This window comes from Schistocerca piceifrons, chromosome 7 (genome assembly GCF_021461385.2).
Source record: "Schistocerca piceifrons isolate TAMUIC-IGC-003096 chromosome 7, iqSchPice1.1, whole genome shotgun sequence".
In the NCBI taxonomy this organism is placed as follows: domain Eukaryota; kingdom Metazoa; phylum Arthropoda; class Insecta; order Orthoptera; family Acrididae; genus Schistocerca; species Schistocerca piceifrons.
The window spans coordinates 228,903,151-228,975,239 of record NC_060144.1 but is presented as its reverse complement, the minus strand read 5'-3'; the positions used below and the strand labels follow the sequence as shown (position 1 = coordinate 228,975,239).

Below are 72,089 nucleotides of genomic sequence, written 5' to 3'. Positions count from 1 at the left end.
AGCACTTAATAAGATACTTCATGAAAAAAATGCAGATGTTTCAATGCACCTGTGTTGGAATGTGCCCCCTCTCTCCAATACTTTATTAATGCCTATATTCGATGTCTGTTGACTCTATTTATTGATACCACCACAAATCTATAACTAATATAGCCAATGACAAGCAGTTCACAGTTATCATATTAATTTCAAAGTAAATATTGATTTTTCTGCTAGAAAATGTAGTATTGCATGGAACAAAAATACCTATGAATTGACTTTTCTAGAAAAAATTGGCCAAGTTCCAGTGGGACTCATGCTATAATGGTTCCATACAAACTTAATTATGTCCTTCAGAAAATTATTAAATGGTTCTCTGCAAATGGACTCTCACTAAATTTCGAGAATACAAAGTATGTACAGTTCTGTAGATACTTACATTAAAAGAGCTATTGTGAATTTTGGTGATAACCATATCACTAAATTAGCTTACTATGCCTATTTTCAGTGACTGCTTTCACCTGGCATCATATTTTGGGGTGATTCATCATTAAAAGAAAAAGTATTCACTGCACAAAAGCATGCAATCAGAATAATAGCTGGAGCCCACCAAAGATCACCTTGCAGACACTTATTTAAGTAACTTGGTATGTTCACATTAGCTTTGCAATACACATATTCACTTATGAAATTAGTTCAAATGGTTCAAATGGCTCTGAGCACTATGGGACTTAACAGCTGTGGTCATCAGTCCCCTAGAACTTAGAACTACTTAAACCTAACTAACCTAAGGACATCACACACATCCATGCCCGAGGCAGGATTCAAACCTGCGACCATAGCAGTCGCACGGTTCCGGACTGCGCGCCTAGAACCGCGAGACCACCGCGGCCGGCATGAAATTAGTTACTAATAACCCAGCTCCCTTCAAAAAAATAGCAAAGCACATAGCAACATTAAAGAAAGGATGATCTTCACCATTCTGTGTTAAATCTTACTTTGGCACAGACATGGGTGAATTATGCTGCCACAAAAATCTTTGGTAATGGCCAAATAGCATGAAAAGTCTGACAGACAGCCAACCAACAAATTAAAAGAATTTCTGAATGACAACTCCTATTCAGCACATGAATTTTTAGATATGAAGTAAAAAAGAAAAGGAAAACAATATTGTGTAAAGAAAAATGACACACTCCACATCATTATGTTATGTCACATTCATGATCTATGGTACAAGTATTAATGTAATATGTATAGACAGCCCATTCACCCCGGAAATTGAAAAATCTCAGTTCTTTCTGTCTGTTAGTGATATTGATTCTGGTAAGATACTGGTCCTAGGAATTCCAAGACTTTCAAGAAAGTTTTAATTTTAAGTCTGAAGTCAAATAACAAATGAGACGAGAAATATTTTTTCATGTGATATAATTACAAATCAATAATTTTATGATTTTTATCCCTTTACTTGTACTGTATTATTATTATTATTATTATTATTATTATTATTATTATTATTATTATTATTATTGTGTTCATAACCAGCTACTTGTTGTTGCCCTTGTGGCTGAAGGTATTATGCTAGGATAACTCCTGGTGTTGGCCAAGGTACACATAATCATCTGTAATGACATATTATCAGTGGAACAATCTTCAGGAAGGCATCTTCCATTGTGAAACTTTGCATCTTCTAAAATTCATGATTTTAGGTCAATGAGAGGTATTGCATAAGTTTGTGAGTATCAAAATATGTGACATAAATGGTCATATCCTTTGATTGCACTGAATTAGAAGTTTACATATAGTACAGTGCCAATAGACATTAGACCTTAACATGTGACCTAAATTTCAATTTTTGTCTCTCATTTCTCTCAGTTCCTTAGAAAAACGGATTTTTAAAAGACAGACAGATACCAGATTGATCCTATAAAGTTTCATGTTTTGCTGAGGTAGGGGACCCTAAAAATGGGTACATAAGTATGGGAGGAGTCAGATTTTGCATTGAGGTGCTTAGATACTAGGAATGACAAAGGTAAAGCAGAGAAAGACAAAGTAGTGTTAGAAATAAGAGAAAATTGAAAATATTGAGGGTATAACAGCTATCCAAAGGAACAATCTGGAAATGGTAAAGTGTTATTAGGCAAATGTGGCTTAGTGCACTATTCTGATTGCAAGTTAAAATTTTAATGAATGTTAACCTGTGTTCAGGAAGCCTTGTACTCATCTGAATTTCTGTAATTAATTATTTGGTGAATAAATGATCAACAAACACCTTAGGCAGTAACACAGTTTGCCAACTGAACTACATGGGCATCATTGTGAGAGAGAAATGACATGATAGACTTGTGAAAGAACAGGAAGGAGAGGTTAAAGTTTTTGAGTGGAATACTTTTGTTTGTATGGGCAACCGTGTTCATATAATGAAGCACACTTGGGAGAGAGAAAGAGTCTTGGTGTGTAGTTTCTTCTGTATAGTAGATTTAAACTAGATGTCAATTTGATCACCTTACTATACAAGACCTGTTCAAAACATTCCAGAACTCTGGCCATAAAATTTTTCAATACTTACCTTTTACTTACTGTGCATAGTCTCCTTTGAAATACTCTCCTCCACAACTAAACAATGGAAAATCCAGGACGGAATGTAACAATATTATGAAAAGGAAAGTTTCTGCTCACCATATAGTGCAGATGCTGAGTCAGAGATAGGCACAACAAAAATACTGTCATAATATAAGCTTTCAGCCATCAACCATTTGTCAAAAATAGATGACAGCCACACAAACACTCGGATACATGCAAACACAAATCACACACATGACTGCAGTGTCTGGCAGCTGACACTGAGTGTGGCTTCAGTTGCCAGAGGCTGCAGTCATGTCTGCAACTCAGTGTCTCTCCTCCACAATTGATACTCTGCTCCCAATGCCATTTTCACTTCTGGAAGCAGTCTGGGTACACCTCTTGCTGTGTTCTGTGAAGCACTGTCTGCAAATGTTCTTTTATCTCATCTATCATTGCAAATCTTCCTCCTTCCAATGGGGTTTTCAATTCTGCAAATAAAAAAGAAGTCCACAGGGGCCCGGTCTGGAGAGTATGGAGGACAGGGCAGCACACTGATTTCGTTTTTTGTGCAACAGTCCGCACTAACATGTATGAAGGTGTAGGTGCATTAGCGTGATGCAAGAGTCATGCATTGTTTCACCACATTTCAGGCCATTTCCTTCCCACATTTTCCCAGAGGCATCACAATACACCCAATGGTACCATCAATTAATAGTTTTCCCTGTAGCATGAATCATGATGAACTAATCCTTCAAAATCAAAGAAAACTATCAGCATGGCTTTGACGTTTGACCTGACTAGCCTTTTTTCATCTTGGATAACCTTTTCCGACGCATTGTGAAGACTGAACATTGGTCTCAATATCATAGCTGTAGACACAAGTCTCATCACCAGTTATGATTCTCTTAAGGAACATCTTGTCCTTATTTGCGTGTGCCAAAAACTCTTCACAGATTGCAAGGCAAAGGTCTTTCTGGACTTGACTCACGAGCCGGGGAATGAACATGGCAGCAATATGATGCATTCCAAGACACTGTGTTAGGATTTCATGACATGATCAGACTGAAATGTTACATTCTTCTGCAATCTCTTGGAGAGTCAATCTTCAATTGGTATGCACAATTTCATTGACGTTCCTAACACAAGTGTCATTGGTAGACTTCAAACGGTGTCCTAAACGAAGGTCATCTTTAACTGCTGTTGGCAATTTTTAAACAATGTGAACCATTCATAACACTGAGTATGGCTTAAGCACTCATCACCATAGGCTTCCTGCATCATTTGGTGAGCCTCTGTAAATGTTTTCTTGAGTTTCACATAAAATTTAATGCAGATGCATTGTTCCTCTAACTGTGTCATCTTGAAATTCACAAACTGTTTGACACAATATTCTACTCTCTAAAACAATGAATAGTAATTGACAGACATACAACAATGAAATTTCCAGCAGTTACAAATTAAAAGAAGCACGTGCAGGAATGCCAACTGCATTTCACTCCAACACACCACTGGCACAAAATTACAAACATTCTGGAATATTTTGAACAGACCTCATATGTTTATATTTGAGACATGATGAATTTTTTCTATATTGGGGAAGATTAATGGTATGTAAGATAGAAGCAAAAAAGTTAATATTACATCAGCTAAAATGTCGTGAAAAATAACCTGGGTTTAATTACACTGAAAGATTTGTATCGGCGTGTTATGATAATGTGCCAGTGTTCATAAGGGATGTGTCAAAACCTTGCTCTTTAGGCTGAAGCAAGTAAGTTTGAGATAAAAGAAACAGTGTTGTCCACACACAGTTCTGACAATGAAAAGATTGCTATTGTCATGAAGGAGCCTTTCAGGCAGGTTAAGAATAGAGTTAAGTATTTTTGAAGTAAAGTAATACACTTACAAAGTGAAAAAAGGTAAAGAACAAATTTCTGTCTCCTATGGAATAAAGAGTAAAAGAGAACAAAGTAGGGAATTAAGCTATAATGATGTCATATTATCATAAAGTATTTACTGAACTAATGGTATAGAAATGAAGTGACCAGATGTAATGAAACAGTAATAAACCAATGAGACATTAATCATGTAATACAGAGTAAATGGGATAGTATTGGGAAACACGAAAAGTACTATGTAGTGTAGCAACACTCAGGAACCTGATCTTTGTGGTACTTCATTTTTGTAAGTGTGCTGTTGCAGTTACCAAATTTTCTTAGGTGGAGTATTTAATGAGAGTACAAAAAGTAATGAAATGAACTCCTCCAAGGACAAGTATAATTTTGTTATGGTGAACTATCATGTTTGAGACAAAATTTGGTACTATGCTTGTAATTTATCTCACTTTAAACAAGAGCTGAGTGGGATATTAAATATTAACAATATCTGAAACTATATGATGCTGCATAATTTATTTGGCATGCTGGTATATATAGCTATTTTCATCTTTGGTATCTATAGCTCGTTATTAGTGATAATTGATTTGTTGCAACACTTGAGATAAACATGAACATTCTGGCATGGAGAAATAACAGTAAACTTGATCTGATGTTCAGTGACTCTACATAATTTGCTTTGAGTGAAATCTACTGAGATTAAAGGAAGTTTGGTACTCAGGATAGTAGTTACATATAACGACAACTAACAGGTCATACGGTTCCATACAAACATATTTTGTTGTCCTACATGGTACAAACCATGTTGTCACAAACATCTATCAGAGTGAACTCACTGCAGGTCCAGAGAGGTTAGTTAGGTGGGCTAGTGGATGCAGTGCATGGCCAAAGCGCAAAGTGGGAGGTGCTGCCAGAGGCTGAGGAGAGTGGAATGGCAGTGTGGTGTAGGCAGTATAATGGTCCATGACTGTCGGGGCAGTGGGAGGTGTTGTGTCATCATCAGTGAAGGAGAAGGGAGCAGCATACCTGGCTTTATGATTAGAGGCTGGCAAGGTGGCAGTAGATGTGGCATCATCTCCAGCATCGGTGACAGGAATGACGTATATAAGGGTGGTGATGATTAGGGCTCCATCGGTCATGAAGTGAGATGTTAAACCCATTGTATCAATGAAGAAGAGCAGGGGTGTGGCATATTCAATTGACCTGGTGACTACACTGGAGCCTGCCTGACTGTTTGTGAAACTGGCAGTGATGACTAACAGTGAGTCACATAGGATGACATTGATATCTTTTGGCTGGAAGCCACTTATATCTAGTTGTACTTCGAAGTGAGTGTCTGTTGGCTGAGGAGGCACCAACACAGGGCATGCCACCAGGGAGTTGACTAAGTCCATGCGGGCTTCAGTCTGTATAAGGACACTGTAGTGGTCTTTGCTGAGATGATAATGTCTAACATCTTGGTGCTACACTTGACTACGCACTATTAGCTGTGGGAGGAAAAGGGGGGCACAAGGGGTGCAAAGCTGACTTGATGCCATCTGTGCACAGCATAATTTGGGAAGAAGTCCTCATGAACAACTATCGTAGGCTTTGTATTATGGGTAGTTGATGGCATGCAGATGTTGCATATATGCTCCCAAGCTCGCTCCACTAGTTCCAGCAGGTCACAGTTCAATGTAGCTAGACCTTGAGTGATAAATTCTGCAGGTACACAGATCAGCACACCATGTAGGACCTCTGCAAGTGAGACTTTTAGATCTTCTTTATGAGCAGTCCTAGTTCTGAGAAGCACCCAGGGAAGGCATTGGTCCATGACTGTAAGTGGCAGACTAATGCTGCCTTGAGTGTGCAATGCCATTAACTGGTGGCGATAAGCAGTCATGTGGAAATGGTGGCACCTCCAAAAATTGGCAAAATTCAGTGAACAAGGTAGACTGAAACTGCCAGCCTTGGTCTGTTGTCAGTGATGTAGGACAGACAGACCTGGCAATCCAGTTACCAATTACAAACAAAGGCCCTGGCAATTGTATTGGCTGAAATGTAATGGGGCGGCCTCAACCTAATGCATTGTAGAGTCAACTATGTATAAGCTGTACTTTGTACCCCGAAACTCAAGAAATGGCTCTACTAAATCAATATGAACATGTTGATAATGCACCTTTTGGATAGGAATTTCCCAAAGGGGCTGGGCATGGCATCCCACCTTTGCGTCCACAGGGGACACAGGTCCTGGTCCATGCAGTACAGTCGCAGTTGATGTTAGACCAGACAAAGTGTTCCATGCCTAATTTGAATGGGGGACATATGCTGTGATGTGCAAGATTGTGTAGCAAGTTGAACTTAGTTTTATGATAGGATTACGGGGCAAGTGGTCATATCCCCTCATGCGACATGTCACACAAAATGGGTTTGGTTGCTCCCGGCAGTGCGCACTGTTGTAGTCGTGACTGCCAAATGAGAAAGGTAGTCCATGATTATATTTTCCACAGCTGAGATGTGCATAACACTACTGGTAACTTGTGAGACCAGGTCGAGGTGGCAAAAGCACCCTAGCATGGTGTTAACAGAAGGGTCCTTGACTGCATCTGCAAGAGGTTTGTGGTCACTGTAAATGGTTGAAGGGTGTCGTTTAATGTCATCTTGCAAACAGATGACCATCTCAAGAGCTCTCTATTGAAAGTTGAACACAACTTTTGAGTATCAGTCAAATTTTGAGAGAAGAAACATTGCAGCTATGTTACACCAGTGATCTCTTGTTGCATCAACTGCATGGCCACTGGTGTCTGTGATGAGAGTAACAGCCAGTGCAAGATCAAATTTACCCTTGTCGAAGGCCATTTGCATTTCTGGTGTTGGTGTCAGGCATCATTTGTTGTTGGTGTTCTTGTCATGCAGAGGCTCAGTCAGAGGCAGGAGTGTTTCAGACTAGACATTTGTAAAAACTGATGACTCCAAGGAAACATCTTAGTTCTTGATAGTCCAAGGGGGGTGGGAGGAGGCGAATTTGTACCCTTTTCTCCAGTGTTGTTGTGATCTTCAGTCCTGAGACTGGTTTGATGCAGCTCTCCATGCTACTCTATCCTGTGGAAGCTTCTTCATCTCCCAGTACCTACTGCAACCTACATCCTTCTGAATCTGCTTAGTGTATTCATCTCTTGGTCTCCCTCTACGGTTTTTACCCTCCACGCTGCCCTCCAAAACTAAACTGGTGATCCCTTGATGCCTCAGAACATGTCCTACCAACCGATCCCTTCTTCTAGACAAGTTGTGCCACAAACTTCTCTTCTCCCCAATCCTATTCAATACTTCCTCATTAGTTATGTGATCTACCCATCTAATCTTCAGCATTCTTCTGTAGCACCACATTTCGAAAGCTTCTATTCTCTTCTTGTCCAAACTATTTATTGTCCACATTTCACATCCATACATGGCTACACTCTATACAAACATTTTCAGAAATGACTTCCTGGCACTTAAACCTGTACTCGATGTTAACAAATTTCTCCTCTTCAGAAATGCTTTCCTTGCCATTGCCAGTCTACATTTTATATCCTCTCTACTTCAACCATCATAAGTTATTTTGCTCCCCAAATAGCAAAACTCCTTTACTACTTTAAGTGTCTCATTTCCTAATCTAATTCCCTCAGCATCACATGACTTAATTCGACTACATTCCATTATCCTTCTTTTGCTTTTGTTGATGTTCATCTTATATCCTCCTTTCAAGACACTATCCATTCCGTTCAACTGCTCTTCCAAGTCCTTTGCTGTCTCTGACAGAATTACAATGTCATCAGCGAACCTCAAAGTTTTTATTTCTTTTCCATGGATTTTAATACCCACTCCGAATTTTTCTTTTGTTTCCTTCACTGCTTGCTCAATATACAGATTGAATAACATCAGGGAGAGGCTACAACCCTGTCTCATTCCCTTCCCAACCACTGCTTCCCTTTCATGTCCCTCGAGTCTTACAATTGCCATCTGGTTTCTGCACAAATTGTAAATGGCTTTTCGCTCCCTGTATTTTACCCCTGCCACCTTCAGAATTTGAAAGAGAGTATTCCAGTCAACATTGTCAAAAGCTTTCTCTAAGTCTACAAATTCTAGGAACGTAGGCTTGCCTTTCCTTAATCTGGCTTCTAAGATAAGTCGTAGGGTCAGTATTGCCTCACGTGTTCCGATATTTCTACGGAATCCAAACTGATCTTCCCCGAGGTAGGCTTCTACCAGTTTTTCCATTCATCTGTAAAGAATTCGTGTTAGTATTTTGCAGCCATGACTTATTAAACTGATAGTCCGGTAATTTTCACATCTGTCAATACCTGCTTTCTTTGGGATTGGAATTATTATATTCTTCTTGAAGTGTGAGGGTATTTCGCGTGTCTCATACATCTTGCTCACCAGATGGTAGAGTTTTGTCAGGACTGGCTCTCCCAAGGCTGTCAGTAGTTCTAATGGAATGTTGTCTACTCCCGGAGTTGTGACTCAGGTCTTTCAGTGCTCTGTCAAACTCTTCACGCAGTATCATATCTCCCATTTCATCTTCATCTACATCCTATTCCATTTCCATAATATTGTCCTCAAGAACATCGCCCTAGTATAGACCCTCTATATACTCCTTCAACCTTTCTGCTTTCCCTTCTTTGCTTAGAACTGGGTTTCCATCTGAGCTCTTGATATTCATACAAGTGGTTCTCTTTTCTCCAAAGGTCTCTTTAATTTTCCTGTAGGCAGTATCTATCTTACCCCTAGTGAGATAACCCTCTACATCCTTACATTTGTCCTCTAGCCATCCCTGCTTAGCCATTTTGCACTTCCTGTCAACCTCATTTTTGAGACGTTTGTATTCCTTTTTGCCTGCTTCATTTACTGCATTTTTATATTTTCTTCTTTCATCAATTAAATTCAATATTTCTTCTGTTACCCAAGGATTTCTACTAGCCCTTGTCTTTTTACCTACTTGATCCTCTGCTGCCTTCACCACTTCATCCCTCAAAGCTACCCATTCTTCTTCTACTGTATGTCTTTCCCCCATTCTTGTCAATTGTTCCCTTACGCTCTCCCTGAAACTCTGTACAACCTCTGGTTTAGTCAGTTTATCCAGGTCCCATCTCCTTAAATTCCCACCTTTTTGCAGTTTCTTCAGTTTTAACCTACAGTTCATAACCAATAGATTGTGGTCAGAGTCCACGTCTGCCCCTGGAAATGTCTTACAATTTAAAACCTGGTTCCTAAATCTCTGTCTTACCATTATATAATCCATCTGAAACCTGTCAGTATCTCCAGGCTTCTTCCATGTGTACAATCTTCTTTTATGATTCTTGAACCAAGTGTTAGCCATGATTAGGTTGTGCTCTGTGCAAAATTCCACCAGGCGGCTTTCTCTTTCTTTTCTTACCCCCAATCCATATTCACCTAGTATGTTTCCTTCTCTCCCTTTTCCTACTGATGAATTCCAGTCACCCATGACTATTAAATTTTCATCTCCCTTCACTATCTGAATAATTTCTTTTATCTCATCATACATTTCTTCAATTTCTTCGTCATCTGCAGAGCTAGTAGGCATATACACTTGTACTACTGTGGTAGGCGTGGTCTTCGTATCTATCTTGGCCACAATAATGCGCTCACTATGCTGTTTGTAGTAGCTTACCCACATTCCTATTTTCCTACTCATTATTAAACCTACTCTTGCATTACCCCTATTCCTATTCGATTTTGTGTTTATAACCCTGTAGTCTCCTGACCAGAAGTCTTGTTCCTCCTACCACCGAACTTCACTAATTCCCACTATATCTAACTTCAACCTATCCATTTCCCTTTTTAAATTTTCTAACCTACCTACCCAATTAAGGGATCTGACATTCCACGCTCCAATCCGTAGAATGCCAGTTTTCTTTCTCCTGATAACGACATCCTCTTGAGTAGTCCCTGGCCGGAGATCTGAATGGGGGACTGTTTTACCTCCGGAATGTTTTACCCAAGAGGACGCCATCATAATTTAACTATACAGTTAAGGTGCATGCCCTCGGGAAAAATTACGGCCGTAGTTTCCCCTTGCTTTCAGCCGTTCGCAGTACCAGCACAGCAAGGCTGTTTTGGTTAGTGTTACAAGGCCAGATCAGTCAATCATCCAGACTGTTGCCCCTGCAACTACTGAAAAGGCTGCTGCCCCTCTTCAGGAACCAGATGTTTGTTTGGCCTCTCCACAGATACCCCTCTGTTGTGGTTGCACCTACGGTACGGCTATCTGTATTGCTGAGGCACGCAAGCGTCCCCACCAACGGCAAGGTCCATGGTTCATGGGAGGGGGGGGGGGGGGGGGGGGGGGTAATCCCCAAAGCGTCAACAAAATGTCCAATGAAGGTAACACATGACTGCCGTAGTTGGCATTTATCATTATTAATTACAATGCCATGTGCCGCTAACTCTTGTCCAATAAAGTGTTCATCAGGAGACTGCAAAGAAATTATTACATCATCTACGTAAGCATGGCAGAAGGACATTTTAAATAGGAGGCCATCAATAAACCTCTGCCAAGTCTGGGCTGTGAATTTTAACCCATACGGCATAAATAAAAACTCAAACAGACCAATTGGTGTGATCAGACATAGGTATCTATAAATAGATCATTTTACAGTCAACAACAGTGCATACAGTGGCACCAGGAAGTTCATGTGCAAAGTCTTGTAAGTTCTGTACAGAGTAGTTGTCTATCATAGTCTGGGCATTGAGGTCTCAATAACCGCCACACAGTTGCCAAGTATTATCCTGTTTGAGGACGAGCTTGATGGAGAAAGTATGGCACTGTCAGATGGCCATACAATACAAGCTTGCAAGAGTTTTCCGATGATGGCCTTTGCAACCTCGAGTTTGTCGAGAGTTAGGCGGCAGGGATGTGGGTGAACTGGCGGTCTGGGAAAGATGTTGATGTGATGAGCTGTCCTGTCATGGACAGTACAAACAGCCTGCAGCCAGATAGGCCGGCATGAGGTAGGAGCCGAGGGCACAGCAATTGGTGTTATTGTAAAACCACTATCAATGGAAATCTATTTGTGGAGGCAACATCACTAACAGAGGGTGTGATCAGGTGAGCACATTTAGGTAATGGCACTTCCCTCACCTATTTTGAGGCTGACGTAATATCTTCATCGTTGGGCAGTGGATTTAGATGTTGCAGAATGGTGGGTTGCTGCTGAGCCATATGTAGCTCACTAGATGTCTCAACGATGCATGAGTGGAGAAAGTCTTTGTCTTGCTCGCATATCCGAGTTGGGATGCTGAAGTTCAGAGTACAGGGCAGATGTCAAGTGGAGCTCATGTAGAAGCGTTTGGCATTTCAGGATAACATCAAGAGGCATCTCTGACTGTAAGGTAGGAAATGGTGACATATCATTGGCAGGAATGGAGTAATTGATCTTGCCACTGATCAGCTGTAGGCCATTGTAATGCAGGAGCAGAATGTGGTTCACATCTGGCAGGAAATGGTAGTGTCTGAAGACAGGTCCCACCATTTCAGTCACCAAGACTGATAGAAGCAGTGGCAAGCACCTGTATCACTGAGTCATTAGCTGCCCACAAATTGCATGGGCGAAGGCGAAAGTGTAGTGGGAAGGAGAGTCAGTGGAATCGGGCTGATGATGGCTTTGGTGTTGATTACAAAGTAAGAAATCAGTGCACATTGTAAATGATGAGGCAAGACCTATCCGGTTGTATATAAGACCTGTGGATGCTATCACGAAGTGGTGATTTGCGGCAACTTGAAGAGGACAACCAACTTTGTGCGCTGGTATCATGCCACAAGATCAGTTTGGGTATGAGGAAGGCTGTCTGCAGTGTAGTGGACTGGAGCCAAAGCTAGTGTGGAACCAGCAGAGTAAGTGTACACGGGCAGAAATAGTGCCTGGCTGACTCGCATTGTTTTGACTGGCAGGCACAGGTCAGCGATCAAGCAGAGGCACACTGGTGGTAGTCTGGGCTGTAGGCATTTGTTTATGTTTGTTGTCTGGGAGACCACACGGAGCAGTAGAGGGTGTGACTCAGCAAATCCCGGTGGAAATTGTGTGGCCTGTGTCTGCATGGTAGGAAGTGTGCAGTAGTGGCTGGGAGTGCAGGGGGGGAGTTGCGCAGACTTGGCCAGGGTTGTGTATTGTTGGCAATGTAGGTGGGGATCCTATCAGCTGCAGCACAGTCACAAAGACGATTAATCAATGAGTGGTGCTGTGTGAGCACTAGCATTCTGTCAGTCAGGCATAGTCTGAAATCAAGTGGAGCACACTCGTATGCAAGCATCGCCATTTGAAAGCTCTCCAGTAGTTTTAATAACGGTGAAGTCCACAGGGCATGATCCAGGAGTAGGCTTTTATGAATTTGCAGGCAAATCTCATGCCACAGCGCAGAGGGCATACTGTGACTGAGTGAGGTTTCACTTATCACTAGATGAAGTTGTTGCTCTGGCGAGTGGGATAGGCAATGAAGCAGAAGTGCCTTGACTGTCTCGTACTTGTTTGTTAGTGCGTGCACATGAAGGAGAAAGTTACTAATGAGATTGGTATTATCACTGAGGTGGTTGAGAAGAACTGCAAATTCGTCATTGTCCTCAGTGATGCCTGCGGACTGCACTATGCACTCACTAAGCATGAACCATAGCATAGGTGAGGTCACGTTCAACAGAGGGAGTTTTGGCTGAGGATGTGTGGAATGGTAAGGGCCATGGTTATGTGAGGCTGGCACCATCATGAGGTGGATGTTGCTCGACATCGTAGATGTGGAAGCATGGGGAAGTGGCGCATCATAAAGCAGTGAAGAGAAACATGGTATGTAAGGCGCGGCAGGCATTGAAGCATTGAGACAGAGCACATCATGATCAGATGAAGGTACATGTGGTGAACTCGAAGCAAGTAGGGCACGAAGGTGGGCATGCCCTGTGGTATGTGCCACATTGTGCTGGTCCATTGGAATTTCCAGATGCTGTGAGTACATGGTACGCTCACGAGGTAATGAATCTAGAAAGGCAGTTGCCCTGAATCCAGGCATGGAGGAGTTGCAGTGTTCATGCATAATGCTTAGCGGTGGTGGCTTCAAGTGAATGTGGGGTGGGTAATGGAGATGTGACATCACTAAGGTGATGTGGCAGCAGTCACGACATAAATGACACGTGTCCCCACCTGGTAGATCGCTCTTATGTCCAGGAAGATCACTAAAAACCATGTTATTTCCTCCAGGAGGTGGTAAATAGCTGGAAATGGTTTGAGAATTTGTTTAATGGTGGCCATTGTTGACCAACTATTGCAACACACTGGTGAGTGTCCATATAGCTTTGCGAAACACTGGGAAAGTTAATGCACATAGATTCACTGCTGCTGAAGGTATATCCAAGTGTCATTATTCCTCACATGGAAGCTTGGAGCCCTGTGTATACTGACAAACAGGGTGGCAGGAAGCCATTGTTCACTCAGAATTGCAATTATTGTCATAGTAGAATTGATAGGCAAATAGCCACCCGGCATCATCACAGTGCTGTCACTGGTAATATCACACTGAGAATTTTACACATGATGTTGGCCAGTTTGGTGTGAAGCAGCATGAGTCTGGCATGATAGATGTGGAAACAATGGAAGCATTGTCATCGGTTCACTACACACTGCTGAATCAAACACTTTGCACAGATTTTGGCAAAGTTGTACCAAACTGAGGCATAGAAAGTTTGTGGCATTCACAGGCATTGATGAAGAGGTGAGATTAATGGACCAGGAAACGGTTTAACTGGAGGTAATTGTGGCATTGTAGGACAACAGACCAGCATGGCAGATATTACATTTTAAATGTAATGCGACTGAAATTTTGGGGTCACCAATGTAGGAAGTTTGCTACTCGGGATAGTAGTTACATATGAAAACAACTAACAGATCATGCAATTCCATACAAATACATTTTCTTGTCTGTGGAGGTATATACCGTCTATGCAACTAATTGAAGGCAGTTTGTTTAGTTGGCACATGCATTTCACTTTTTTTATTTAGGAAGCATCATCAGTGGCCTGTAATACATGCTCCCTTTTATACATACAATAAACGTATTATGTGGTAAATATAATGTGCTGCTACAACATGTTTTGTCATGTCTTTCTCTTGATTTTAGGTTAAAATCAACTTTTGTAGCACAAAGTTCATAATGTGAACTTATCATTCGCATATAGCAACTAAACAAACTGCCTTCAGTTAGTTGCATAGATGACTTTAAAGCAACTAAGGGAAAGATGGCAAACAGAAAAAATGATGAAATTTTATTGTCCTGCAAGGTACAAAGCATGTTGTCACAAACATCGATCTGGGTGCACTCGCTGCAGTTCCACAGAGGTTAATTGAGCTACTACCTCAGGGTAGCAATATTTTTCCAGGTGACTCCAAGGAGTTACATCCCCACAACATCAAAGGACACCTTCCATCTCCTTACGTGAAGTAATTTGAAATTTTCTAATGTGTTGTCATACAGAGGTAATAAATGTTAACTGCACACTGAAAAGTTTTAATTATTTTGTCCTATGTTTTGAAAAAGTGTACAATTTTGCAAATGTAGATGATTTTGTATATACTTTCATGTAATCTGTTCCTGAGCATGAGTGTAACCATGAAAACTTGTCAGGAGGGCATGGAAATGAACCTACCTCCTGGACTTCTGGAATCTGTGAGCAGAGATGCTAGTGAAAGTGGTTTGATTACAGGTGAGATGCATTGTGAGTGAAAGATGTAAAAAAAAAAGTGCCGCAATTATCTATTTGTAAACTTAAATTTTGTTCTTATCCAACAAAATTACTGTTTATACATGTATAACAGTAATGTATAAAATTTTGTAACTTTCTGTATTAAGTGCAGTGACTGGTTCAGTCCCAGTTACAGACTGAGGTCGACAATTCTAAATTAAGGATTATATGTAAATCTGATAATTGATGTGCAATGTATTTTAAGATATTTGTAATTAACTACTGTACAATGGATTATACAGTCAGCTATTTATCAATATCCATCTATATAATCCAATGTGATGGTGATGTGACATAGCAAATTGAAAATATCCCATCTGTTATGACTTCAACTCCTGTGAATATCTAATCTTTTCCCTTTTGATTGATTCCATAAATTTTAAGCATTTTCAAAGTGGTGTACTTGTGGGAGATGTCTGAATATTTCAAAACATCTACTGAACTCTTACCCATTTAGATTCATTATTCAAAGTAATATTGCCAATATGTTGATTTCTAAAGCTGCGCATAATTTTACTGGGAAAGTAGATAATAGGAAGAAATATCTAACTGAAGATTATACTACTGGTACATGACAAAATAAGGAAAACATTGTGAGGTGATATGTAAAACATAGTGACACTACTAGCAATAAAGACTTGTAGTTCAACTTTTGAAAATGTATTCCAGATACTATGAAACTAATTAATTTATGATATAATTAATATTCAGTTTCCAAAGTAGCTACATTTTCTGTTGCAGATTTTGGCTCAGTGCCTGTCAGGTTCTGAACTTCACTTTTGTGCTTTATGTAACCAGAATTTTATGCACTAAATAACATGCTTCATTTATTACATTATGAAAAGGGTTACTCACTATGAAGGTGACATGTTGAGTTACATATGTACACAACATAAGGACTGTAATACATTAAGCTTTCGCCTAAAATCATCTACAGAAAAGAAAACATGCACACACATTTCCACCAGCAAGCACACCCCACACACACATATGACTGCTGTCTCTAGCTGGCCGGAATGCAGAGAAAGTGGTCATGTGCGCACAAGCTGTACTTGCTCATGTGAATATATATAGAAGGCTTTGGCCGAAAGCTCAATGTGTAACAGTCTCGTTGTGCCTATCTGCAACTCACAGTGTCATAGTTACGGTGAACAACAATCTATTCTTTTCATAATTTTGTCTATATTCCTACCTGGACTTTCCACTGTTTAATACTTCATTAACTGATTGAATCATTAATCAAGATTTTTACATAATTTATGATAATTTTCAATGTGGTAATAGGTAAGGTATTCCCAAAGTGGGCTAATAAAGTTATTCCATAAATTTTTCTAATTCCAAGAGTACCCCATTTTTTATAAACAAAATTTTTTATCGATACTTTTGAGTCTATTCTGAGAAGCAAAATTTAACCTTGTCAATTTTCAGTTGATTGTGGTGTTTCTGAAATAAGAGTTTGTTCATATGGCAGTCTTTCAATATTCAGATGTCACTTAAATCAGTAGTCTACACCAAGTACCAATTGAACCAACAAGCTGATAAGATCTTTATCAACTATGTTCCTGCTACTTGCTCATGCAGTAACTATGCGCAAGTTGTTCATGAAAATATATGATAGGTAACAATGAAAAATCACTATTTATTTTTATTTATTTATATACTTGTTCCATAGATCTGTACATGTGAGTAAGTCACTCAGATGTGGAACGTGTCAATGTACATAATAAAATACATAGAATAAAGACATTGTTATAGTATTAATAACAGTGCACAAAAGTCACTTATTAGCTTAAAAACTAGTCAACATAAATGTGAAGATAGCAGTTTCATATTTAGGGCATTATTGCATCTATTTTAACCTTGAACAGTAATCAAAACTCCCCACTTTGGGTTTAAAAGTGACCCAAAAATGGAAATGAGAAAAACAGGAATTTTTACATTAGGGCATTATTACATTAGTGTGCCAAATGACATCCAGGTGCCAATTTCTCTCCTTCTTTCCAATCTGGGTTTTACTTATTTCTCTGAAAGAATTCCTCTAGTGAATAAAGTGAGGTCTCAAGTAAATAATTTCTCAAGCTACGTTTAAATACTGATGTACTACTCCTTATACTTTTGATGCTGTTGGGTAGGGAATTGAAAATTTTCGTTCCAGCGTACTTTACCCCTTTCTGAATAAGTGTCAAGTTCTTTAACTCACAGTGGAAATCCTCTTTTCTTCTGGTGTTATGTTCATGATGTAGGCAATTCGTTTCATACAGAGTGGGGTTATTTATTATGAAGCACATCAGTGAATATATGTACTGAGATGTTGCTGTCAGTATTTCAAGTCGTTTAAAAAGATTTCGACATGAGGTTCGTGGGGGTACACCACAAATGATTCTTATTGCTTTTTTTTGTGCTGTGAGGATTTTATTTGCGGCAGGTGTATTGCCCCAGAAGATGATGCCATAACACATGACTGAATGAAAATAGCCAAAGTAAGCTGACTTTGAGATGGTAATGTCATTGAAGCGTGACAAAATTCGTAAAGCAAATGTTGCCGACGTCAGCCGTTTTAGTGTTTGTAGAACGTGATGTTCCCAGTTCAGTGTTTAAAAATGTAGTGATTTCTGTAACTCAAGTTAATGACTACACTGCATTCTATGTAGGCATGACAACCAACAAGCTGTCTGTCTGCATGAATGGCCACCAACAAACTGTGGCCAAAAAACAAGTGGACCACCCTGTTGCTGAACACATTGCCAAACATGATATCCCTCATCTCAATGACTGCTTAACGGCCTGTGCCCTATGGATCCTTCCCACCAACACCAGCTTTTCTGAATTGTGCAGGTGGGAACTTTCCCTGCAATACATCCTACGTTCCCATAACCCTCCTGGCCTCAACCTGCGTTAGTGACTGTACTCACCCATCCGGCCCCCTCCCTGTTCCCATTCCAACACTACACAGCCTTCATTTCACCACTACACCCAGTCTTTTAATTCCTTTTTATTTCTCTCCTTTCCACTACTTACCCCCTCCTCCCTCCGCACCTTCTCTCCTGCCCTCCCTCTAAACTGCAACACTTCACTGTCTGCCACTGCCACCATATTATCCCTCCCCCTCGCTGCCCCAGCCTCCTCCTTACCCCCACCTAGTTGCACTCCCATCATGCACTGGTGCTGCTGCTCGCAGTGTGGTTTCAGTTCTCTGACACTGCAGACATGTGTACAAGTTGCGTTTGTGTGTGTGTGTGTGTGTGTGTGTGTGTGTGTGTGTTTGTGTCTACTCCTGACAGAGGCCTTAATAGCCAAAAGCTACAATTGTGTGAATCTTTTTGTAGTGCCTATTGCAACTCAGCATCTCTGCTATATGGTGAGTAGCAACTTTCCTTCGCTGGTATTGTTACATTGCATCTTGGATTTTCTATTGTTTGATTAATGACTATTTTGACTCACATGTTTTATGACTGGTAGGAGGCTTAGACTTTCATAGTCAACTGAACAAGCTATTGTTGAGTATTACGACTTTCAGTAATAATTGAGCTAAGTGAACTACTGCACTGTACTTTTATCTGGTACAGGACAGTATACAAACTGTGACGTTTAGTGCAGAAGCAAACTGACTTATGTGCCACACTTAAATATTTGGTTTTGTGACTTGTTAGAATTGCCACTGATTATTGGACAGTGTTTCATTAACTTCCGCTTCACTGACTTTACAGATTAACTGCCTAATTCTGTCACTGGTTGTTTGTGGGCACTGACCCAACTGTAGGAGTTAATAATCTTGTAAAGTAGAAAAAAACTGATATGATCCCAAGTATATGACTTGGATGCTAATAAATGTTTGAAAAATTTTAATGTAAAATGTGATGTTAGGTACATTTTTTGAGCAAACACCTTCAAATATGAATATGATAACAATTTAACAGTGTAACATGCTACCAAGAAGGCAGTTGAGACTTCAGAAAATCAGTTTGGTGGTTTACATTCTCCACAGATATGCCACCACAGTGGTTGCACTATAGTACATCTGTCTGTACTATTGACGCACATAAGCCGTCCTACTTCTGCAGTGTCAATGGTTTATGTGAGAGGTATTATGACTATTGCTCATAAAACATCACCTGCTATTTTAAAACAAACATTTATTTAAATCACCACAAAAATATAATGAGACTGGAAGTATATGTCAAAACTACCAAAGCACAACAAGAAACTCTACTCAGTTGAACCAAAGAAGTTGCATAAAGGCAAGTGACATCCTTCAAAAATCCTCCCCCCCCCCCCCCCCCCACACACACACACACAGTGTGAGTATACACTGAAGACCAAAGAAACTGGTAGACCTGCCTAATACAGTGTAGCACCCCCACAAGCACGCAAAACTGCAGCAACACAATGTTTCATGGGCTTGACTAATACCTGAAGTATTGCTGGAGGGAACTGGCACCATAAATCCTGCAGGGCTGTCCATAAATCCATAAGAGTCTGAGGGGTGGACATCACTTCTGAATAGCACATTGCAAGGCATCTCAGATGTGTTCAATAACGTTCATGTCTGGGGAGTTTGGTGGCCAGTGGAAATGTTTAAATTCAGAAGAGTGTTCCAGGAGCCACTTGTAGTAATTCTCAATGTGTAGGGTGTTGCATTGTAATGCTCAATGTGTAGGGTGTCACACTGACCTGCTGGAATTGCCCAAGTCTGTCGGAATGCACAATGAACAAGAATGGATGCAGGTGATCAGACAGAATGGGTACATATGTGTCACCTGTCAGAGTCATATCTAGACACATCAGTGGTCCCATATCACTCCAACTGCACATGTTCACACCATTACAGAGCCTCCACCAGCTTGGACAGCCCCCTGGTGACATGCAGGGTCCATGGATTCATGATGTTGGCTCCATACCTGTACACGTCCATCCACTCGATACAATTTGAAATGAGACTTGTCAGACCAGGCAACATGTTTCCAGTCACTAATCGTCCAATGTCAGTGTTGATGGGCCCAGACAAGGCATGAAGCTTTGTGCCGTGCAGTCATAAACGGCGCATTAGTGGGCCTTTAGCTCCAAATGGTCATATCAATGATGTTTCATTGAATGGTTCACACACTGACACTTGCCAATGTCCCAGCAATGAAATCTACAACAATTTGCAGAAGGGTTCCACTTCTGTCATGTTGAATGATTCTCTTCGGTCATCATTGTCCTGTTTTTGCATGATCTTTTTCCAGGCCACAGCGATGTCAAGGGTTTGATGTTTTATTGGATTCCTGATATTCACAACACACTCAGGAAATGATCGTACAGTAGAATCCACACTTCATCACTACATCAGAGAAGCTCATCCTATTGCTCGTGCACTGACTATAACAGCACGTTCAAACTCACTTAAATCTTGATAACCTGCCAGTCCAGCATACAGTTTTAATAGGTTGGGAAGTTTCATATCAGTGCACACTCCACTGCAGAGTGAAAATCTCATTCTGGAAACTTATCCCAGGCTGTGGCTAAGCCATGTCTCCACAGTATCCTTTCTTCCAGGAGTTGTATTTCTGCAAGGTTGGAAGAAGAGCTTCTGTGAAGTTTGGAAGGTAGGAGATGAGGTACTGGCAGAAATGAAACTGTGAAGATGGGTCGTGAGTCACGCTTGGGTAGCTCAGTGGTACAGCACTTGCCTGTGAAAGGCAAAGGTCATGATTTCAAGTCTTGGTCTGGCACACAGTATTAATCTGTCAGGAAGTTTCATATCAGTGCACACTCCACTGCAGAGTGAAGCCTCATTATGCCTATACCAGTTTCTTTGGCACTTCAGTGTAATTTAAGTTCCAGTTTCAAATCACTGTAAAGAAAAATAATGTTACTCAGAATGACATCAAACTTGCAAGCAATATTATCAAAGAAGTAGGACACATTATGGAAACTAAAAAAAGTAATGAAATTTTTCACAGTAAACTGTGCTGTGTCATTACACAAATAGGTTCAATGACAAATGACAGATGCATTGCAATACAATAGCTGTCGTGTTGAGTTGGATATTAAACCTACTGTACTGTGCAATGTGCATGACTGCACCAGTTTGACATTCAACATTTTGTAAGGTATAAATATCAATCTTCTACTTGAGAGATCAAATGTACCCTTATATTTCTTTGCTACAGTGCAATGGCATCGCTGATGACGATGCCCCATAGTTCTACAGGAGAGAAATTGGCACCTGGATGTCATTTGGCACAAAGGAAGGAGTGAGTCAGTTGAGCCGTAGCATGCTTATAGGCCAGATCTTGAGTGCCTACACTTACTGAGTATTTTGTAGAAAGGTTGTATGGAGTCACGACGAAGCCATCACGATGTAGGTCATGTATGTGTGTGGCCAGAGTGAAAATTTTGTGTATGTGTGTGGCCAGAGTGAAAATTTTGGAGCTCAGAATTAATTTTGTATTGAGGAGTTGTTTTATACAAACAAACACCGTCCAAACAGGCCTTGAAGGCCCAATGCTACTGACCAGCCGCCATGTCATCCTCAGCCCTTAGGTGTCACGGGATGCGGATACAATGGGACATGTGGTCAGCACAATAGTTCTCTGTCTGTTGTCAGTTTTTGTGACCCATGCCACTACTTATCAATCAAGTAGCTCCTCAATAGGCCTCACAAGGCCTGAGTGCATCCCACTTGCCATCCAAGTGGCAGCCAAGCTTAATGGTGCTTAGCTTCAGTGATCTGACAGGAACCAGTGTTACCATTGCAGCAAGGCTGTTGGCACACTTGTTGTACACCATAATTAAATGGCTAGTGCACAGTAAAGAATTGGCAGTGGTTAACTCATATACGCTCATGACAGATGAGTGACTGTAATTGTAGTGTCAGTGTGCTCAGAACAAGTAGTAATGAGATACTTGAATTTAAAGAGGAATAAATTAATTATATTGTACAAAAGTGTTTAAATATTATAATACCTTCACTATTATCAGAAAATTTTGAAAGGGAATGAATTATACAAAAATCTCTCTCTCTCTCTATTCGTTTACTCGGTTCCGACTCTTCGTGACCCCATGAACCAAATCACGCCACTTTTTCCTGTCTTGCACTTTCTCCCGTAAACCTTCCAGGTTGGAACACATTGCTTCTGTGATGCCATCGATCCATCTCATTCTCTGACGTCCTCTTCTTCTAGTTCCTTCAATCTTCCCCAGCATTAATGTTTTTTCCAGCGAGGCATGCCTTCGCATTGTGTGTCCAAAGTAGGTCAGCTTTTGTTTTAACATTAGACCTTCCAGGGAGAAATCTGGTTTAATTTGCTCCAATATTGATCTGTTGGTTATCTTTGCAGTCCATGGAACTCTAAGAAGTTTCCTCCAACACCACAATTCGAAGGAGTCAATTCTTCGCCGTTCAGCCTTTCTAATGGTCCAGGTCTCACATCCATACATCACAACTCGAAAGACCATAGCCCTCACAATACGGATCTTTGTTGCTAGTGTAATATCTCTGGACCTTATAACCTTGTCAAGGTTTGACATCGCCTGTCTACCGCAACAGGCGTCTCCGGATTTCATGGCTGCAGTCACCGTCAGCAGAGATCTGGGAACCGAGATAACTGAATGTGGTCACTACCTCCATGGTTTCTCCTGCTATATCCCACGAATTGGTAGGTGTAGTTGCCATAATTTTCGTTTTCTTCACATTCAGCATAAGACCGGCCTTTTCACTTTCGTCTTTCACCTTCAGTAAGAGTGTTCTCAATTCTTCTTCACTTTCTGCCAACAGGATCGTATCATCCGCGTACCTGAGGTTGTTTACATTTATTCCAGCTATTTTAATTCCTGTTTCTCCTTCATCTAGCCTCGCATTCCTCATGACATGTTCTGCATACAGATTGAATAAGTACGGTGACAGTATGCAGCCTTGCCGGACCCCTTTCTGAATCTTTATCCATTTCGTTGTTCCATACATAGTTCTCACCGTGGCTCCTTGGTCAAGGTATAAACTCCGTATCAGATGAATGAGGTGATCTGGTACCCCCATGTTTTTCAGTACGTTCCATAATTTGTTGTGATCGACGCAGTCAAAGGCTTTGGCGTAGTCAATAAAGCAGAGGTACACATCTTTCTGGAATTCTCTCGCTTTTTCCATAATCCACCGAATGTTAGCAATTTGATCTCTAGTTCCTCTTCCTTTCCTAAATCCAGCTTGTTCTTCTGGTAGCTCTCGATCTAGATATTGGCGAAGTCTATTTTGTAAGATTTTCAACATAACTTTGCTAGCATGTGAAATAAGTGCAATTGTTCGGTAATCTGAGCATTCTTTAGAACTTTTCTTCTTTGGAATGGGGATGAATACTGATCTTTTCCATTCTTCTGACCACTGCTGAGTGATCCATATTTTTTGACATATTGAATGCAGCACTTTCACTGCATCCTTTCCAGTGACTTTAATCAATTCTGCTGGTATTTCATCATGTCCACTAGTTTTGTTATCAGCCATATTTTCAAGGGCCCACTGATTTCGCTCTCCAAAATATCTGGCTCTAGTTCTAAATTAACATTAACATCAGCAGTAGGAGCCCTGTCATGATGCAGTTCTTTCTTGTGTAGGTCTTCTACATATTCTGCCCATCTTTCCTTAACATCCTCTGCTTCACTCAGATCTTTTCCGTTTCTATCTTTTATCATTCCAATTTTTGCCTGGAATTTTCCTTTAATTTCTCTAATTTTCTTATAAAGATCTCTTGTCTTCCCCATTACGTTACTATCTTCAACTTCCTTGCACTGTTCATTAAAGAATATATTTTTATCTCTTCTAGCTAATTTCTGAAAATCTTTATTTAATTCAAACATAGCTGATCTATCTCCCTTGATTTTTGCTTTCCTTTGTTCTTATGCAACTTGCAGTGCCTCAACTGATAGCCATCTAGCCTTCTTACTGTTCCTTTCCTTGGGAATGTGTTTCTCTGCGGCCTCCTTGACAGTATTAGCTACTTCTATCCACATCTCTTGCGAGCTTTTGTCCTCCAGCTGTAATACATTAAATCTGTTTTGTACCTCTACAGCATAGTCGGAGGGTATAGAGTTAAGGTCGTATCTGCAAGTTGGGATACTTTTTGCTACATTCTGAAGTTTCTGCCAAAATTTTGCAATCAGGAGCTCATGATCTGATCTGCAGTCAGCCCCAGGTCTTGTTGTAGCTGACTGAACCGCGCTCTTCCATTCTGATTACAAAATATGTAATCAATTTGGTTCCGGTGTTGGCCATCTGGCGAAGTCCAGGTATATAGGCATCATTTTGGTAGTTGAAATAGTGTTTTAGTAATTATCAATGAATTTTCTTGGCAGAATTCTAGGATTCTGTCCAGCTTCATTTGTTGTACCAAGACCAAGTTTCCCTGTTATACCTTCTACAGCTTCATTTCCCACTTTTCCATTCCAATCTCCTACTATGAAGACGATATCCTTTTTTGGTGTTGACAGTAGTAATTCTTGTAAATCTCCATAGAACTGGTCAATAATTTCCTTTTCAGCATCGGTTGTTGGTGCATAAACTTGAATTACTGTGATGTTGAGGGGCTGACCTTGAAGTCTGATGGACATCATTCTATCATTTTTATATTTGCATCCCATCACTGCTTTTCTCACTTTATCACTAACTATGAAGGCTACTCCATTACTTCTGTTGTTATTGTGCCCAGAATAATACACCATATGGCCATCCGAAGCAAATTCTCCCATGCCAGTCCACCTCATTTCACTTATTCCCAATATGTCGATGTTAGTTTTCTCCATTTCTCTTTTCACTATGTCTAGTTTTCCTTGACACATGGATCTTACATTCCATGTTCCTATGCAGTGCTTCTCTTTGCACCATCTTACTCTTCGTGAAGCTCCTCTCAACCTGGTTCCCCCCGGAGATCCGATCGGGGAACTTGAAACTCCGGAACATTTTGAGCTGAGCGCATGGGGTTTTCTTGGGATAGTTCAGTGGTGGTTTCCCATTGCCTTCCACTGTCCTCCAACTCCTATCTTGCTCACTGACTCAGTTTCCCACTGGGGTTGGTTACCCAACCTTCCGCTGAGTTGCTCAGCTTAACAGGGGGCACCACGTGTAGGTAGGAAGTTGGAGAATTGAGGTGACAGAGGCTGTGAGAACTCTCTTGCCGAGTTCTTGTAATCGCATATCACCCCCATTTTATGCTAGAGTCTCATGATGTCTGCAGAGACCCTCCCAGGTTATTTCCTGGGCCCAAAGAATATGGGAGAATAAATAGGACATGTGTTATAGGCTAATGGTCAGAATTTTAGCTATCAGTGCATGTACCTTGGAAGTAAGTTCCCCCTCCAAAACTGGCTACTTATGACTGTCTGATGCCTGTTTTTCCAACTGGCCAGACTGTAGCAGGGAATAATCAACTACAAATCCATAACTAGTACAGGAGGCAGCTCACAAGTTATAGTACTGTTAGTTGGGTAAGCACATCCATCACAGCACGGTTGTACCACATCCGATGGGAAAAATTGGTTTTTAATCATTCTGAGGCCAAAAACTGCATAAAAAGCAACAGTAACATCAGGTTTTAATTTTCCTGAGGCCAAAAACTGCAAAAAATGGCTACGATGAATTCAGTTGATAATTGTCCTGAAGCCAAAAACAGCATAAGAAGCAACGATGAAATTGGTTTCTAACTGTCATCAGATGGGTGCAAGACATTTCCAGTATAATCTATAACAGATCTGATTGTCACAGGGGTCACATTCATCATGCATGCTTCCAATCAGCTATATCTGTAATCAGATAACCCCAGTCAGGAATCACATGGATTAAGATCAGTTAACCTGGATGGCCAGGTTGTATGGAAATAGCTGATAATTCTAGCATTTCCAAAATGCCCCTGGAGCAGCTGCTTCACTGGCTGTGCACTCTGAAGAGGAGCACCATCTTTCATAAAAATGATCCTACCTACTCTGTTGAAGGTTCTGAATAACACTGATGTGCAAAAGACTCTCATAGTGTCTACCAACAGTGGTACGGGAAACAGGCCCATCTCCTCAAAGAAATGTTGCCCTACAATAAATGACGCTGTCAACTCTACCACACAGTTAACTTTGCAGAGTGAAGTGGATTTTCTGAAGCCCATTTTAACCAATTTCGTGTAGTGACATGTGCTCAGAGATGGAAATGGGCTTTGTCTGTCCACAGAACGTACCATGGCCATCCACTGACCACATCCATGTGGGCAAGCATGTTGAGAACAGATGTTTGTCTTACTGGCAGAGCAATATGAATCAACTCTGGGGTTACAATGCAGGATGTCTCATAGAATTTTATACCGTGTGATCACAGACATCATGTCTAAGTTCAGGAAATTCCCCATTAACGGCTTGTTTGCTCATCATCGTTGGAACCCATCTGCAATGCTGTGCTGACATCTTCTACTGAACTTAGATCAACTGCTTTCCTCCCTCTACCACCGTACACTTCAAAAGAATCTGTTTTTTGAATTTGACAATAATTTTCTCCAGACCCTTGACAGACATTGGACCCACAACTTTTTCAAATCCTCAAGTATCCGAACTTTTGAAGAGCTGCTGGTGCACAGTCACCATTCTTGTCATTGAGCTTTAATGGCAGTTCATGATCCTGCTTTGAAACAATCATACTGAGCATTTCAGACAAAAACTAAGAAACAACCATGTAGCCCACATTTTTAATTTTGCATATTCTGCTGCTTACAGTACCGTCCAGTGGTAAAAATTTTGATTAATTTCTTTTCCAATAATGTTTCCACCTAAACACAGTGTTCTAATTTTATGCCATTCTGAATGGTGGTTAATTTTTTATGGCATTTAGAAACTGGAACTGTAATTATCATCACCCATCATATATAACTATACTGAAAAAGCACTGATTCTTTCATAGTCTCCTGCAATGTTTTATACGTATCATGTGGCAGATACTACGCCACCAAGTTTCGTCATCGTACATAACTTTGTGAAATGGGAACTGAGGATCTAACAACAGCCATAATCTCTTTTGCAAGTCAGCCTACCCACAAATTAGCTTGCAAACTTCACTAGTAGCCACATATTTTGCCTCCATTAAAGAAAGAGCTGTATTTAATTTTTCCATATAACTGAATCTCTATGAACCTTGCATAGAATACAATTTCTTGATCATCTTGTGCATTTGTCCTTTCCATGATCAGCATCACTGTAAGCTTCAATGTTACAGACTTCATTCTTCTCAAACTTTTTTTTGTTTCAGCTGGTTAAGGTATTTATTTTTCATCCATGATGTCATATTTCTTTAAAATCCTTTCACATATGCAGCCAGATTTATTTCAATTTAGTTGTCAAATTTCATTATTCTTAAGATCAGGATGCAATCAACCTTTTCTTCAGTGATCTGAATATGCTTACCCAAATGTTCAGTAAATTTATTTGTTGGATCAATAAGCCCATAGTCAGCCCCTCATCAACATAAAACAGCAGTACCAAGTTTTCAACATGAAACATATATATGTGGACCTGAACATTTCTCCTGTAAATTACATTTAATAAGAAATTTAAATAGACATTCATACTAACATTTTGAGGCTTGTTTTAAGCCCCTACAGAGTCTTCAGTAATCTGCATACATGTCCAGTACCATAATCAAAGTGCTTTGGTTAATACATGTATATTTCCTCCTTCAAAATACTACTGAGAAATGGTGGCCTTACATGAGATGGGCTTATTCACCAGTCACCATGAATTACAACATACAACAGGGCATTACAACATACAACAGGGCTATCGTAGTCTCAAGTCTTTCTAGATGGCTAAATGTGTCAACATAATCTATTCCAAAATGTCGAGTATATATGTTTGCCACCAACTGAGCCTTACGTCAAATCATTTCATTATTTGATTTTATCTTTGCTGCAAAAACCCACTGACTTTCTATCATCTAATGTTGTAAACTAATTCCTATGTTTTATTTTTCTTCAGAGCATTTTGTGTCTTACAAAGAAACATCATTCTTGGATAGTTGGCTGAATCTTCACAGAAAAACGATGGTTTTTTTCTTCAAATTTTATCATTCACATAAATTTTAACTACCTTCGTCTTCATTTCTTGCTTCCAAGTTGCTCTCAACTTACCTCTTGGTGTCACAGAAATGGCTGCTACCCCTTTGGTCACTTACAGCTATTTCATGGTTTATAGAATCTCACTGACCATCCTCATCAAAATAAACATTTTCATGTTCATTTTCTGTATCAAACATCTCCCTTTCCATCTAAATCTGACGTATTAACAACCCTTTTAGTCTCTTGTGCTGTCAGGCGTGGTCAGCACTTGGATGGGTGACCATACAGGCCGCCATGCACTGTTGCCATTTTTCGGGGTGCACTCAGCCTTCTGATGCCAATTGAGGAGCTACTCGAACGAATAGTAGTGGCTTCAGTCAAGAATACCATCATAACGACCAGGAGAGCGGTGTGCTGACCACTTTTGGCCTGAAGATGGAGTGGATTTTTATATATATATATATATATATATATATATATATATATATATATATATATATAATAAATATATATATAATGGAAGGAAACATTCCACGTGGGAAAAATTATATATAAATACAAAGATGAGGTGACTTACCGAACAAAAACGCTGGCAGGTCGATAGACACACAAACAAACACAAACATACACACAAAATTCAAGCTTTCGCAACAAATTGTTGCCTCATCAGGAAAGAGGGAAGGAGAGGGGAAGACGAAAGGAAGTGGGTTTTAAAGGAGAGGGTAAGGAGTCATTCCAATCCCGGGAGCGGAAAGACTTACCTTAGGGGGAAAAAAGGACAGGTATACACTCGCACACACGCACATATCCATCCACACATACAGACACAAGCAGACATATTTAAATATGTCTGCTTGTGTCTGTATGTGTGGATGGATATGTGCGTGTGTGCGAGTGTATACCTGTCCTTTTTTCCCCCTAAGGTAAGTCTTTCCGCTCCCGGGATTGGAATGACTCCTTACCCTCTCCTTTAAAACCCACTTCCTTTCGTCTTCCCCTCTCCTTCCCTCTTTCCTGATGAGGCAACAATTTGTTGCGAAAGCTTGAATTTTGTGTGTATGTTTGTGTTTGTTTGTGTGTCTATCGACCTGCCAGCGTTTTTGTTCGGTAAGTCACCTCATCTTTGTATTTATATATATATATATATAATGGAAGGAAATATATATATATATATATATATATATATATATATATATATATATATATATATGGGGGGGGGGGGGTGAAGTGGCTTCTGTAACCTTTTGTAGTTGAATTATTTTACATCTCTGTACATGAATGTGCGTTTTCCCCTTCCCTCCCCCCCCCCTCCCTTAAACACACACACACACTCACACACACACACACACACACACACACACACACACACACACACATTTTTTCAGGAAAGTAAGAATGATACCCACTATTAATTTTTTTTCCATAGGAATCCAAGCATAACATTCTGTTCCAACACCACAAAGTTATAAAAATGATCTTCTTTCTTAATAAATATCTCAACTGGAGTTTTAGCTTTAATTTCCAAGGGACCAATCTCACTTAGAGTGTGTTGGCAACCAAACCTGCCTCACACTCACAATACTTTTAGTACATTTTCAGCAGAGCAGAGTCAAAAATGTGCCATCTCACATAGACTTCTGTACCAAATGCTTCAATTTGTACACCATTTTCAGCACTGTCCATCTTCCTGGCAGTTCCAAATGGCTCATACATAGTGTACTAACCACACTGATCTGTTATGTGATGTGTTGCAGCACTATCAATGTACAGTCCAGTTTGTTTGGATCTACAGAAAAAATGGTTCCATCTCACCATTGAAACTGTCTTCTCAATTTTTGAGCTATCTGTCAGTCTACAACTTTCTGAACTTCCCACTTTTGCTAGTTAAAAACACAGAAATGTCTTTTATTCTGGCTACATTTTTTATTTATTTTCTAGTGGCGGCATCCAATGTTGCCAGGGTCAAAATACATTGCATGGTGGACAGCATGAGGACCATACTCTGTATCAGACAGATACAGATGTATATTCCATTAAACTTATGATGTGTATAAAGTATACTAAATTAATTAATCAGTGATGTGATAACATATTATTATTGAAACAAAACATGTAAGAATGAAACTTAATTGATTTAATGAAAAATTTAATTTTTAATTCATATATATTTATATTTGCACAAATATATCTAGAAACAAAGGTGATGTGACTTACCAAAAGAAAGTGCTGGCAGGTCAATAGACACACAAACAAACACAAACATACACACAAAATTCTAGCTTTCGCAACCAACGGCAAAGAGTTTGCCTTTGAATATGTCTGCTTGTGTCTGTATATGTGTGGATGGATATGTGTGTGTGTGTGTGTGTGTGCGAGTGTATATCCGTCCTTTTTTCCCCCTAATGTAAGTCTTTCCGCTCCCGGGATTGGAATGACTCCTTACCCTCTCCCTTAAAACCCACATCCTTTCGTCTTTCCCTCTCCTTCCCTCTTTCCTGATGAAGCAGCCGTGGTTGCGAAAGCTAGAATTTTGTGTGTATGTTTGTGTTTGTTTGTGTGTCTATCGACCTGCCAGCGCTTTCTTTTGGTAAGTCACATCACCTTTGTTTTTAGATATGTTTTTCCCACGTGGAATGTTTCCCTCTATTATATTCATATATTTACACAAAGCTGCATATCAACTGTATTTTTAGTTTTATTGTTTGGACTACAAATGCACAAATTTTGGGATGATCCAACTCGCCATTTAGCCTTGTGAAAAGCATTATTCCTTTAACACCACAATTTTGGAGTGTTTGACTCTGTATTTTCTTGATGGTCATGTTGTAAGCCAACTTTACTGACAGTAGCTGGATGTTCATTGCATTTTTTCATGGATACATAGTGGAATGCATTTTACTTTTTGTTATTTTTCTCACTGATCCTCTCTTGATCACTGTTAAAATGGGACTGACAAAAATACACTAACCTGCAGTTTACACTGATGATCGAAATTTGATGTATTTGATTTTGATATTACGAAACATTTGGATATATTTGTTTTCAGAAATTGAAGAAATTTTGTGGGAATTTAGCCTTATAATAATTTTAAGTATAGATATTAATGTTGTTATAATTTTCAGCCACATATATCTTCAAAGGTTTTGGAACTTACCCAAAAAAGAAGTTGAAAGATACTTCCTAGAAAATTCCAATCCCGTCTCTGTCTCTCACTGACACATGAAATAGCACACAAAACATTTTAGATGCTATTCATAAATATAAAGCATGAGAAAACGATTGTACCACTCACACTCACCCACTGACACCCACTGTGACCAAAGTCCCTTACTAACACGGGAAATAAAGGGCAACCAGAACTGCAAGTTGATGGTAGTTGGTGCGTTATACAATTTTGTATGTACAGTAGAGAAAGCAGGATTACATTTTACAGGCAAATACAAAGTTACTGCATATTTCCTATTACAATAAAAGAGTAAATATTTAAATTTGATAATTAATACTCACTCACACTGTATACACATTTCTTTATAAGATCCACTGTTAAATGATTTTTGAATGAATTTAGTTCCTTTACTTCCATAATTGGTTTTGGTAGCTTGTTAAAGAACCTGTTGGCTGCTTCAATGGAGGATTCATTGCCAGTTGGAGATTACATTGTCTTGTGTAATGAATTTCTTTTCACTTATTCTCATTGTGATAATATTTTGATATATATGGAGTGAGTACACTGTCATAATACTATGGTGTACAAAAAATTGTCTACAAGTTTATCTGGATGGGAATTTTGCTATATATTTTGCTGCTCTTCTCTGAAATTTAAATATTCTTTTTAAAATTCTATCTTGTGCAGTTCCCCATAATTGAATTGAGAAGAACAGACATGGGGACACAAATCCATAGTATACTGTCCCAAGGACTACATCACCCACAACTTCTGCAGTTTTGCATACGAGGAAAATCTGCATACTTATCTTTTTATATAGTACATCTATGTGCTCCCCCCCCCCCCCCCCCCACCACCCCTGCCAAATGCTTGACTGTAATAGTTCCTGAATTTTTCCACTTTTTACTTCTTTAATTGCCTCACTTTTTAATTTAACATTTACATTAACATTTCGCTCTGCTTGGTTTGGAACACTACATGCATTTTTTGAGACTGATTAATAAAAAGATTGTTTCGTACTAACCCAACTGCAAATACTGTTCTTGAACACAGAATGAGTTGTTTGATGTTTGTAAGCAACTGGAAATCACTCTGACTAGTGTCAAATGATTGGCAGCTGCAGCCTGTGGTACCGATACCAGAGGTATCTTTAGTACTATTGTTCCCTGTGGATTGGCAACTGCTGCCTGTGGAACCGATACCAAAGGTATCTTTAGTACTATTGTTCCCTGTGGATCCTACCTCCTCTACAGGAAGTGTGGGATTTGTTGTTATCCATTCACTTGAACACGAAATGCTTGTCAGTGGTAGATTTAGGAATCCTGTACAAAGTAGGCATGGATAAGGGAAGACTCAGGATGTTACCCTGATCTCCCTGATGAACAAGTTCGAGTTGCTGTCTTTCACTGAAACTGAGCAAGTGGGATTCACTTCACCTGTTTTGGTGAAACCTGTTTTGCCCTGTGGCAAGAGGAGGAAAATGAAAAAAGGTTGGTGTCTATTAATTGTAAGCATCTCATACATATGGCAAATAATGATAGATGCAGTATTTCTTGATTTCTGGAAAGCATTTGACTCAGTACCAGATCTATGCTTATTGTCGAAAATTTGATCATATGGGATATCAAGCAAAATTCATGACTGAACTACAGATTTTTCAGTAGGGACAATACAGCAATTGGATTGAGAGTCATTGTCAGACGTAGGAGTAATTTTGGGTGTGCCGCAGGGAAGTGTGTTGGGATCCTTGCTGTTTATGCAGTACATGAATGACCTTGTGGACAATATTAATAATAACCTCAGGCTTTTTGCAGATGATTCATTTATTTATAGTGAAGTACTATTTGAAAGATGCAGCATCAATATTCAATAAGATCTTGATAAAATTTGAAATTGGTGCAAAGACTGGCAACTTTCTTTAAATGTTTAGAAATGTACAATTGTGCACTTAACAAAAAAAGAAAAAAAAGTTAGTGTCCTGTGATTAAAATATCCATGAGTCAGAGGCAAAATTGGCTAACTCATACAAATACCTGGTTGTAACAGTTTGTAGGGATACAAAATAGAATGATCACACAAGCTACGTAGTGGGTAAAGCAGGTAGTCAACTTCCATTTATTAGTAGAATACTGGGAGAGATTGCTTACAAATCACTCATGCAAACCATTCTAGAATATTGCTTGAATGTGTGGGACCTATACCAAATAGGAATCACAGCGGATACTGAACGTATACAGAGAAGGGTAGCATGAATGGTCACATATTTGTTTGACTCATGGGAGAGTGTCACAGAAATGCTGAAGAAATTGAACTGGCAGATCCTGAAGATACATGTAAACTATGTTGAGAATGCCTACATATAAAATTACAAGAACCAGCTTTAAATGATGACTCTATGAATATACCACAACCCACTGTGTATTGCTCACAAAGGGATAATGAGGAAAAGGGTACATTAATTACAGGACACAGAGATGCATTTAAACAATAATTCTTCTCTCACTTCAGTTGTGAATAGAATAGGAAGAAATCCTAATAACTGGTACAATTGAATGTAACCTCTGGCATGCATTTCATGATTTACAGGGTAAGATCTAGATGTATATATTCATTTGCAATTTCAATATTTAGAACTGTTTCCTTTACAAGCTCCTCCTTTGCCCCAACTGCACATGTAATTGTAGTGTCATCAGCAAACATTGTTTGCTGTTTTTTACATTCTGTGAAATCATTTACATAGAGAACAAACAGAAACAGCATGAGCACAGACCCTTGTGGCACACTGTGTCTGACAGTTTGTAATTCACATCAGTAAATAATTATATTTCCCCCACTAGTAAGTCTGATATCTATGCACTCTTACCTGTTCATGCTACATGATTTGACTGTGTCATAACATTACTCTCAGATCCATTAGCCTGGAATGATGTACACAGGTATAAACCTTAGACATGCCCATGAGAATCCCAGAAGTCTTTTGTTGCCTGTCAAGTGAACTCAGAATATGTTCAACTAAGTCTGTTGATGATGTTATTGTTGATTTCCCTTCTCTGAAACTGTGTTTTAAATTTTTCATAAAAGTTACAGTTCTGTTCTTTATTATCATTCAGTAAAATAGCAAAACTTGAGATCAATAATATTGACCTATGTTTCCTAATTCACCACCGCTTCCTTTCTTAAATACTGGCTTTACTTCATGTGCTTTTAGTGAATCTGGAAACATACCTTCCTCTATTTTAGAATTTAACATATGCACTAAAGATTATAGTGTATTTTGCCTGATTCCATATACTAGTACATTCATTTGATCGATGGCCCTTTTTCTAACACTTAAAACAAACCAAATCTGTTTTACACCATTTTAATAAATGACCTATTTTCTGACATCGAAAGCATTTTCTACCTTCATTCCTTTTATAATGAGACATTTTGCTACATCTGCTTCATTTGAAGTCTGATTGCACCTTTACTGCTGCTTGTTAATCTTCATTTTCAACATCACTGATGTACTAACACTGTTATTATCACAATCTATTATTCTTAGTTCATAATTGAAATACAATTTTTGTAACATATTCCATGTTTTCTCTCCAGCAGATAAATCATGCCATGTAATGTAAACATAATTGAACTCTTTGCGCAAAGTTGCCAAAATCATGCACAAAGTTTACTGTCCCTAACAAAGGAAGTTGAGCTTGTACATCATAAAATTTGACAGAATGGTTTTCCATAACAACAGACTCCTCGCATAATGTTATGATATTTTTGTCCAAGAAGATCGATGTATTTTGCACAATGAGCATCATAAATCTTATGCAGCTTATCCCAGATCTTTTGGCAGACTTGCATTCTGCCATATTAAGTAAAGGCTTGGTGTCAAATGACAGAATTAACTGCTTCCTTGTCTTTGTACCAGCCTTGGTCCATATAAAAAGATTGGTTCTGTAATTTTATGTGTTTGTCTCTGGCTTGATCATCTCACCATTTAAAATGTTGAAGATTTTGTCACACTATAAAATAACTCTCATTATAACCCTCCAAGCTCTCCAGTTTTCTTCACCAATGAGTCTTTCAATTTACTGTCCTTTGTCAGCCATTTTGTTATTTTTTTGCACTTCTGTAACAATGAGTTACTGTCAAGATCAGCTACAACTGTCGCACTTTGTGGAAACTTTTCCAATCATACATGTCTGTTACCATGATGATAAAACATCAGATGTCACTTTAAAACAGAAAATTTATTTACAATACCATAGAAGTACAACAGTAGGGCCTACTGGAAGAATACGTTGAAACCATCAAAGCACAACAAACACCACTACTCAAATGAATGAAAGAAGTTTCTGTAAAGACAAATGACAACTTTCAAAAATTATTAAGACACACATATACAACAACGTAGAGGAAGACCAAGAGATGAATACACTAAACAGATTCAGAAGGATGTAGGTTGCAGTAGGTACTGGGAGATGAGGAAGCTTGCACAGGATAAAGTAGCATGGAGAGCTGCATCAAACCAGTCTCTGGACTGAAGACCACAACAAACAACAACATATACAACAACTTTGATAATGCACTGATACTTCCATGTTTATGAATGTATTAATCTGTATATTAGGATTGGTAGTCAATTTCATTGACAGCTGTAAATTTTCTTGCCTTGTTTATGTTTCTTCCAGTATTGCAAACTAATTTATGTGCCAGCAATGGTTGACATTGGGCTAATAACCTGAAACCTAGATCACTCAAACAAATAATTAGTGGAGTAAGTAGTAAAAATGTTCATTTTCACCTGTAGTTATATTTTACCAAATACCCAGAGTGAAGCCAACAGAAAATTCCCTGCATTGTGTGTAAAACATTGAAGTTCTCAGCAATCTATGCACCTGCATCTACATTAAGCAAAATGCCTTCATGTATAACTGAAAAGTTAGGGCAGCTGCTGCAGCAGCAGGATGGTTTATGTAGGTAATGTGATCCACCCAATACTGGACACTGTTGGCATGATGTCTCATTTGTATCACAGAGTGCCAATTACAAATGCTGTCCAGTTTCACAGATGTATCCAGCTTTGGAATTGGTCACTTGAGTACAAGCCAATTCTCACTGTGCAATGCTCAGGAAAGTGCAGATCAATGACACAGAATTTGCACATAGCAATTCTGAAATTTTTGTCAAGTCCATTCAAAAGACAAACAGCTGTCTTCTTGGATGTCTTTCCTGAGGACTCAGGTGAATGAGACCATGACAGAAAGAGTTTCTGTGCCTTGCACACCTTCATGCTTCATGATATCCATCTCCATTTACTGTATTTTTATTTTTCAAGGTATATGTAACATCCCATGTTCCAGACTGGATGATTATCAGAGCAGCTTAGTCATGCCAATGTGGTTTCTTTATGAAACCTTAGATCAGCTCTCCACCACACATTACCAAACTGCTTATGCATTGGGCATTGCCTGATCTTAACCCTTTAACTGCTCTGGACGTGTTAACGTGCACGCCTTTGTACTTGTGCCTGGGTGCTCTGAACATGTTTACGCGCTCCACCAGTCCTTCTACCTGGTACTCTGAACCTGTGTACACGTAGACTACAGTACATCCTGAATGGATGTACTGGAGTGATGAAAATGAGGATAAAGGCTTCTGTTATAGCTACTTCACTGTTTACCTTTCTCATTAAATTTTTGACATCGTTCACATAATCTTTCTCTCATTCTTCATTGGATTCTGCAGCACTTAGTTACACTGTAACAGTGAATGAATACACATCATTACAACTTCAGGGTTTTCTGTAATTCAACACTCATTTGCTATTTCTCAAGGGACTCTGCTGCTTGAAGTATTATGGCCTACAGAGACATAGGTTTTTCAGTGAACAGAGGACTGTACCAGTATTTAATTTCTGGGCTGACTTCTGATTGTCAATAAATCCTTCCAACCCCTTTTGAATAATGACTAGTGGAACTGTTTCAAAACTGTCATGTTGTTTTTTAATAAGAGAATATTTTCTGGGAGAGGATTGGTGTTACATAACTTTTAATATGATTAGGTATTATTTACATTTTGTGTACCATGTGACTAGCCATTCAAAATCTCTTTTCTCATTACATGTTTATAGTTCTGGCAGGGTACTCAACTCACTGGAAGTGTCTGAAATAAATTATCTGAATCCACGGAATTCTAATGAGCAATTAGTCCACTGTAACAGAAACTGATTTGATTTTTCACCTGAACAAGTTTAATGCAGTTGGTAATAAATGGGGTATAATGAAGATGTATATGTCTACATCAGTACATTTACATCCATATACTGCGAATCACTGTGATGTGCATGGCAGAGGGTACTTAACCTTTACCATGTATTAGTGTTTTTTTTTTTTTTTTTTTTTTTTTTTTTTTTTTTTTTTTTTTTTTTTTTTCCACATACAGATTGCAAGAAGAACAGCTGCAGTCTCTTGTCTTTGCAGTAATAGACAGATATGATACATATTATACCTTTGCACAATATGATGTTTGCAAAAGCCATCACTTGACGACCAGATGCAAAACAAAATATAAATAAATAACTAAATAAATAATACAATAAAGCTTTGGGGCTTTAGCATATTCTTGGATTCCAAACTGACTATTGGTCCTTGAACCTTGCATAGCAGAGGAAATGTCTTGTTGTACCAGTTATTACGGTTTCTTCACATTCCATTCACATATGGAGTGGGGGAAGAATGATAGTCTGAATTCCTCTGTGCATGCTGTAATTACTCTAATCTTATCTTCATGATCCCTATGTGAGTGATACGTAAGAGACTGTAGTATACTCTTAGAGTCATAATTTAAAGCCAGTTCTTGAAACTTTGTTAAAAGACTTTCCTAGGATAGTTTGTCTATCTTAAAGAGTCATCCATTTCAATTCCTTCAGTATCTCTGTGAGACTCTCTCACAGATCAAAGGAACCTGTGCCCATTTGTGCTGTCCTTCCCTGTATATGTTCAGTATCCCCTGTTAGTCCTATCGGGTATGAGTCCCACACACTTGAGCAATAATCTAGAACTGGTCACATTAGTGATTTGAAGGCAATCTCTTTTGTTAGACTGCAAAATTCCAACAGTGACTCGCTGATATTATGGTCATAGGATAATACATTTTTTTTCATTTTGTGAAGTGCACAGTTTTACATTACTGAACATTTAAAGCAAGTTGCCAACCATTGCACCAGGTTGAAGAAACAAGTCACACTATGAATTAATCAGTTTTTGTAAGGGAGATGGGGGTTGTGATGGTAGCACATGATCAATAATGCAAATTTCAGTTTCTCAAAACTAATCACCATTTATCTATATGGCACAATAATAGTAGTCTAAGTCTTTGCAGAGGTGGCGAGTGTTACCTTTCATGTCATTTGTTCATGCAGAAGAAAAATGCTATCTAATGCCCTACCCTGAATACAGCAATTAGGAAAGTGTTCTTTTCCTTCACAACACTGCAAAATTATGCACACCATTTTTATAACAATGTATTTTCTATTTTAAGGAAGACAACATCACACAACACTGCAAAATAATGCACACCATTTTTATAACAATGTATTTTCTATTTTAAGGAAGACAACATCACACAGTATATTAAAAGTTTTACTTAACTTCAAGAAAAGGTCACAGGTCTAGAGTCTCTTCTCTAGTGCATAGCTTTAAAATCAATTGTTTCGTCCAGGTTGTTTAGTGACAAGGCGTGATGCAAATAGTTGTCATTAAGCAAAAATGTGGCTTTATTCAAAATCACATAGAGTTACTCCATAATCACTCTCACAGATTCAAGACACAAGAATAGTACATACAACTTAAGACCATGTACATTTTTCCATATTGCAATGAGTTTTATGTATCTTTATGCCATCAACTCCAAAATTTGTCTGATGTAATTAGCACCAGGGAACAATAATATAAACATGCAATTTTTTTCTCAAACCTTCCAGAACATTCTATGAGTCAACAGAATGTTACCATGACTTCAAATTTTATATTCTACATCAGATTTAATTTATTAGATACTTCTTGTGGATATGTATTTCTTTAAAGATTTTTAATAATGACAATGTGAGAATATTCAGCCTGTAAACTTCTTGTCACCCTGGGAAGTTAGTTACATATGGACATTATAAAAATAAAAACATAAATAAAAACAAAGATGAGGTGACTTACCGAACAAAAGTGCTGGCAGGTCGATAGACACACAAACAAACACAAACATACACACAAAATTCAAGCTTTCGCAACAAACTGTTGCCTCATCAGGAAAGAGGGAAGGAGAGGGGAAGACAAAAGGAAGTGGGTTTTAAGGGAGAGGGTAAGGAGTCATTCCAATCCCGGGAGCGGAAAGACTTACCTTAGGGGGAAAGAAGGACAGGTATACACTCGCACACACGCACATATCCATCCACACATACGGACACAAGCAGACATATTTAAAGACAAAGAGGCCCAAACTCTTTGTCTTTAAATTTGTCTTTAAATATGTCTGCTTGTGTCTGTATGTGTGGATGGATATGTGCGTGTGTGCGAGTGTATACCTGTCCTTCTTTCCCCCTAAGGTAAGTCTTTCCGCTCCCGGGATTGGAATGACTCCTTACCCTCTCCCTTAAAACCCACTTCCTTTCGTCTTCCCCTCTCCTTCCCTCTTTCCTGATGAGGCAACAGTTTGTTGCGAAAGCTTGAATTTTGTGTGTATGTTTGTGTTTGTTTGTGTGTCTATCGACCTGCCAGCGCTTTTGTTCGGTAAGTCACCTCATCTTTGTTTTTATATATAATTTTTTCCCACGTGGAATGTTTCCTTCCATTATATTAAAAACATAAATAGCAACATATGGTTTGCTTGCATTTAAAAGTGTATGGTAAAAATAACAATAAACAAAATAGTTTTGATTTTTAGAGCATTCACTGTCAATTATTTACAAACTAATCTTCATAGTGTGTCCTCACAGTATTTGAATATATTGTTACACACACACTCATGCATGCACAAAAACACAAACACACACACACACACACTGGAAAACTCTGTGAATATCCACAGTTATGGATAATATTATTTACAAATAAAAATGAATCCAAATCTGGCCAGTATGTATGCAGTATTGCAAATTTTGCTAACTGAGCAAAAGTTCTGTCAGATCCTGATCTATTAAAACTATCTTAAATTTTGTGTGTGATACAGTCCACCCAACACTCCATTTGGCAACAGCCCAATAGATCTTTTCTAGTTAACAGTCCTTCAGAAATCTGTATATCAAGTGGCTTAAGTGTAGCTGTTTAGTGAAGGTGACACTGATGTTTACCGTACACACTGAGTTTAATATCATGTTTGTGTTGTTTATGATAATTATAAGAGGGGTGAAGGATAGAGATGTATTGCTTGCACAAGGCCTGACACTCTTGAATAGCACCTGGGGTCTGCAGACATTCAAGGAATAAGAATAACCAAACCATAAAGATACTGTGGAATGACAAAAATATTCCGTCAATGAATGGCACAAAATATGCAGAAATTAATATACAATACGCACACTAGCAATGCCTGGAAAAAGCTAGGTATTACAGGTTACCTGTTGAGAATACTCCAAAATATTGTATTTCCCATCATATTCACAACAAGCATGTATGCTGATATCATGTATTACAATATAACTGGTGGAATTTAGTGGATGTGGAGAGATGGAATTGTTCTTGTATATTATTTGGTTTGAGGTTTCAGTAACAACAGTAGTTTTGATACCAAAAACTAAATGAAACAACATCGATATTTGATCAGTGACTTTCTGGAGTATACATGTGAATGATAATTCACCCATTTAGGATCCGACAGATGTAACTACATTTTTGCCACTTTTGAGTTGTTAGTACCATAAGGTACACTGAATCAAGACCTACGTTACGATCAAACAAGCGTAACTCTGTCTTATGTGGTTTCCGTTTTAGTTGTCAACGTATCTACATTTCACAAAAAATAGTAAAAATCAGACAGGCGGAAGAGCTGATTCGTTTTTAGACCACTGGACATGGTGTTAATTTGTGAAACAGAACAGCTCTTACATATCTCTGATCCTAACAGAACTGTTAGAAGTTGATTTCCCCCATACTTCACTTTAGAAGCATTGTCACCATCGCTCTGTGACAACAATGAAATGTAACTTCCTGGCAAGGAAAATAAATACTGTTTCAGTTGTGAATGGGTTTACAAGCAAATAGGAGTGCTATGGAGTCCAGAGGAAGAAGGACAGTGAAAACATGCCTGGAGAAGGAACAAAATTTAATGGAATCTTGTAAGTATTAGAACCTGTTTCTTAGTGCGTATATTTTGGTAGTAAGTACTATAACAATAATAATAATAATAATAATAATAATTATTATTATTGTTATTGCAGCTGTTGTCATTATTATTATTATTCATTATGTTTATAGCTCAGGAAGGATGTGATGTGGAGATGCTAAGGATATTCATTGGTTCAGATACAGATGATCCTTCTTATGAAATGGACAACACTACATATTCTGGTGAGCAGCCGAACAATTACTAGACACTACAGCAGTTCCAGTTAATTTTCTTTTCCCTTCCTATCAATACTTGTCATCTTATTGTTACAGCCAGCAGTGTTGAACATGGAACGTCCCTTGTAAAGAATGTCACAAAAACTGCTGAGGATGCAACTAGTGCCCAAGTAAATCATCGCAATCAGGACGGGAAACTGTAGATGACAATGCTGGTATTGAGAATAGTAATGAAACAAGAAAATGAAAAAGGGTAGCAGTTAAAGAGGAATGGAAAAGAAATCAAATAGAAATAAATCAACAGCATGGTAGGGCATATATTCCTACAAAGAATTCTGAAGTTCCTGCAAGTAATGTGAAGCCAAAATATTGCTCTAAATGTCCACAACAATGTGCCAGTAAGTTTACTGAGCAAGATAGGCAAAATATCCATAGAGCCTACTGGGATCTTGGATCAGTTGAGCTACAAAGGCAGTAGTGGATGAAGAAGAGAAACATAGTGTGAGGACACAATCGGATAACTCATGAAGGAAAAGCGCCAAGAAATTCTATCTAATAAAGGGACGTGTGTATGCAGTTTTTTCTCAAGACTTCTGACATTTCTGAAACCTTTGCAAGAAATACTATTAAAAAAAGAGATGAACGTCATGTACTTGAGAAAGAGCATAGAGGATGTCATGAGCCGAGTATAAAGAGACCCAAAGATTGTAAAGATGCTATAAGGAAACACATTAAGAGTTTTCCTATCCTTCCTTCTCATTACAAGAGGAAAGAATGTACAGCAGATTATTTACCTGCTGATATGAGTACTAAGCTAATGTATAAGTTATATTGGAAACAATGCTATGAGGAAGGAAAGACAGTTGAGAAATTATGGGTGTATAGGGAGATATTCAGAAAGGAATTCAATCTGAAATTCCACAGGCCACAAAAAGATATGTGTGATGTATGTTTAAAGTTTTCACACCTTTCGGCTAAGGAAAAGGAAGACAAAGATTTTGAAAGGGAACAGGAAGAGCATTTGAAAAGGAAAGAAATGGAAAGGGAATTTAAGAACATTAAGAAAGAAAGTGCAAGAAAAGGTAAATCTTTGCTAGCTGAATTTGACTTACAAGCTGTGCTTTATTGCCCTCAAGTGAATGCAAAGGCAGTATTCTATAAAAGAAGGCTCTCCCTGTACAATCTCACAGTTCTTAGTGTAGGAGCAAACAAAACCGATTGCTACATGTTGGACGAGACAACAGCAAAAAGGGGGTCAATAGAGGTGGCTTCATGTCTGTGGCATTTTTTGAAAAATCGTGCACAAGGAAAACCGATAACCTTGTTTTCTGATACATGTGGGGGTCAGAACAGGAATGCCAACATGAACACTATATGCTTGCAACAGTGGATGCACTGGACATTCCAACTACCAACTAATGCTTTTTTGAGCTTAGACATTCAAAAATCGATGTAGACTCAGTGTATGAAAGCATCAAAAGAAAAAGTAAACAGATGGAATAAAAGATCAAAGCATCATGTAAGCTAGAAAATAAAAAAAATGATCCATTGAAGATAGCACAAAAAGTCCTGAAACATGTCTGGGTGACACAAAACAGAAAAAAGGTGTCTTGCATAAACCTCATCCTATATTCTTGTCCACTTTAGATTTCATCCCTTCAAATTCATCATCAAAAACAGATTTTATTTCCCCACCTATAAGGGGCATTCAAAAAGAAACGAGCCAGAGGCGTAATTACAGAAACCAGTACCTGTATTTTAGAAGTATTGGCCCTGACTGTTGAGACACTTGTCCCACTTGTGGCACAAGGCAGGTGAATGGGTCTCATAAAATTCCCAGGGCTGCGATGTTAACCAGTTCCGCACATCCAGCTGGATGTCGTTGACTGAGGTGAATTGTTTGCCCCTCAGAGCCTGTTAAGGGGACCAAAAATTGTGTATTCACAGGTAGAGAGGTCCGGACTGTATGGATGGTGGCCGAGAACCTCCAATTTCAATTTCAGCAGGTGTGCTGTGACTGTGTTGGCTGTATGAAGCTTTGCATTGTCGTGGAGCAGAATGACCCCTCGGGTGAGATTGCCTGATCGTTTTGATTTGATCGCTTGGTGAAGGATGGTCAAGGTTTGCAAGTAACGCTGGGCATTCACTGTTGTCCCATCCAGCAGGAAGTGAATCAGAAGGGGCCATCTTGGTAAAAGAAGAACATCAGCGTAACCTTTCCTGCACTCATGTGGATGGCCTTTGCCCTTTTTGGTGGTCATGAACCTGCATGCTGCCACTGGAGACTTTGTTGTTTTGATTCTGGTTCGAAGTGGTGATACCATACCTCATCCCCAGCCACCACTCGTGCCAGGAACGCTTTCCCTTCCCAAGCATAGGGCTGCAGATGAGCAAGACAGTGGGCCATTCAACATGCTTCCTGGTGTGGGGCACCCATTGGGCAAACACTTTGCCTATGTGCAGTCGATCCTTCATGATGGTGTGAACACTTCGGGTGCTCAATCTGACCATGGCAGCTATGGCTTTCACTGTCACGCGGCTGTCTGGGTAATGAGTGCATCCACCAGCTGGACGTTGTAATCAGTGATGTAATCAGTAATGCAGTGTGGTGTTCCAGACTGTGCATCATCTACTAACAACACCTGTCCTGCCCTGAAGTGCCCGTGTCACACCTTGACCCTTGCAAGGGACATGCAGTGTATGCCATAAACTTGTGACATTCGTCAATGAATGTCCATTCCTACTTCTCCTTCTGCTGTCAGGAAATGAACACCGCCACTTTGCTCTTCTTTTGACACCTCCATGTCACTGTTTACAATGCAACTGGCAGTGTTGGATGGTTGATGCATGCTGCTGTCAGCCCTGTATAGTCATGTGACATGCACGTGTGCCCTCTAGCAATGGGCTGCGGACTTCCACGCTCTGGTCAGATCCACACCTCGTACATTCGCCCCAATATTACCCTCCTGTCACCAGTTTGTGCATTCCAGACTCTGGTTCGTTTCTTTTTGAATGCCCCTTATAGTTTCTTACTAAATTTCTTTCATAATGAATGAAGTTCACTTCCCGGACAATAAGGGTATAGTTGAAAGCAGTTCCAGTGAATACGACAACCCTCTTCTTGTGTCGGTGAAAGTTAGGAGGGTGTTAAGACTAGTACTTGATTGTAGACATTTTAAAACCTTTTTGGAAAATGGCTGGTTCATGTGAAATTGCCCAGTGACCATAGCTCTCATATCACAAATGTTTGTAAACATTTGGTGTAATGAAGTACATAATGTTAGATGGTTGAAATAATTTTTCCACAATTTTTTTATCAAAATTATATGTAGGTCATTTTGAAATGCACATCATTTTCACAAAACTGGGGTCAAAGACAATGTGGGTTACAAATTTCTAACTGCTGTATCTTTTTTATTTACGAATCAGTTTTATCCACTTTGGTGACACTGAAAGATAAAAACATCAACTACCGGTAGAATATAAAATTATTAAAATGCTGGTATGATGCATACACATACTTACAAATCTGTATTTGAGCATTTATTACAGAAATATCCAGGATATGAAAGAATAGTGCACGGGCCAATGTCTAGTTCTTCTTGACGTGGAGTAGGTGGTGCGCATTTCATTGAATGTGTTGAGTATAGTTTTTATGGAATTACACATTGTGGTAATTTCAGCCTTGTCTTTCTTGTCTGTGTTATCTTTTATTTCATTACTGAAGTGCATAGATAACAGAAGTATCACATTCCTTTTCTTTTTTGTCACATATGAGACAATTGTGATATCCTTCTGAAATTCAAATAAGCTACTGTTTCATTATGTTTTTATACAACTTTTGCACTTGGAAGTGACAGATTGGGATGGTTAAACCCAATCTTTAAGAATCGTCACAACCATGCAAAATCATTTTTACAAATTTAATTTTAAACTTGTCAGTAATTTTAGGGGTAAAATTGTCTTGACAGTCTTGTAAAAATAAAGTGGATGTAACTTATCATCTCCATGAAAGGTTTTTATAGGAGTTTTAGGCCACATACCATCACAGTTCCTAATAAAACTTTTTTGTGGGAATATTTTCTTGCAATTTAACAAGTTTCTAACTATGACTGATACTTTGTATTTGCATGCATCTACATTAATAGGAACTACTCTTCCTATATCTACCACTTTAGTATTAATTACTTAAGTCTGTGTCTTTGTTTTACATTCAGAATTTCTATTTTCTATTCGTAATTATGTTTAGTTATTTGCAATTTCAAAATCTGATTTTGCTGTTTGAGGACAGTATCAATTGTATTTGAAAGTTCTTGCAGTAGTTTCATGACAGAATTTAAGCAGACAGATATAAATGTTTGCACGGACAGACTGAAGAGTTTGTTTTTCCGTGTGACGTTCGAGAGGGAAATGTAGAGAAATAGGCTGAATGTGCCCTCTTCCAGGCATTAAAGTGCGAATTCCAGGATAGTCATGTGGAGGTACACGTTAAATAGCCACTAGAACAAATGAGCCAATTAAACCCTTTTTTTTTAATTTCGCTCCTCCACCATCTTACATTTTTGCATTTCCTGCATCCCAACATGCATATTTGAATTTCCAGCCAACGCCATCTCGGATTTCGACGACAGAAGCGCCAACTAACGGTGGCTGCTTGAACTGTGTGCCAAACAGTACATTATTGTACTACTTCCGGTATATGTGCTACAGCACGACATAAAACTTAACATACCATACGCTGAAAAATGATACTTTCAAAAAAATATGTGGATTACGAGTTAGCATTTCGTAATAAAGAGTGATCACTGATTACCATACAAAAGATAGCGCAAGCAGCAACAGAAGTGCATTCCAAAAATGTGATACTAATAATGCGTAGATAACATATATATATATATATATATATATATATATATATATATAACTTGAGAAAATAATAACAATAAAATGGGAATTAATGAAGGTAGAAACCTCACTCACATATATACCAGTAGCTGAAATGTGTGCAGGCAGGTAGTCAGTAGTATGCAGGTAGCTAGTAGCTGAAAAAAAAAAAGAAATTCTTTAATAAGTTGTTGCTATGGCAAAGTGCCACCTTCGGACATAAACTCAACGCTAATGTCTTAGGCAGTCTGCTTTGGACATCTTAAGGCGCAAAACGGCTCTGCGCGCTCAGTGTGGACGGCGAACCGCGCTGCGCCGCGCTGCGCAGTTTTCCGGCTGTTGTCGGTACATCAAAGGAGGTGGCGCGTTTGCGCGCGCTCCGTTTAGACGGGGCTTGGGGTCGCTCCATCTTCAGACAATGCGCGTGCTCCACCTGGAACACAGTGCACGCCTCGGAACGGCGTGGTGGGGCGCGGACGACGCACTCCACACTGTTTACAGGTGTGCGGGGGGTGCAGCAGCGCGGCGCAACACGGCGCGGCGCGCTCAGTGTGGACCCGCCTTTAGAATTTTCTCTAATCATGTAGAAGTTGCAGGATACAGGCTTTCTTAGTATCGGGAACACGGAAGAAAGTATTCCGAACACTTTTTCCACAATCCGTTGCTCTTGAAAGTCTGTAGTTAAAAGTCTTTTCATTGTCCTTCGAGGTTGTTGTCCACAATACGTGTCATCTGTGATAGTAACATAAGGTATTTTTCTGTCTACCTGGGAGGGTACGATCGTCCGGGAAAACGATGATACCGTTCCTCATATTCTCAAAAAAAAAGGTGTATTACGAAAAACACCACCGTCCGAAATTCGACCTTGGCAGCTGACATCAGCATACAAAAAACAATATCGTAGTCAGAATTCACTAGACCAAAAATAACAATACTGAAAAAAATCTTAAAATTGAAAAAATCTTTTCCAGAATTAGCCTTGGATTGCGAAATGTTTGCCATCCTTTGTGCCGAGGCAATGAGGAAAGTTCCATTTTCACCCATATTTCTCTGCTACAAGCAACCATTCTTGATGTGTCTGTGGCATCTGGAAGAAATAAATAGAAACTAATAATTCCTAATAATAATAACATAATAATAGTGAAAATTCTAATAATAATTAACATTAATAATAATTAAAGTCAATAATAAAGCATGCAATAGGAAAGTAGTAAATTCAAGGAATATTCCGCATTTTACTTGTCAACTTTATATGCCTCCCATTTTTTTAAGATTATTGTCGTATATTCCCCCTTTTCTTAAAGCCTTTCTTATCTTTTTTCAATCAATATTTCAATGTTATTTTACATAAAAGTGTCTCAAGTTTAAAACAGATTTATTCTGTACTGCTGTCTTTTGCTGTGGTAACGAAAGTAATACTTGTGTAGGATCCATATTGTCCATATGCAGCGTAAGTCGCTATTTTATAGTGGTTATGACTTACATCGTATACTCTCCTCCCCACTTGTTTGCTTGCCAAGCTACTATGTCGGTTCCAATTATTCAAAATTAAAGATTGTGTGGTAAGAGCTTAGCTCTGCTGTGTTTAGAGCGATTAGTGAAATCAATACTTATTGCACGCGAGTGTACGCCCATTATAATAACGACTCCAATCGCCAACCACGGTCATTTATAGATGAAAACTGGTTCTATAAGGATAGAACTGCGTGCGGCATCGCAGTGTGTGATAGTGGGTTAATGCGTTTATGGAAATAGCACCACAAGAGCTCAAAAGGCAGGATTAACAAAACCAACTCCAGATACAGGTGTCGGCTCTTGGTCAGAAGCGCATTCGGAAACAGACCATGCTTCTATGGCTTTACGTAGCATGACAGGTTCAAAAGATGCTGCGGTTTGCGAACAACATAAAAACTGGATTAAAGAAAAACAGAAAAAAATTCTGTGCAGACTATGCAGTCTAAGCACGCTAAGCAGCGTGCACTAAGCTAGTTAATATATAAGTTTATACAAGTTTTTGAACCTTTTGTGGCCTTTGCTACTATTTGTTATAGTCTTCGTTCTCTTTATAGATGTTATAATGTGATACTTTTACACCCTTGCTCTCTATAGCACACATTTACGCCCTTCGGTCGGTTTGTGGAATTTACCTTTGACAGATGAAACCCATGTATTGCGAACCTTGTTGTTAAATGACTCTGGTATCTATATTATCTAGCACAGTTAATGTGTTGTAGAACTATAAATCTATCTCCTTCTTCGATCCATAATGTTAATCGGTACCTGATGTGGTAGGTGGAAGGTAGCCACTGTTGCAGTCTGATGTCCTCTATCCAATAAGTGTCTTTCATAAGTTCATGTGTAAGTTATAAGAAAAAAGGGAAGATTAGATTTTAACAGCCCAACAGTGGATGGATGGATGGATTTAAGATATGAATGAGGAGTACTTTTGTTGAAACGAAAAGCAGTGGCCAGATAACGAGAAGGACAGCAATAGAAAATGTCACATATAATTTCCAGTAGATCTGGTCACACCGTTATCTCACGTTAAAAGAATTAATAAAACAATGGAAGTCAGTAAGAAGACTGGTTAATGGTGGAAGAAAAGGGCCAGCCACTAAAAAAGACATTAAAACCTCCGTCCATTTTGACTGAGGGGAGCCTTGACGCTACTTAAAATGTCAACAGTTGTTTCGTCATCGCCTAAAATTGAGGGTAAGTCACTCGGGAAACCAAAATCTTCCTCCTTTTAGCATACATAGCACAGGACGTTAAAAATGGTGGACATCAAATAAAACGCCGCAAACATCACATTGTAGTTGAATTTCTTGCCGCAAGAGGTAAGCATACGTCATCGGGCGAGTGTGGAGCACTTTGGAATGCGAAGGAAGTGCTCCACGAGCGAATAGTCGGTTTGACCGACTGCCGCTTGTTGTTAGCCAAATCCATCCCATCGAGGTATTTAGAAATAGAGCACAATATCGGATTATATCAAGGATGGGGAAGAAAATCGGCGAATTCTTTCAAAGGAACCGACCCGCCATTTGCCTGGAGCAGTTTACAGAAATCACGGGAAACCTAAATTTGGATGGCCAGACGCTGTTTGAACCGTCCAGTGTACGTCTGGATGAGGCTGTTTTTTCCACTCCTAGTATCCCTATCATGAACTTCATCTTGATCTTTTCTGTTCTGTTCATATAGTCGATCTTGAGAATTCACATAAGATCGCTAATCCACACATTACGACTGGCGCCAATGACACTATAAATAGTGTCATCGCTGTGCTTGTCGATAGATTGCTCATATTTAGGATATTGTATGAGGCATTGCGTACGTCATTTATGCGCATCACCATTTCGTAGGCGTTCCTAGTTGTGCCGAAGATGTTTCTGTCTGGTCTTAAAAATAAATCATTAATTTGTCCAGCTGCGTTGTTGCTTCTGTAGGTGTCATTATGTTCTCACATCGAGCGCCAACTTCTTCAGCCAAACCATCATCAATGTCGTCATTTTCTACTGAGGAACAAACGGCGGTAATTTCATCATTAGAAATCATAATTTTGAATCAAATGTTTTCAGTTTATTTCCGTTTATTCTTAGAATATGACACCACAGAAATTCAACTCCAGATGCAGCAGCCAAGGTTCTCCAACAATTCGCCTTTATCCGTCCTATGTACTCCGCAATTCATTCTTAAGTGCATGGGAGAGAGTTCAAATGGCTCTGAGCACTATGGGACTTAACATCTGTGGTCATCAGTCCCCTAGAACTTAGAACTACTTAAACCTAACTAACCTAAGGACATCACACACATCCATGCCCGAGACGGATTCGAACCTGCGACCGTAGCAGTCACGCGGTTCCGGACTGAGCTCCTAGAACCGCTAGACCACCGCGGCCGGCGGAGAGAGTTCATCGAACTACTTTCTCACCATTTCTTTACCGTTCCATTCCCGAACAGAGCCGGGGAACAGAGAACACTTAAATCCTTGAGAGCTCTGATTTATTTTATTACGATTTTTTCTCCCTATGTGGGTGGGTTTCAACAGAATATTTCGCATTCGGAGAAAAAAGCTGGTGATCTCGTCCCAGCGAAAAACGCTATTGTTTTAGTGACTGCGATCCCAGCTCAAGTATCATATCCGTAACAGTCTCTCTCTTATTTCAGTATGGTACAAAACGAGGTGCCCTTCTTTGACCGTTAATCCTATCAGGTAAGGATCCCGTACCGCACAGCATTACTCTAGCAGAGCGCGGACAAGCGTAATATAGGCAGTCTAGTGGATTTGGTGCATTGTTCTGCCAATAAAACGCAGTTTGTGGTTCGCCTTCCTCACAACGTTATGTGATTGTCCCAGTTTAGGTTGTCTTGTGGTAAAATAATGGAAATGTCGTGTGGCTAGGGCCTCCCGTCGGGTAGACCGTTCGCCTGGTGCAGGTCTTTCGATTTGACGCCACTTCGGCGACCTGCGCGTCGATGGGGATGAAATGATGATGATTAGGACAACACAACACCCAGTCCCTGAGCGGAGAGAATTTCCGACCCAGCCGGAAATCGAACCCGGGCCCTTAGGATTGACAGTCTGTCACGCTGACCACTCTTGTAGTAATCCGTACGTACGCCAATTTAATAGACACAGTGCATCTAACTTTCTCTCTGATATCATTACACACTCGCAGGTAATAGAATTAATACAGTACTGCACGCCTCATTGTTAACTTGTTAACAGAAACGGTACAAGGAGCAGTATATGGGGGTTAGCTACATTTAAAATTGATGACTACCGTCGTCATTGTTGCCGCTATTGTTTCGTATTATAAAATACTGTACAGTCACTGTTGTGAAAAAAGATGCGTATGAAAGGGAGATCCGGAGAACGGATGAACGACGTTCCACTGTACAATTAAGAAATTATTTTTTTAATGGTCTAAGAATCAAACATATCAACGCTCAACTGTGTTTTAAAATTCAAGGCAGTTGTAGATGGAAACATATTCCGCTTAAGCTTAATCAAATTCGTAAAGTTCAGAAGGATTGCGATAAAAATGCAACATAGACCCCCACCTCTTTAGGAAAAAGGAAGAAAGACTGCGTTTAACGTCCCGTCGACGTCGAGGTCATTAAAGACGGAGCAGAAGCTCGGATGTGTCAAGGATGGGGAAGGAAATCGACCTTGCCCTTTTCAAAGGAACCATCCCGTCATTAGCCTGGAGCGATTTAGGGAAATCAGGAAAAACCTAAACGTGGATGTCCGGACGCGGGCTTTAGCCGTCGTCTTCCTGTGTGTTAATCACTGCCCCACTTTAGTTTAAATTGTGAACTCCATAACCCGATAAACGTAATCTTACTAGTCAGAGCGCAAAAGCAAACATATACATCTGCAGATACATGATTACTTTGCAATTCACAATTAAGTGACTGGCAGAGTGTTCATCAAACCACCCTCAAGCTATTTGTTTATCGTTCCACTATGTCTCTCCTTACGGCCACAAGCATGGCTTTAACAGGGAACGAAGTCTGAACTGTTTATCGTCACAGAAGTTTCATTTGTGGGTTGTACCATATTTAACTTGTAAGAAACATACTTACACTTATCTCTCAACAGATTAAGTTACTTCTGATGTTTTATTTAAATGCGTAGAATATGAAAAACCGATTATGCGTTGTTTAAAGAAAAACTCTAAGAAACTCGACTTCTTCAACACAGACCTTATCACCAAATTACATCTACAAAAAACAACAAGGAAGTAAATGCTTCTGTATATAATTGAATAGCACATTCCATTTTGTTTATAATAAACTATTGTAACATTGGCTGGTGTTCAAAAAGAGCTTAAAAATTCACTAATTACGTGAAAGTAGCCGTAAATGGGGTAGTGGCCAAAACTGGAGCCTTGGCCCTATGGATATTTCGAATGGCGAGCGGTTGCATATGATTGCCAAGAATGGAGCTATCTACTTTCAAGTCACTCATGTCTGCAGTTGTTATTGATGTGAATCCTGGAATACTTACTTCATCTCTTTGGTGAAGGAATTACGGAAAATTGTGCATGCTTTAGTGGCACTATCATCAGTAATATCGCAAAGTAATGTTATTGATAACGTCTAGCTTGCTGCTACTGTAGTTTATATACAACCAAAATCTCTTTGGGTTTTCTGCCAGATTTCGAGACAGACTGTCGTTGTGGGAAATTTTAAAAGCATTCCATACTGAAGTCCACGCTAAATTTCGAGCTTCTGTAAACTCCGCCGATCTTGGTGGTTTTGCGTTTTTTGAATTCGGCATTCTTTGCCATTGTTTCTGTAAATGTACTCTGACCTGTTTTGTGTACCATGGGGCATCAGTACAATCTCTTGTTAATTGTCGTCGACGCTATTTCTTTGAATTTAAATCGCATCTGGTCTACGTTTACACAGTCAGATTGGAAGGAGTGGAGACTGTCTCTTAGGAAGCCATCAAATTAATTTTTATCTGTTTTTTAAATAGATGATTTTGCGTTTATTTTTGCTGGATTTGGATGCTATGGTATTCATGGTCGCTACAGTAACCTTGTGGTCACTAACCCCTATATCCGTCTTGATGCCCCCATTTTCTGGGGACTGTTTGTTGCTAAGGAGTCAAGTATGTTCTTGCAACCATTTACAGTTAGGGTAGAGTCCTGAACTAATTGTTCCAAATAATTTTCTGAGAAGGCGTTCAATACAATTTCTGACGACGTTTTATATCTACCTCCGACTTTAAACACGTATTTTCGCCAACATATCGAGGATAGAGTGAAGTCACTACTAACAGTAATGGTTTGAGAGTGGTACCTATTTGAAATGAGGGCGAAGTTTTCTTTGAACTGTTCAGCAGCTGTATTATCTAAGTCGAGGATCGGTAAAAGGTATAAATTATTAATTTATTTCGGTAGTCAAATATAACCTCTACCCATACTAACACAGGAACTATCTACTTCAATTTCACTATAAGGTAAACTACTTATGACATCAAGAAATACTCCAGCACCAACCGTATTTAATCAACACGGTTAGGTCCTTTGTGAAAATTTCGGATCAACTTATTTCCGGCTTTAGCCAGATTTCCATACCTATAAAGATTTGAGCTTCAGTGCTTTGTAATAGCGGTTGGAGCTCTGGTTTTTTTCTAAGACAGCTACGACAGTTTACAACTACAGTACTAATTGTTTCTAGATCTACATTCCTGTGTTTTCCCTGCACTCTTTTAGACTGTAGTTTCCTGAGACCCTCTAACCAAAAAACCGCGAAGAGTATATTGCCTCGCGCTTGCTAAAAGATATTTTGAACAATGTTCATATGAGCCATGTACAAAAAATACACTAAACGTTTTAGAAGATGGATGTATAACTTACCATTCAGAATCAATGCGAAGGTTATTCGAGTGCTCCCTTCACGGACTTAGGAATTCTGAAAGGAGTTTGGTGTGATGTATCAGCAAACGACGTCCCTTAACGAGGATGCGGCGTTTTCGTCGATTGTGGGTATAATTTTTGCAACAAAAAATTACCAATACACAGAATTAGAAGAAATGTATTTTCACGTTATAGAAGAGCGTGCCACTCTATCAGTCGTGAAACCAAAGAGTAGACTACTACGTGCGACGCAACTTGAGCTAGGATTCACGTGGCTGAGTGTTTACCATGGAGCAAAGATATTTATTTACTTAACAATTAAGCGGCAGACAAGCGATGATCAGTTCCGTCAACAACGAAGCTGCGAAAATGGCACAACCGTTAAGCGGAGCTAAGTCCCACCAGTCATCTGTGGGATGTGGTGATTATGCCGAAAAAAAGAAGGACTGCAGTAAGGGCAAATGCCCTGCAGTGAAAGCACCGAGAGCAAACAATACTCCTCATTCTGTCGTTTTCAGGACGCCCGTGGAAACCACTAAGAAGACGAAAAACACAGTAATTACTTCAGGGAGTGCAAGAAGTAACTCAAAATTGAAACTTTATAAGTCATCTTCATGTGAATCACTAACGCCGAAGCCAACGGAAACACCAAAAAGGTAAGTTATGACAATTTTGCTTTTTGAAACTTTTCACCGTACGAGATGGCGCGACGATTCACATACCGGACTTGGGCATTCAGGAGCAGAGGGTGCAAATCACGGTAGAGCCATCCAAATTTAGCTATTACACGGTTCCCCTCAATCTATCAAGAATGGTTCGTTCGGAAATGACACGGTCAATTCCCTTCACAGATCGGATCCAGTCTGAGCATGTTCTCTGTTCCTTTGATCTCGCTGTCAGTCGGTAGTTAAACACAATGTTCCCTTCCTATTTCGAGACTTAAAGCTGAGTAACAAACAGAGTAACTTTCGTTGTTACAGTAGCTATTATTCTGATGATGTAATTTGTCAATCCCTACGTTGTCATATCGTCGTGAGCCTATTGTAATATTTACATAAATAACACCACACGCGTACCACGTGAAGTCGCAGCATATTGTAGGCATGTCAGCTAGATCCTGCTCTATAGCCTGAACTACCAACATTGGGCCACTTATCACATTAATCATGAGACGGCTGATGTTTGCCATTAGGTCTTCAATACGGTGCACTTTCTTCTTAACGTGCCCCTCCCCCGAAAGTTCTGTATATAAGCTGCAGAGCTTTGCCTTACTCCTCTGACAGCGGGTATCTCGTGGCGCGATCGTAGTATATTGCAGGGCTGAATCTATGAACTTGACGGAGACAAATTTAAATGTTCTATACGTTAAGATAGACAAAACTTCTCTTAGTAACCTTATATGGCGTCAAGCCATGAGCGTCCGCAAGGGGTGGAGAAATACGGACTTTTATTCATTACGTCTTATACACTTGCAGAAACGATTGTCTGTGATTCCGCCAAAGCGAAGGACCAGTCATTTCGAGTATAATATGGACGACCACTGTGTGAAATACTATGACCTTGGCAGTCGCTGCACAACTTAGACCTTTTTGATAATCGTGGGAAATTACGCAGTTTTAAGACAATGAGGGTCAAGAGGAATTTGCGATACAAATTCTCGGTTTTGAGTAGTGACGTAATGGTAAAGGCTGCTATTAGGTCACTTCTTGGTGGGCGTTTTGTATTTGATAAAGTTTTTGTACATCGATATCGGAGTTCCTGGCACTGTAGCGCAGTAAGTCCGACACCGATATATAATATAGCGCTATTTTTGTCGTATTTGTATTTGTAATCTGTTTTGTCTACGAGAAACAAAATATTGTCTCTTCAGTTTCGGAGAGAATTATAATATTTCGTCGATTTAGCAGTCTTATTCCCGTGGTCCCCATTAAAGCTACAGTGTCTTTTTTACGATACTAATTTCGTTTACCTTTTTCGATAGTTATATTTATGATAACCATTTTGATTTATTCGTGATATGCACATATTTTAGTAGCTGTGTACCTTAGTCTTCACTTTAGGTAAATAACTAAAGAGTATTTTCGATACTAGTATCGATTTATTTACGATTAATTTTGTTTTAGTTCGTAGTGTGTATAGTCATCCCCACTAAAGGCGTAGAGCTCTTTTTCCAGTAGTCGATTCGTTTTCTTTAAGATAAATATTAAAACTCCTCCGATCTCCTTGGTGATTCGTAGATACATCTAGGCCATTTGTAATTGCGTATCGCAGTTTCCAATTGATCTGTGTATTTTCCGGTACTAGCTACGATTTATTTACGATAAGTATTTTTTTTAGATTATACTGCCTGTTATGGAACAAGCTACGAACAAAAATTTAAAAAAGACGACAAAAAATTCTAGGCTCTGGGCAAGCCATATGATGGGCGTAAAATCAAAAAAAGTCTTATCACGCTCTACAAACAGTAGGCTTGTGTTGGACGTGGTACGCACCATCTTAATTGTTGTAAGGACAGGAAATTTGTGCCTATAAAGATAGTTGAGAGAAAACTGTGTCAGAATGGAATGGAGTTTAGGAACGGCTCATGAGATATTACGTTTGAGGAGATAAATTTGAGATTTAATAACTTATGATTGACTTCTCAGGATCATTTAAAAATCAAATTCTTCATTAGTCTGAATACCGTTCAGTAGGAAGATAGATCTGGAACCGCGCGACCGCTACGGTCGCAGGTTCGAATCCTGCCTCGGGCATGGATGTGTGTGATGTCCTTAGGTTAGTTATGTTTAAGTAGTTCTAAGTTCTAGGGGACTGATGACCTTAGCAGTTAAGTCCCATAGTGCTCAGAGCCATTTTGAATCAGGAAAATAGAAGTAGTATCTTCGTTTGAATCAGCTACGTTAGCACTGAAATAATAAGCAGTAGATTTAGGTCAGAATACGATGCATAAGAGTAACAAAATATTTTCGTTTTTAGCTTGAGCTACACAACTCGGTTTGACAATTTCATACACAGCAACATTCGTATTCTCCCATTCAAATAATAACTGGGAAACTAAATACTAAAATTACACACAAAACTAAATATAAAATTACAAGGTGACTAAGTAAAACTATAAAAAAAATTAGTCTTGAAAATGGCAATAAGACACAACGATCAGTAGCATCTGCGTATGTCCTGAAAACCTCAAAACTTATTATAAAATTTTAGGAAGAAGTATTACACTAAACTACTACCAAAAGAAGCAAAGCAGCTTAATCTTGGAGTAACATGAAATAAACTTCCCATTCCACTTCCCCCATTCCCCTTTATTAATTTTCTTCCTTTGTTACTTACCATAACACCCTTTCACAGTGCGCTTGATTTTCAAATGATCTTCATTCCTACTAATTTCTGTAACAGACTGGGAATATTTATTTTTTTATTGTGGAAGCTAAATCCCTTAATGGAATGTTGATGCCAAACTCAAGGAGCACCTGGTTACGCTGTTGTTAGATTGTCAAGTCCTCAATATTTCGTTGTGCTTCGCACCGATCTTTGCTTTCTTCTTTTATTGACTTTTGGAATGCGCCTTAATAGTCTTTTTAAAATTGTAGTTGTTGATCTTTAGCCTGGTTTTAATATTTCCGAATTACATACATGGTTTTGAAGACGATAGTGAGACATGAAATTACGTATATTTAACAAAACACAAATTCTGAAAAAATTCAAATTTTTTTCATTGTTTATGTGGTTATCAGTTCGAAGACTGGGCTGATGCATCTCCGCATGCTAGTCTGTTCTGTACAAGCCTCTTTATCTCTGAATAACTAATGCAACCTACATTCATTTGAACCTACATACTTTATTCATGCCTGGGTCTTCCATTACTACTTTTGTACCTCACACTTCCCTTCATTACTCAAATGACGATTACTTGATACTTAAGAATTACCCCTGTGAACCGATCTCTTTTTTTAGTCACTTTTTTGCTTTCTTTTGTAGCACCATATTCAATAGCGTCTGTTTTCTTCTTATATGAACTGTTTGTCATTCAAGTTTCGCTTTCGTACAAGGCTAAGATTTGATGAGACTTAAATTTATTTTAAGTATTAAAATGTTTCTCTTTTTCCGAAATGCTTTTCTTGCTATTGCCAGTCCGCATTTTATATCCTCCCTACTTCGTCCATCATTAATTATTTTGCTATGCAAACAGTAAAACTCATCTGCGACTTTTAGTGCCTCATTTCCTAAGCCGAATCCCTCGGTATTACCTGATGGAATTCGCTGTTTTTGTTGATGTTCATCTTATATCCGTTCAAGACGCTTCCATGCCGTCCAAATGCTCATCTAAGTCTTTTACTGTCTCTCTGACAGAATTTCAGTCATTGGCAAAGCTCGAAAGTTTTATTTCTTCCCCCTGAACTTTAATTCCTACTCCAAATTTTTCTTTTGTTTCCTTTACTGCTTGCTCATTACACAAATTTTAAAAAAATCGGGGATAGGCTAAAACCCGGTCTCACTCCCTTCTCAGCCACAAGGCTTCGACTCATGGCTGTAGTCTGGTTTCTGTGGAAGTTGTGAATAACTTTCTGCTCCTATCCGTGCTACCGACAGAAATTCAAAGCGTGTATTCCAGGCAATATCATTAAAGCCTTTTTCTAAATCTACAAATTCTATATAAGTAGATTTGCGTTCCTGTTACCTATCTTCCAAGATAAGTCGCAGGTTCACTATTACCTAGCGTATTCTTATCTATCTCCGGAATCCATACTTAACTTGCCCGTGGACAGCTCCTACTAGTTATTTGAATTTTCTGTAAATAACACGTGTTGGAATTTTGCAACCATTCTGATTATTCGGTAATATTCACGGCTGTCGGCACGTTCTTTAGAATTGTTACATTCTTCTTGAAGTCTGGGGGTATTTCGACCGTCTCATAAAGTCCTACCTTACGTAACAAATGAAATAGTTTTGTATGAAGTGGATCTATTGTGAAATTGAAAGATTGGAACCTACTACAGTATATAAAACATGATAAAGGGCGTCGACTTCTAGTTGATGATCAAAATATTTAGTTTTGCTAGTTTAACGAGATTAGTTACCGTCAGCGAGATATCTGCGTTGATTGGGACCTCGTACTGTGGTTTGTAAGTTACTATATTGCCAGTACGTACAAGGTTTGTTGACTGGTAGGAACCTGATGAAAAAATCAAATGTTTTCATGTGCTCCACATTTCTGATCTGGCAGAATCCCTGGATATTTTTCTGGACTTCCAATAGATGAATGTTAATCTTGCAATAGCAGTGGTAGAACTACTTGGTGTTTTTGTCATATTAAGTGGAATTATCGGATAAATTTAGTACATAGTGCGCGCCTCCCAACACTGTTGTATACTGGTGTTTCCTGTTCGCTGTGAACTACTTCATAATACCCATCTGCCTATATCACGCTTTCACTACTCTCATATTAATTAACTGCTGGTTTTGAATGTTCGGACTCGTCTTAACATCAGTTTTGAGAGTCGACGTTCCATGTAGCCAGTCTTAGTTCTGCTTTGTGAGCGACTGAATAATCAGTCATGTGCGTCTGAGGGACACTGTAATGTGTAAACACAGATATTTCAACCATGCCTCGACGCGTAGAAATTACGATAAAATATTTGTCTCTCGGTGGGCGGGAATCACAAAATGTGCGAGCATAACGGCTGTGGACTCCGTGACTTACCGTACGGAAGTTTGGGTCGATCTTGGAGGCGTGTTCGGATAGCCGAAGAGATGCCGGCATGGTAACTCAGCATGTCCTCTCTAGTAAAGAAACCGAGTGAAATATTCGGCGATAAATCTGAAGGGGGTCATATTACGTCTGCCCATAGGAAATCCCGAAAACTATGACGAACAAAATGAAAAAAAAAAGTGGTCAAAGCGACCGCTCGCGATAAGCGGAAAATCCCAGTCCGACACGAATTTCCACCTGTCTCAAACAACTGACTTCAATCTGGTTTCGCAAAATGAGAATCAGTTTCGTATTATTGACCACAGCTGCAATCGTCAGAACACTGTCTACTCCTTTAGACCTGCCTCCCTGTCTGAAGGACAGACACTGTATAAACACAGACATTGTAACCATCGATGATATACCCTGTCACGATGCAGATTTTCTCGGCTGTAGTAGATGACTATACTATTGGTGCGCCCGACAGTTAACTTTAATGACCATCACAATCCGCCGTAAATTGGCAAGGGATGTGATGAACTCTATACTGGAGTAGGGTAAGATCTTATTTGATGCTATAGTGAAGTTCCCGAATTTTTACTGACGGACGAAAAAAGTCGTAATTCAGCGTCTCTTTAAAATGTGACTCAATGATGAGTGACTTTTTTACTAGATACGTTCGGACAAACTCGTCCAGCAGACTGAAATGATTTAGCAGTTTCGATCCGTTTACTGACGAGTCGTGTCTCCAATCTCTATAGTCTTATCACATGTAAACCTATGAACATAAGAACACAGTACAATAAATTAGCCCCGCCGTAGACATCGCTAGAATATTCTACAAATTCTTGGAAAATATGAATCAGTGGCATACTGACATAAATATCAGTATGGGGTCAGGAGTTGTCAACATTAATTTCTTGGTTATCATCTCACTTATACAAAGTAGTAACGATAAATTTAAAGCACACCGGAAGAACTCGTTTACTGACACATTCATCCCATCTCCCTATATACACCCAACAGCTTAAAAATACGTAGCTATCAAAGACTTGATCCACCTTCTCCCTTCCATCTCCATGCTCCGAGCTACAAATAATTAAGTCCAGCATCATTGAGGACATTCACAATCAAACCGCTGACAAAGCAAACCAGATAACTACTGTAGCCAGAAAACAACAAAGATGGACCAAAAATGAAATGGTGCAGTTTGCCCTGTAAAGATAACGTTTGTAATAGTATAAATAACGTTTTGAGGGTGAAGGAGTTCTGTGTCTTTTGTCATGTCCACAGACATTACGTAAATATTTCCTCATTTAAAAGTATAAACATCCTTTGCCAATGTGGCAAGATCATATGCCGAGATTCAGTCTTGTTACATGGGACAGACTGAGCGACAGTGTTGTGCTATGCAGAGCTTGGCAGTAAGTATTTATGGAAATGGAAAAAGAAGGAAAAAACATAGTGTGAAGGTTTATGTGGAATATTGGATGGTTTGTAATCATCATTATTATTTATTTGTATAACATTTTTTTTACCAATCCCCTACTCTGTTTTATATAAGTAATCCTTCAGTGTATAAAACGCGTTGCTTAACAGATGTTTTTTAGCTGCCTTTTTAAATAAGTGTATTTTTGCAACTTCTTTCATCCCTTTTGGTAATTTATTGCACAGTTTTATTCCTTGGTAGAAAATGCTGTTTTGAGTTTTATGTTTATTTGTTCTTGGTAAATGTAAGTTGTGTCTAGCTCTTGTTCCATGGTCATGGACAGAGCTGTTTGTGCAGTAATTACCAATATTATTTTCGATGTGTACAACTGACCAGTAAATGTATTGACATGGAGCAGTTAAAATCCCCAGTGTCTTGAACAGATCTTTACAATGAGCTCGACTACTATTTTTGGTTACTATTCTTATGGCTCTTTTCTGGAGTTTGAAAATTGTGTTCCTATTTTGTGCATTTGTTCCTCAAAACAGAAAGCCATAGCTAAGAACTGAGTGTATATATGAATAGTATGTACCTAAAATACACTGCATGCCACACGCTGATGACAAGATTCCAAGGGCATAACATGCTGATGACATTCTGTTTGCAAGGACCTTTGTGTGTTCATACCACTTCAACTGAGACTCAATATTCATTCCTAGAAATTTTGCATTTGTTACACAGTCTATAGAGATGCAATTTATATTTAATTTAGCATTATCATTTTCCCTCTTCAAACTGATATTCATGGCATTAGTTTTCTTTATGTTCAATGTCCTTTATTGCTTATTGACCAATCGTAAACTTCCTTGAGAGTTTCATTTGCTTTCTGTGTGAGGAGTTCTCTTGTTTTCTCAGCGACTATAATATTGCTGCCAGCAGTGAAGAGAAGTGTTTCACCATGAGTAACACTACTGGGAATGTCATTGATGTATGTTAGGAATAGTATTGGTCCTAATATGCTACCTTGTGGAACCCCTATATTAACGAATTTTGGTTCTGATAAGTGTTTTACTAAATATTTAGATCTATTTAAAGTATGTGTTATCTCTACTCTTGGGTACCCTATCTGCTAGGTATGATCGAAACCAGTCATTAGCTACCCCTATTATTCCTAATGCTTCTAATTTATTTAATAGAATCTTGTGGTCCACTGTATCAAAGACCTTAGGAAGATCCAAAAATATGCCTCTGACACTGACAAGAGCATCAAGCACAACTTTTGTGAATTCTACTATGGCTGACTTGGTATTTTTGCCACTTCAAAAACCAAACTGTGATTCACTTAAAAGATTGTATTTATTCATATAATTAATTACTCTGTCTTTCATAATTGCTTCTATTATTTTTAAGAATGGTGACAGCAGGGAAACAGGCTGGTAATTTTCTGTGTCTTCTGCATTACCTTTCTTAAGCAAAGGTACAACTCTTGCCTGTTTTAACTGCTCTGGAAATGTCCCTGATGTGAGGGTTCATTTATTATATTTGTTAAGGGGCCTTGTATAATCTCTATGCATTGTTTTAGTACACACATTTGTGCTTCATCTAAGCCTACTGACTTTTTGTTTTCTAATTTTTGAACAGTTTTATTGACTTCATTCTCTGTGGTTGAAAGTAACACCATTGTATTTAGTGCAACATTATTGACAGGTGTTATATTTGTTTTGCGGAATTTTTGCTGTAACTTCTCTGCAATACTTGAAATATGCTCATTTACATAGTTTGCTTAGTGTTGTGGATCATTTATTACCTTATCCCCCTCCTTTAGCAGTATGTTATTCCGCATTTCTTTGCCTCTCCCCGTTTCCATTTCTATAACATCTCAGACTGCTTTGGTCTTATTCTCTGCATTACATATTATTTTGTCAATAAATTACTTTTTTGCAGCTATCAGCACCTTCCTATAGTTCTTTTTCAATATATGATAGAAATTTAAGAATTCTGGATCATTGTGACTCTTTTTCATGGAATGAAGTATTTAAGTGTTTGGGAGATATTCTTAATGCCTGCTGTTATCCATCTTTTTTTGTGTGATGTTGATACAAATATGCATACTTTTGGAAATGCCTTTTCAAAGTTCAATTTAAATATTGTGGAGAATTTAAAGAATTTCTTATTCACATTGGTTTACTTATACACTATATCCCAGCTTTGTTTTGCTAATTCTTTTGCAATATCTTTTATTTTGATTTCTGATAGATGTCGTTTGTAGGCTTGTAGTTTAGGGGATGATTTGATGCCTGATTTTATTGTTGTTATTTGACAGAGATGGTCTGATAGTCTGAGATCTTTTACAGCTACATCACATTTTTCCCTGTCCATATTTGTGGTCACGTGGCCAGTTACTGATGAAGTCGTTGTAGTAACCCTTGTTGCACTATTGATCAATAGGGGCATGCCAAAACTTTGAAGGATTTTTATGAGGATGCTGCTGATTCATTTATGATATTAGTGTTGATGTTAATGTCCCTGCACAGAATTATGCTGACCTTTGTACTTGAGACTTTATCTAGAACTTTCGTTAATTTACTGAAGAAAGTGTCCACACTACCACTGGGAGATCTATACACACACAAAATTATTAATTTCTTGGTGATATCAAGTCCTGGTAATTCAATAGCTGATATTTAAAAGTGTTTGTCTTCACTTACTGTACTGAGGTCATGTCCTGATTTGAACTGTGTTCCTTCTCTGATATAAATGGATGATCCTTCACCCCTTGAAGCAGATCTGCAGTAAGAATTTGCCGTGATAATGATAATACTACATGTAGGATTTCTGTGTCTCTAAACCTGTGCTCAGTAGACAAACTGCTGTACAGTTCACAGATTTGAGCTCAACTGCTAATAGTTGTATTTTATTTTTATTGATTGCATGTTTTGATTGAGGAATGTTAAGTCTGACCCATGTTATTCATTTCAATCGTTTGTTTTTCTTTGTGACATGTGGAATGTGTGATATTTGATATGTTGTTTCACTTATTTTTTTACTGCTGGAGATATTCTTTAGGCAGGGGAACCTGTTGTCTGGATTTATACTAAAAAAGACCTACTTCTCCTACCCATGGCAACAAGTATTTGACCATGTGTGGCCCAAGATCCACCCCCTATGCTTTCATGAATCAGCTGTACCAATCTTCCTCCCAGTTCTGATTAGGTGTAGGTCATGCCTAGTGAAACTTCATCTGTTGATAGTCCCGACAGACACCAGAGAAACATGAGCAAAGTTGGCTGCCCTCAGAGCCATCCCTAACCCCACATTGATTCACCTAACACCTCCATCAAGGTGTGGTTGATCATGATGCCAGAACAGTTCCACAGAGTGTATGTCGGTACAATGATTCAGGGGAGCTATCACATCCAGGTCACCAGCTATGTCATATGCCCCATCCCTGTCCAAACTGTTTCCCGCCCCAGCTATGGAAGTTGGAGACTAAAGAAACCAGGTTCATCCTTTGCTGGATATTGCTTACACCACAAGCTCAAATGTACAGTGGGAGTAGAAGTTCAACACACAATGGGAAAGACTGGAAAGTTGACAACTAGATATAATGCACAACTGGACAATTTTGTGACACTTACAGCATTTTTTGTAATTTATACTTATACAAATATGTACTACAAAATTTATTTTCCACATATATGGAATATTATAAATTTTTAAATTTTGATGGCAAATAATAAGTTTTTGTGTGAAAGAGGTATTTGTAATATGGAATATAATTGTCACAGAGTTACTCCCCAGCTCAGGATAACATTGCGACATGAAGTTAAGACACAAAAAGTAGAGCTGGCAGAAAGGTGGAAGAACTAGAGTTTCTTTATGATACAGAGTTGTAGCTGTTTCAGATTTGCTCAGTTTTGTGAGTTTTGTTTTACAAATATCAGAAAAATATTTGTCACATAGTTTTATAATATGATGAGATTTATTTTTCTAATTTTCTAGAAATATTAATAATTGTTGGTCTACTGTCATTGAAACAAAAAAGAATGTGAAAGAATTAAATTGTTTAAGCGTGGGAACTAAACAAGACTTAGACACACAGAAACTGAGTGAGAACAAACACATGTCACAATACATTTAATTTATATTCTCTAAGCAAGGTAAGTAGTTCAAGCAGTTACACACAACTTAGAAGTTCAGTAATTTGAGAAAAAAACGATGTCATCACACATTTAACACAATATTTGAGTAACTGTATGTTATATTTAGAAATAAAGCTATAAAGCAAGATAAAACTTTGTCTTGTGTACTAAACCAGTTACAAACGACCATAATTTCATCAATGAGACGTGTTTCTGCAGTATGTGTGGTGTAACAGAGTTGCTCTTTCATCTACAAAAATAACTCTTCTCACTTTCCAATGCCTAAAGAAATTTTCTTGCAAAGACTGGACACTTACACAGAATGGCCTGCGAATATAACTTACATATATCCATTTATCTTCAGCCTATCAGCTCTTCAGATTTATCTACAGTAGCAGAAAGTTTCCAAGAAATCTAGAAAACACGTTTTTCCACCTGGAGCAGAATGATTTTGAGACCAGATTAGGCATAATGCATGTAGTTGTATCCTCCATCATGAAAGGCAGTACTATGAAAGAACACATTGCGCAAGAGTTATGAATGTTGATATGAGTTACAGTATTTAAGAACAAAAAGCTAGAGAGCACTCTTTTAGCAAAGTAATACCTAAGCCACAAAACTGCCCACTTTTACGATATTAAAAGAAAAACAGAAATGTGCATCCCTACATTTACTGTTGAACAAGCTGACTCATTTCATGACTCACTTCTTTTAGATAATGGAAGCTTCTACACAGGAGTGAAGCCGATAACTGTTTTCGTATTTTGGGGACACAATTTATAAACAGCTAATTACATAAATTCCCACATATATAAAGGACATGGTGATTGTTGTGCACATAGCTCACTTCGGTATATGTCTAATAAGAGTTAGAGTAAATTTTACCATTATGTGATTGTAACATATGGATATAGCTGTTCATAACTAACAAGGGCAGTCCTTAGCGGTAGGATTGACTTGTTGAAACCATCAATACGATGATGTGGGTTAAGGTCCAAGATATCACACCCTCCTCTCACTCACACTGGTGGGCTTTCATTTTCGAGTAATCAACAAAACAATATTTCAGTATTTCGTGTGATGCTCTACAGCTATAAAAACAGTAGTAATCTTCAAACTGGTTTTGAAGTGTAACGGTTAATGCACAGTCCTCAGGTCTAAAAGTTTGTGGATTCAATGAAAATGTAATAAAAGGAGAAGGTTTACAAGGAAAAACTGAAAGGAAAAATAATGTAACATTTCTTAATAACTTTTGTTATTTGCATATATGTATACTAAATTAAATAAAGTTGTAGGATTGTTAAAAAATTTCATCATGTGCTTTGAAATGTTTTATTTTTAAACATTTATCAAAATGACTGATAATTATTTTTATTCAGTTAATTAGTAGAAATGTCATTATTTTATTGCATTTTACTTTATTTCCATTCCTTCATCACATCATATTAATCAACATATTAGTTGTTTTTCATTTTCTCTCATTTTTCTTCTGATCATTCTCTTTCCATTTGGAATCTTTGTTCCTGTGATTTTAATTATTGTTATGTATTAACTTCATGTGTTTTAAAATCTTATATTGTCATCCTCATTATTGAATTAATTATTTCTGTTTCTCATTTTCTTGAATTTCGTTTTACTTATAATCGTTTCTTTCGTTTCAGTATTCACCTGTATTATTTAGTCGATAGTAGAATAGGAATTTGTTTTAAGAGTTTGTATGATAATTACCATCCAAAAAGATGTACATCTTGTAACAAAAAATACATTTATCGTATCATTGCACAGTCAATATAAATCTATTAGTTCTTCTTTGTTTCTTAACTGCAGTTTCTAGTGATTTAAGTATTATGACAAATAATTAAAATAATTAAACTTACATGTACAAAACTTCCAAAATGAAAAAGAATGACTCAGAGTCTAAATAATGTCAAATTAAATAGTTAATGTGATGGTTAAAGTGACGTGACAAAGGAATAGAAATAGGAAAAACTAATTTTAAACCAACTAAATCAATAAAAATAAAAATCAAAGTCATTCTGGTAAAGGTTTAAAAACAAAATATTTCAAGGCACTTGGGAAGATTCTAAGAACATTTTGCACGTGAGGAGTGTATCTTAAGTATTACACAACTCAACTGCTTTGCAGGCCTATACTATTTCTAAGGCTGTAGAGCATCACGCAGAATTCAGAAAACTTTTTTTCCTCGGTTACTTGCAAACGAGGACCCACCAGAGTGAATGGCTGCAGGGACCTTACCTTACATCTCCCTACACATGGTTTCAAGAAGTCGATCCCAGTGCTGGGCACCTCTCCTTGTGATACAGTCAACAGAGAAAGCTTTTATGGAGAAGCGACAGATTAAAGAACTGAGGTATGTTCATCTCTGCTTATTGTGCACTGGCAAATGGGATTACGACCTGAAACCTTAGTTGCACAAAGATAAAGTTTTATTGAACTAGACACAAATGTGTGGAGTTAACTTGGCACAAACTTAGTTTAATGCACGTGTACCATTCTTCATGTTGTAGTTTTCCCAGCTTATATATAGCAACCTGTGTGTTCACAGGCGGAGACCGCTACAGGTGCCTTACCGAGTACCACAAGCCGAGTCAGCGATGTCGCAGCCATCGGCAGTGCCCGAGGACCGCGAGCAGAAGGCGGCTAAGGTCATCACCCGCGCTCTACTGCTGTACGCGTGGAGGCGACGCCGCCAAGAATCCTCATCCCTCTCCGGCAGAATCGCCGCGCTCCAGGCAGAGGTTGGCCACAGTCGCATATAGCCAGTGGTGGCTCATGGGTATAATTTCTGAGTGTTCACAAATTTTTAGATACAGATAAGTCGGAGAGTGTGAAACAGCATCTGCTATAGAACAGTTATGATTATGAACAAATTTATGCAACAGCAACTGCACACGAAATCCAATTCCCGCATAATAAGCAACCAACTTCAAACAGAAACTGCCGCTTGTGGAAATGATTAAATTCCAGTAGTAATGTCTACCCACATGGTCACTTGACTACAGGTAAGAGAAACCTACTAAAATGGCTCACTCCCTGTAGGGTAACGACGTAAGTTTTGTATAAATGATTTTCTTTTGGGTCATTCCATGCCAAGTGGTCTAAACCTTCCCACCATCATGTCTCCAATTTTCTTCAAATTTTATCTGTAGCACTAGTCAAGTGCTAAATTAAGTTTCTCAAGATTTCAAGCCTCTAGCTGCAATACTTGCTGATCTACACCCCCTTGTCTGAAGGGTAGTAAGTTCGCATGCGCGCGACATCAGACAAAATGCCATTTTTGGGGTCTCATAAAATTGAAACCAATTCATAAGAATGGTTAGTAAGATGAGACCCTGTACAGTTTTTTGTGCTGATTCAAACGAAATTAATTATAAGATTACTGATGCAAAATCCGGTCAAACAAGTCGACTCAAAGTGTACCCCTAATTCTGTCGTGACTTAATGCGACAAATTTTGACCAATATTCAGACTGCAATAATTTCCTTGCAGATAAAGATATGGACTTGAACTTTTTACCAAGTCTTATCTTTGTGCTGGACATAATACAGCTGGATTTCCAACTACCCAGGCTTTATAGTCGCCTTGCAAAATCTCTTCAAATTTGGCAGTGTCAGCGCAAATGGCTTTATTTACCAAAGTTCAAAGCCCATTACTACAAAATAGTCAGCCTGGATTTAATTGTGAATAGTATCATCTGAAAGAGAAACTCTTGCTCTACAAGATGGATATATTTTTCTTTTGCAACGCTTCCATTAAGTGCTTATTTACTCAGGTCAAAGTATCTTATATTTTGTGTGCGCAGTGCCCTGCGTTGGTCCATGATGGCTGAGCCATTACTGGTTATCACAATAAAACCAGCATCCCCATCGCCATAGGGGCCACGCCCGATAGCCATGCAGTAACAGCCACGGGTGGGTATCTTTACTGCAGGTTCCCAAGCCTGATTACAGGGTGTCTTTACCACAGGATCCCAAGCCTGATTGTGGGTTTCTTTATGCAGGTTCCCAAGCCTGTCTTCCTCAGTTACTTCATCATTCTGGAAGCATCGTTGATTTGCAAGAGAATGCTTTCAGGAAAACTGTATTGCCGACCAGATGATGTCACTGATGGAGCTGGAATAACACCAATGATAAGTTGTTCTGGAATCCAGCAAGTATCACGTCTTAAGGGCCAATAAAATGAACTTGCAGGACCATGAGGATGCATAAAGCTTATGAAAGCATCTTTCTGTTCGACTGAGATTTCAACGATGTTTCCAATCCACCATTTCTTTTCATAAATGCAAGCAACATACTGCCCAGGCTGAAGATCCATGACTTGAACTACTACTTCAGCAGCACTAATTTTGGCCAAAAAAGATGTCGCATCATTAGAAACTCTACTGACCTTAATTGTCGTCATATCAATGGGCAAAAAATGGTGGTTTTCTCTTGTGCCAGCTAGAGTGTGCCCTTGCAGGAATCTTTCTTCTTGAGAAGCTTTTTCTTCTTCAACTTCCTCTTTGCTGATGAAAAAGAATTTGATTCCATTGATATTATCATTGCAGAAGTTGAAAAGATCTTTGGGTGTTAGAATCTGGTTTTCATATGGACGTTGCAAACTTGCTCTTGCTGCCAACCGTTTTGTTGTGCCTCCAATGCCATCACAAGGCGACTTTCCATGGCTTGTTCCAAAGAAATTCCATTCTGCTGTTATTTCAAAATCTTCTTTGTGATAGCATAAGTTGAGAAAATTCTTGAAATTCTTATATTGTGCAGCTGAACCATCACTGAAGTAGTGGATGTGGCTTATTTTGGAAAATTGCATCTTCAGGTAATTGATTACTTTTCCAATGTAAACATGGACAGTAATCGTATCGTGTCGAAGGCAGTCACTAATAACACAAAGATTCACACATTGCACCTCTTCGTTTTCACAGTAGTAGACTACAAATGGATGAACTGTTGCTTGACTGTTTTCCCAGTGAAAGCCTTGCACTGCATCTTGAACAATAAATGAATAGTTTTCAGCAAAATCCATTAGTATTATGAATTCGCCTTCTTTCAAATCAGTTTTGAGAGCTTTCAGGTGCTGGCTTTGATGCTTGGCAATGTAGTGATGACAAGACAGGTTCCAAATTTTTGCTGCAATATCTTCAACATACTCTTCTGTTGAAAGCTGCTTTGTTTCTAAAGTATCCCTGTCGGTATGAATCCATTGTTTGTACTCAATCAGTTCTTCAGGGTCATTATCTTCAAAATATGTTGCAATAACTGCTTCTACACCTTCTGGACCAGGGCAGTTTTCACAACGATGAAGCATACAATCCTTGTTTTCCAAGCTGCAAACAGCTTTGCTAAGAATTTCCTTGTAGTCTTCATTGATTGATGCACCAGTGAGCATAAGCTTGACATTTTGGTGTATTGTACAGACACAAACTGAGTGCATTCCAGCAGAGCCAACTGTAACACACCATTTTGGTCTAAGCTCGCAAAACTTTGAGAAGCCAATTTCTGGTCCATTTTGCTTCTGATAAGACACGTACATTTCCTTCAAATTGCAAAGCAACAACCGCTTTTGCTTGTACACCTTTGTTCCTGAAATTCTCACAGGCACACAGTCTTTCTTCCCTGGACAAAGTCTGCTGAATTCGTCATCTTGAAAAAAGTCATGTACTTTCTGGACAACTTCATCTGAAAGCTTCCTTCCTTGCCGATTTGCTGGAAAAGCTAGAACACCTTGCTCATTCTTCAGTTTTCTCGCTTGCTTTACCATTCTTTCTGATACATTAAATGCTGTTGTCGTATCTTTAATTGTCCAGCTTCTTGGAACCAAGGTCAATATTTGAACTTTTGTCCTACGATTTGACACTTTACATTTTTCTTTCAACTCTTCTATAAGATTATCAAGATCTGCACAATTATTGCATGGGCGACTTTTACTTGAACTTGGCTGTTCATCGTAATTGATTCCTACAGCAGCAGCAATTTGATTCCCAATTAAACTTTGTGCATCCAAGATCTTTCTTTTTGCATAGCTTTGCTTATCTCTTTTACTTAGTTGTCTTCTTTTCAATGGTGAAGCACCAATAAATGATAAACTTTTGTTGATGGCTGGTTCAGTTTCATCCGTTGTGAAATCTTGTTCAGATTGGGTTGATAGTGATGATGAATCTTCTAGCTTTTGGTTCAGTGCCGACATGCAGCGAGGGCAAAGCTTCTGACCAGGTTTTATATCAATCACTTCTTTTTTCTTTAACAGGCAAAGTTTGGCAGCTGTTTCATTATCAAGCAGTCTAAGTCCAGCTTTTACATTGTGATTCCTCTTCTTGAATGGATTGCAACATTTCTTTTGCATCGCTTGATATTCATGTAGGAAGAGGGCTTCATGGTGGAAGCAAATGATGGAATTTTCGTCAAGTTTGGCTTCTGAACGCGAAACAAGCAATTTCTGGCCACATTCTGTGAAATCACTAAACGCTTTGAATCCAGTCTTCTTAGCATAGAAGATAACATGGCACTTTGATGCAGCAGCATCTTTTCCAATTGAACAGGGGGCCAACGATTCTTCTTCTTCATTAACTTCTGACATCTCTCACTGGCCAATCACTGAATA

The 72,089-nt window shown here is 38.8% G+C and overlaps 1 pseudogene; it reads right to left on the bottom strand.

The window, feature by feature from the left end:
- Positions 1 to 24,063: 24,063 nt before the first annotated feature.
- On the bottom strand, positions 24,064 to 47,421 carry LOC124805568 (annotated as a pseudogene).
- Positions 47,422 to 72,089: the final 24,668 nt, after the last annotated feature.